The sequence below is a fragment of the Chiloscyllium plagiosum genome, chromosome 16 (genome assembly GCF_004010195.1).
Source record: "Chiloscyllium plagiosum isolate BGI_BamShark_2017 chromosome 16, ASM401019v2, whole genome shotgun sequence".
NCBI lineage: Eukaryota > Metazoa > Chordata > Chondrichthyes > Orectolobiformes > Hemiscylliidae > Chiloscyllium > Chiloscyllium plagiosum.
Window position 1 is genome coordinate 49,663,056 of NC_057725.1, and position 69,745 is coordinate 49,732,800.

A 69,745-nucleotide genomic window follows, 5' to 3' on the forward strand; every position below is an offset into this window, starting at 1 on the left:
TGCCAGAAGACTGGAGGATAGCAAATGTGGTTCCCCTGTTCAAGAAGGGGAGTAGAGACAATCCTGGTAATTATAGACCAGTGAGCCTTACTACAGTTGTTGGTAAAGTGTTGGAAAAGGTTATAAGAGATAGGATTTATAATCATCTAGAAAAGAATAACTTGATAAGGGGTACAAAGTTAAAAATCACACAACACCAGGTTATAGTCCAACAGGTTTAATTGGAAGCACACTAGCTTTCGGAGCGACGCTCCTTCATCAGGTGATTGTGGAGGGCTCGATCGTACCACAGAATCTATAGCAAAAATTTGCAGTCTGATGTAACTGAAATTATATATTGAAAAATTGATTGTCTGTTAAGCCTTTCCAATCGAGCCCTCCACAATCACCTGATGAAGGAGCGTCGCTCCGAAAGCTAGTGTGCTTCCAATTAAGCCTGTTGGACTATAACCTGGTGTTGTGTGATTTTTAACTTTGTACACACCAGTCCAACACCGGCATCTCCAAATCTTGATTAGGGATAGTCAGCATGGTTTTGTGAGGGGTAGGTTGTGCCTCTCAAACCTCATTGAGTTCTTTGCGAAGGTGACCAAACAGATAGATGAGGGTAAAGCCAATAAGGTTATATGGATTTCAGTAAGGTGTTTGATAAAGTTCTTCATGGTAGGTTACTGCACAAAATACGGAGACATTGGATTGAGGGTGATTTGGAGGTTTAGATCAGAAATTGGCTACCTAAAAGAAGACAGAGGGTGGTGGTTGATGGGTAACGTTCATCCTGGAGTTCAGTAACTAGTGGTGTACCGCAAGGATCTGTTTTGGGTCCACTGCTGTTTGTTGCATTTAGAAACTATCTGGATGAGAGCATAGAAGGATGCGTTAGTACATTTGCAGATGACATGAAAGTCGGTAGAGTTGTGAATAGTGCCGAAAGATGTTATAGGTGAGAGTAAAATAGATAAGCTGCAAACCTGGGCTGAGAGGTGGCAAATGGAGTTTAATGCAGAAAAGCGTGAGGAAGGAGTAACAGGAATGCAAAGTACTGGGCAAATGGTAAGATTCTTGGTAGTGTAGATGAGTACAGAGATCCATGTACATAGATCCCTCAAAGTTGCCTCCCAGGTTGATAGGACTGTTAAGAAGGCACACAATGTGTTAGCTTTTATTGGTAGAGGGATTGAGTTTTGGCACCATGAGATCATGCTGCAACTGTGCAAAACTCTGGTGCAGCCACATTTGGAGTATTGCGTGCAGTTCTGGTCACCGTATTATAGGAAGGATGTGGAAGCTTTGGAAAGGGTTCAGAGGTAATTTACTAGGATGTTGCCTGGTATGGAGAGAAGGTCTTGCGAGGAGAGGTTGAGTGACTTGAGGCTGTTTTTGTTAGAAGGTTGAGAGGTGACTTTAATTGAGACATATAATCAGAGGGTTAGATCGGGTGGACAGTGAGAGCCTTTTTCCTCAGGTGGTGATAAGGTTGAAAGGTGACTTAATAGAGACATATAAGATAATCAGAGGGTTAGATAGGGTAGACAGGGAGAGCCTTTTTCCAAGAATGGTGACGGCGAGCATGAGGGGGCATTGCTTTAAATTGAGGGGTGATAGATACAGGACAGATGTCAGAGGTACTTTCTTTACTCAGAGAGTAGTAAGGGTATGAAATGCTTTGCCTGCAACGGTAGTAGATTCGCCAATTTTAAGTACATTTAAGTCGTCATTGGACTAGCATATGGACATACATGGAATAGTATAGGTTAGATGGGCTTCAGATTGGTATGACAGGTCGGCGCAACATCGAGGGCCGAAGGGCCTGTACTGCGCTGTAATGTTCTATGTTCTAATTATAACAAACTATGTTAAAACTATCACTTAGTGGTGCAGTGAATGAGAAAAAGGCCTCATATCTTTGTGAGTTAGAGTCAGGTCTAAAACTACTGTTGGTTCCACAATTTGTATAATAAACAAACAAAAATTTAACGGTATTAGGCAAGAACTTGCAAAAGTTTTTTGGGGCAGATGATGGCAGGTAAATGGAGAGCTGGAAAATGGGAAGCATATTCCTGTCATAGTGAAAGGCAAGCTGGTAGGTATAGGGAAAGCTGGATGACTAGAGAAATTGAGGTTTTGGTTAAGTAAAAGAAGGAAGCATATGTCAGGTGTGGATAGCAGTGATCAAGTGAATTACAAGAGTGTAAAGGCAGTAGGAGTATACTTAAGAGGGAAACCAGGAGGCAAAAAAGGGACATGAGATAGCTTTGGCAAATAGGGTTAAGGAAAATCCAAAGGGATTTTGTAAATAAAGAAAAAGGGTAACTAGGGGGAGAATAGGCGCCTTAAAGATCAGCAAGGCAGCCTCTGGGTAGAACCACAGGAGATGGGGGAGATACTAAACACATACTTTGCATCAGTGTTTACTGTGGAGAAGGGCATGGAAGATATAGAATGTGGGGAAATACATGGTAACATCTTGAAAAATGTTCATATTACAGAGGAGGAGGTGCTGGATGTCTTGAAATGTATAAAAGAGGGTAAATGCCCAGGACCTGATCAGGTGTACCCTAGAACTCTGTGGGAAGCTAGGGAAGTGATTGCTGGGTCCCTTGTTTAGATATTTGTATCATCGATAGTGACAGGTGAGGTGCCAGAATGCTGCAGGTTGGCTAATGTGGTGCCACCATTTAAGAAAGGTGGTCAGGAAAAGCCAGGGAACTATAGATTGGTGAGCTTGATATCGGTGGTGAGCAAATCTTTGGAAGGAATCCTGAAAGACAGGACTTACGTGCTTTTGGAAAGGCAACGATTGATTAGGGATAGTTAATATTGCTTTGTGCGTGGGAAATCATGTCTCACGAACTTAATTGAATTTTTCGAAGCAGTAACAAAGAGAATTGATTAGGGCAGAGTGGTGGATGTGATCTATATGGATTTCAGTAAGGCACTCAACAAGGTTCCTCATGGGAGACTGATTAGCAAGGTTAGGTCTCATGGCATACAGGAAGAACTAGCCATTTGGATACAGAACTGGCTCAAAATTAGAAGACAGAGAGTGATGTCGGATGGTTGCTTTTCAGACTGGGGCCTGTGACCAGTGGTGTTCACAAGGATCGGTGCTAGGTCCACTGCTTTTACATCATTTATATAAATGATTTGGATGTGAACATAGAAGGTATAGTTAGTAAGTTTTCAATGACACCAAAGTTGGAGGTGTAGTGGCCAGGGAAGAAGGTTACCTCAGATTACAATGGGATCTTGATCAGATGGGCTAGTGAGCTGAGGAGTGGCAGATGGAATTTAATTTAGACAAATGTGAGGTGCTGCATTTTGGAAAGGCAAATCAGAGCAGGACTTATACACTTAATGCTAAGGTCCTGGGGAGTGTTGCTGAACAAGGAGACCTTGGAGTGCAGATTAATAGTTCCTTGAAAGTGGAGTCACAGGTAGATTGTATAGTGAAGAAGGCGTTTGGTATGCTCTCCTTTATTGGTCACAGCACTGAGTAGAGGAGTTGGGCAGTCATGTACAGGACATTGGTTAGGCCGCTTTTGGAATATTGTGTGCAAGCTTGGACTCCCTCCTATAGGAAGGATGATGTGAAACTTGAAAAAGTTCAGAAAAGATTTACAAGGATGTTGCCAGGGTTGGAGGGCTGTTTTCCCTGGAGCATCGAAGGCTGAGGGTGACCTTATAGAGTTTTATAAAATCATGAGGAGCATGAATAGGGTAAATAGACAAGCTCTTTTCCCTAATTTGGGGGAGTCCAGAATTAGAGAGCATAGGTTTAGGGTGAGAGTGAAAAAATTTAAAAGGGACCTAAGGGGCAACTTTTTCACACAGAAGGTGGTGTATATATGGAATGAGCTGCCAGAGGAAGTGATGGAGGCTTTACTCATCAGGACTCATAATAGACTGAGCACTGCCCCTGATATGAGAGGATCACAACTGTATCATCCACTGCTACTGCAACACCTCCTCCAGGATCGACTTGGGTAGACAACAAGAAGAACGAGTATTTATTTAAAATATTATTCCAAAGATGAAGGAAGTATGAACTCCCTCAGGGACTATGAACTATCTCTTTCTGTAGATAGTGGCATTACTTCCACATGAGGCTGCCTCTCTGCTGACAATGATATCGTGAGAACTCCAACTTTGTCACAATTGAGATCAAGAAGGAAATCCCAGGTGGTATTCTGAGTCCCAGACTTGATTAAAAGATACATTGAGAAACATTAGCACCAGGTATTTCCTCCACAACAGCTTTACTTGCATTAGGAAGGACACCGCAGCTTAATACGTTTTAGGTACTTACTCTGTTACCAACATAATCTATTGATATTCTTTATGTGGAGTACTCTGCTTCTGCTGTATGTCATTTTCTTCTGTTGCACTATTTCTAATGTTGCTTGATCATGCTCTGTGGCTGCCATCTTCTATGGAGTCAGGTTCCTCTTGTAAATGTTCCAGACTATTCTGTTGTGAAATAAAGCACTGATTTTCTGCAGAAATCCTGTTGCCTCCTTTTCAACCTCTTGCTGCATAAGCAACTCCTCAATAATTGTCTGAAAATCCACCCCATTTAGTTTACAATATATATAATATGGAATGTCTTTGATTTTCTGGGTTGAGGCATTGTGTGGTGCCATGCCACACATTGGTGTAAATAAATTACTTACAGCAATGTCTGTCTCCTGCTGAATCTCTATTATTTCTAGCTGCAGTGAGTGTATTGCAGTTTGTATTGGAGCTGTGGCAATTTTACACAGATAACAAGCTATTCCATATCTTCACATGTAAAATCAGAATAAAATCTATTTAGTCCTTCCTTCAACCCTGCCTTTTGATTCAGTGACTCGTTCTGCAACATTTCCCACAGTGAAATTCACAGACTCCTGTGTAGCTTGGGTGTTTTACTTATTTATATATTTCTCTTCCTCAACCGTTTGCAAAACAAATGTGGTTCTGTGAGTTTTCCTTCGCAAAGTTGCTAATTGTTGAAATAATCTTTCAGTGCTCGGGCTTTCTTCAGCAATATACCGATCCTCTAAAAACAGACATCATGGACAGATAATGAACATCAACTACATTGTCTTCAAAAAGCAAAGCAAACTTCAGGGTCTCCTCCAATAAAACATCCACATCACAGCCATGGTCATTTCATTTCACTCTTTTATAAAAGAACAAATGAAGCTCTGGCATGTCATCTTGCAGCTGGTGAACTTCACCCTTGTGCTCCTCTCCTTTGCTTCTTCTGGCCTTTCCTCACAGAGAATTAAATGATTACAATTTCCTCCAATGGGCCTAGGATGGAGTATCTTCAATGAAGAGTGATACACAATGAATATGAGCAACTTGATTTTCTTCTGCATCAGATAAATAAAGAAGATTGAAAGCCGTATTCAATAGGAATAATGCTGATCAGAAATCATATGCAAAATATTAGTGATCTTTCCTACACTATAACAAAATGTAATATGTTTTTAAAAACTGAAAGAACTGCAGATGCTATAAATCAGAAATAAAAACAGAAGTTGCTGGAAAGATCAGCAGGTCTGGCAGTATCTGTGAAGGGAAATCTGAGTTAACATTTCAGCTCTGGTGACCCTTCCTCAGAACTGATGGTATTGAAGAAATGCAGGCATCACCCATAGTGTTCTCTCAAAAGGAATGGACATTCCTGCACCTGTGTCTAGTTTGAAATTTGTATTCCTACTATCAACAATGATATCTACATATCAGAAATGCTCTTGTGGATCCATCACATCCATCAGGAGAATACATCTTGTTCTTCAGTATGTCACAGCTCACTGCAGTGGCTTACCAGAGATGAAACCCCACTATTCTTGAAGTCAGTTTAAAAATTAGAAACACCGCAATTTACCTGTTTTTCAGGCCCAGGTCGAAAGAGGGCATGAAGCAAGTTTCTGTACTTACAATAATTATTATTTAATACAAGTACTTAGAATTCAGCTACAGGTAAACAGTTATAAATTATCAGCATATAAACTACAAATTAAAATTATAATCTCCTTATACCCATCTCTTTACATACACACACACAAACACAAACTTGCAGGCAACAGACATGGAAGAATAGAGCAGAGCGAAACTGGAAGGCATTTCAGTGGTTCCTATTCACAAGTTGCTGAAGTGATCCTTATGATTTATCTGATAGTTATAACATCGTTTTCAGTTATCTTTCTCCAGATGCTTACACCGGTTTGCAAGAAATACAATGTGGCTGGTTCACTTAGAAAAGGTCTCTGAATTATCAGTTAAAAGTCACAACTTACAACAACTGTTGAAGGAAAGATGAACTTGTTTTCTTCAAGGTTAACTTGACAAGGTTAACTAGAGAACAAAGAAACAGCTCCTGAGCTGGTGAAGATCAAAACACTTCACTCTTTGTCTTGTTTCCAGTCCGAAGATGTTCAGTTATCTAAGAACTAATCACGTGGTTTTGACAGGCAAAAGGTTTTTGTTATTGATAAGTGGTCTCTAGGCCTTAGACCAGTCAACTTCTTGGCACCACCCAGATGCAACTGTACTCAAACCTACTCGATTGCAATTCATCTGCAATCACTTCAATTACTGCTTGTTCCATCAGCCATTTGCACAATGTTTGCCATAGTGCCAGGTTAATTGCTTTTCAAAATATACAGGAATCTTCTAAAACAGACTGGTTTCAAGACAGTTCTTCCTATTTCAGTCTGTAATTTTTAAAAAGTGCAAAACAAAAAGACATAGTTTTTACAAGTCTCATTACTTCTTGGACTGCTGCAAATTGGTCTGGTTTTAAGTTTGTCCTACAAATGGAAGTTTACGGTTGCTCTGACAAGCCATCTTCAAATGACACCTCTATTATTATGTGAGGTAGTGCGAGCTATTTTATTAAAGGGATCAATAGTCTGCCCAGCTCCTGGCTGCATTGACCAGACTTCACCAAGTCCATTATAAGGTTGGAACTTACATGAAAATAAAAAAAACCAAAGGACTTAATGACATCTTCATATTTAACAGTTTCTTCTTCAATATCCTGCCTAATTAGGATGGCATAAACACTTCAACTCATTGCACTTAGCAGTGCCCTAACCTAACACATGCTAGGCTTATGAGATCATCAGGAGGTACCTGCTGAAGTGGTTGGTCAAGGTCCTCCTCATGGTCCAGGTATTAGGAAAGGAGTAAAGCTTTTTCTATTGCTCTGTCCACTCTAGTCAACTGCCTTGGGAATTCAGTAATGATTACTTGCTTTGATTATTGCTGTGTGTTCTGCTATGCCACCAGCTTTACACATATAACAGAATAAGCCCAGGTCCTCAATAAATAGTTCACATACCACTGCCACTATTTTTTAATATCACACCTACATTCTGGATGCTGTTGATAGATGAGGACTGAAAAATAAAGGCGTGCAAATGAATGAACATTTCTGAACAGAGACATAGAGAAGCAGGACTCCACTAGAACCTTCTTCCCACACATCCCAGTTCCTATAATCTGAAAACATCAGACATCACTGATGCTACACTCCAGCCATTAAGATAACAGCTATGAACCCTTTATCCTGCAAAAGTACTTCATAGGAAATATGAAACAAAATGTGAGATCCAGCCACATAAGGACGTATTAGGTTAGATGACCAAAAGCTAGGTCAAAGGGGTAGATTTTAAGAAGTGTCTTAAAGAAGGAAAGTGAGATAGAGCAGTGCCTGGTGGGAGGAATCTAGAACTTAAGGGTTATGGGCATCTGAGGTGATGGCCTCTATATGGAGTTATTAAAATCTGGTAGGGTTGTGGCTAGGACTGGAGCAGGAACAGAATAGGAGTAAAGGAGAATGCAGTTAGGTCAGAGGAGCTGAGATCGTGGTTCGAGCTTGGATGAGCATTTGGTCTCATATAAAAATTCATCAGGAATCTTAAATTAGTATCTCCAAATTACAGCTCATGAAATACAACTCCAGATGATTAAGGTGGGCTTCAAACTGATTACTGTTCTGTTTATATTTCGGAAGCCACTCTACATAACTTTTTCTGTGACATAGCTTGGTGACTTAGGACCATGAAATGTCCTTGCAGTACTTTGACTGAAAGTATTGATCAGACTCTGGTCTGAAAACATTGGAATATGCAAGAAGCACTTACACTGTTCCCCTTCACCCCCTCTCCCCCCCCCCCAATCCCATCCCATCCCCGAAAACACTCTGACACACACACACACACCTCTGTGTTTATTTTACAATATTTCCTACCTGTCATTGGTTGGCTGCTCTTCACCGTTTAGCACTGCGCAAGATTCGAGACACTTTGTACCTTCCGGACAGGGCTCTGCAAACCTGCTGAGAAGGGCAGAGGTGGTGCAATGCCCCAAAACAGTTTTTCCTGTCATCATCAAGTCCAGATTCATTCTCAGGGAGTTGGAAGCAGCTGCATTTACTTCACAATCCTGTTTATGAGACCTCCCAGAGTGTGAACTCCTCTTGATCCCGGCTCCATTTTGCAATCCCTAACTCTGTTTCTTTGTCTCCTTTTCCTACATAATAAAGCAATGGAGACCTCGCACAGCCAAAACGAACTTGGAAGCTTTTTTGGGAGTTAGTTGGTTGGTTGAAAGTGATAACAGACACAAGCTCCTCATATTCTCAGCTGCAGCTTTTTACTGACGTAAGGACACGCTGAAAGACACTCTGACCCTTGGCCAGTCAGACACAGACCGTAATAAGAAACCAGCTTCGTTCAGTTATTGCCCTATAATAATTAACTCCAGACTGCAATGGCTAAGCAATGAAACACTCTCGGGAAAGACCAAAAGAAAAGAGGTAAATAAGTTTGAAGACAACAATCAAGCTTAAATCCAAAGATTTCAGAAACAGGTTTATTAATTCAGGAAGACTATGGCTTTGTAATATTATCATCAAACTATTAATCCAAAAACTCAGCTAATGTTCTGAGGACCCAGATTTGAATCCTGACATTGCAGATGGTGGAATTTGAATTCAATAAAAATATCTGGAATTACGAATCTATAGATGACCAATAAATAATTGTTGATTGTTGGAAGAACTTATCTGGCTCACAAAGTCTGCTGGGAAGGAAACTGCCATCCTCACCTGGTCTGGCCTACATGTGTCTGAAGTCATGGCTTTTATATGGAGTCATTAAAATCTGGTAGGATTGTGGCTAGGACTGGAGCAGGAACAGAATAGGAATAAAGGAGAATACAGTTAGGTCAGAGGAGCTGAGACCATAGTTCGAGCTTGGATGAGCACTTGGTCACATGTGGCTAACTCTCAATTGCCCTGTGGGCAATTAGGGATGGGCAATGATGCCCTTATCTTGTGAATTAATGAATTTTGAAAATTGATATTAAGCTCATGCCCCAGCAAAATGTCAGAGATCACAAGGTTACAAAGGAACGTTTCTAATTGCCAGTTACTAAGATAAATCATGCAATCACAAAACACTGCTCAAGAAGACTAGTCCAGGAAAGCTGAATGAGTAAATCAATCATAGCTGGGGAGAGAGAGAAGCCTAAGACAGAAAAGCAGAAGAGATTTCCACTCCTGCTCTCCAAGGTCCCACAGCTGTAAGCCCCTGGTAGTCTGCAGGTTCATGCATCTCACTGTTAATGTGGTATCAGGGATTGAATCATATCATTGGAACTTAAACCTTTGATAATTAAGATCCCTAACTATGAAGATGATCTCAATACTCTCAAAAGCCCAGAAGTGAAAATGCTAAAGAAATGCAGTGCACAAGACCATAATTTAAACTTCTCCCTCGGAAGTGATCCATTCCTCAATGAGAGCAGAGTTAAAATTACCACTGGGACATACAAAGTTTGTGCTGAGTTAATTGATATTTGTTGGGACCACTAAATTCATTCTTCAGAACAGTTAGATTACAAGAACATTTCTTCTGCACTGTCACCTCACTGAACGTCTCTCTCTTAGCAAAACATGGTTTGACGGAGCTGACTTTCCCGCACCATTTCCTTTGTTTAAACTGTAGTGGCAATCTTACAATCTCTTTCCTAGTCTGTGAATAAGAATATTTCACAATTCTGATGGCCTTAAATTTTCTCAGTTCCAGCAATTTGAAGACGTCTACCCAAACTCTCCTTACTTGGAAGCATCACAAACCAGAGTATGCTTCTGCTGTTGATAGTTCCCCTGCACTGACTTGACTTCCTTGATAGGAGAGATTGTTCTACCTTCTTAACCCAACTCTGGGTTCTTCTGAACTAAAACTCCGAACCTTCTATTCTAAAATCAAAACAAAACAATTTGTCTAGACGTGTTTTCTGTCATAAACCCAATAGTATAAATATTTTACCCATCAGCACCACAAGGGATCTCCCAGACATTTGAGCAAAATCACATTCTTTCTTGGAACTGATTGCAGTCACTGCCCAAAATGATTTTCTGACCTGTTTAAAAAGAACTGTCTTCACATAACTGACCCACATCCGTCTGCCCCTGTTTTGAAATCCACCTTCCATCACAAAGACAGTGACATAGAGAGGTGGAGCAGTGTATGGAGGGCTTCCAGAGTTTAGGACCTAGGCAGCTGAGAGCATGACCATAAATGATGGAATGATTATAAGGAAAATGCTCCAGAGGCCCAGAGGCCAGAATTAGATATGTGAGAGAGTTGCAGTGTTGAAGAAGATTACAAAGAAAGTGAAAGGGGATGCCATGGATTTAAAAACAAGGATGAAAATTTTAAAACTTAGACATTGCTTAACTATGAGCCAGTGTATAATGCATTAAGATAAGGGCAACAGAGTTTTGGATGAACTCAAAATCAAGGCATGTATAATGTAGGAGGTCATTGGAACAGACATGAATGAGAGTCTCAACAGAGATAATCTGAGAAAAGAAGATTAGGTGAGGTTAAGGAGATGGAGATAAACAGTCTTAGTGATGGCACAGATATGTAGTCAGAAGCTCAGCTCAGGGTTAAATATGAAAGCAAGATTGTGAGCAAACTAGATTATTCTGAGACTGTTTCCAGAGAGAGGGATAGAGTCAGTAGCTAGCGTAAGAATCATGACATTTTTTTGTTTTTGTGTCTGTAAGAACTGTGGACTGCAAGGAGAAAGAACTGTTTTTAAAAACAAGGATTTACCAAAATGGCTACGTAATTTCACTGTAAGGAATCCGATCCTGCTTGAGAACTCTGTTTTGTGTGGCTATGGGTTCTTTCAATGTGTGGATGATTAAGAAGCTGAGGAGTTGTTTACAAGTGAAGCTGCTTAGTTCTCAGCTAACTGAGCAAGTTTGAACTGAAAACAAGTTACAGAGATGCAGATACAGAGAGAAAGGGAAATGCAAAGAATTGTTGTTTTTCTTCCCAGCAGAAGCTGCCTGTTCTCTGCAGTTAAGAATTTAGTCTAACTTGAAGAAAACCAATTATTTTTCCTCCAGCAGTTGCTGTGAGCTGTAACTTTTTAACTGATAAATCAGAGATATATTCCAAATGAATCAGTTGCTCTATACATCTTATGAAGCTTCCAGAGAAAGACATCCAAACAGCAAGGGGTCTGGCGAGTTATAGAGTCAGAGAGATGTACATCATGGAAACAGACCTTTTGGTCCAACTCGTCCATGCTGACGAGATATCCCAACCCAATCTAGTCCCACTTGCCAGCACCCGGCCCATATCCCTCCAAACCCTTTCTACTCATACACCCATCCAGATGCCTTTTAAAAGTTGCAATTGTACCAACCTCTACCACTTCTTCTGGCAGTTCATTTCATACACGTACCACCCTCTGCGTGAAAAAGTTGCCCCTTAGGTCTCTTTTAGATCTTTCCCCTCTCAACCTATGCCCTCTAATTCTGGAGTCCCCAACCCCAGGGAAAAGACTTTGTCTATTTACCCTAACCATGCCCTTTATAATTTTGTAAACCTCTACAAGGTCACTCCTCAGCCTCCGACGCTCCAGGGAAAACAGCCCGAGCCTATTAAACCTCTCCCTATAGCTCAAATCCTCCAACCCTGGCAATATCTTTGCAAATCTTTTCTGAACTCTTTCAAGTTTCATGACATCTTTCCAATAGGAAGGAGACTAGAATTGCATGCAATATTCCAACAGTGGCCTAACCAATGTCCCACACAGCCACAATATGACCTCCCAACTCCTGTAGGAGAAAGTGAGGACTGCAGATGCTGGAGATCAGAGCTTAAAAATGTTTTGCTGGAAAAGCGCAGCAGGTCAGGCAGCATCAAAGGAACAGGAGAATCGATGTTTCGGGCATAAGCCCTGAAGAAGGGCTTATGCCCGAAACGTCGATTCTCCTGTTCCTTTGATGTTGCCTGACCTGCTGCGCTTTTCCAGCAACACATTTTTAAGCTCCCAACTCCTGTACTCAATACTCTGACCAAGAAAGGAAAGCATACCAACGCCTACTTCACTATCCTATCTACCTGCGACTCCACTTTCAAGGAGCTATGAACCTGCACTCCAAGTTCTGTTTGTTCAGCAATACTCCCTAGGACCTTACCATTATGAGTATAAGTCCTGCTAAGATTTGCTGCAGCACCTCACAGTTGAAGTAGGGTCACCTCATTACTAAAATCAGGAAACAATGAAAACTTAAGTGACTTTCAAGTTCTTCTGTCCCTCCACCAATAATCTATTTTTCCTATCTATTTGTGTGTATACATATACTGTATATGTATATATGTGTGTGTGTGTACAAAATGGGGAGCTTATAAGGGGATTACGGTTTTAGTTAGTCAGGTTATATGCCAATGGTTTATATCCAAATAGACAGGCTGGAGGCTGGAAGAACACAGCAAGCCAGACATCATCAGGTCGTGGAAAAGTCAATGTTTTGGGTTTGTCTCTAATGGTTTATATCTGTTTACTTGTAGCTATAGTCCAATAACTTATAACAAATAATAATTCTTGTTTGTTACAGAAACCTGGTCCATGCTTTCATCAACCTCAATCTTAAAGGTAGGCAAATTGGGGTGATGTGCATACCTTTAAAAATAAATTAACATTTGTATGGCTCTGGGAATAGCAGGGTTTGATATATGGCGTGCTACTCCAGCAAGTTTTAACACTAGAGAATTGAATTTGGAACCGGGTCCACAAACAATGAGCTGAATCTTACATTTCTTTGAGTAAGTCTCAATTTCATCAGGTTTCGTGGAGGGTTTCTTCACATCGGCTTTCATGGGTTTTTTCACTCCAATTGTCCAAACTCATCACATAAACTATCCATCCTGCCCCTATCATCTAACACAAGCTTAATTCTCCCATTGGCCATAGCCAATGCTTGGATATTGGAGAATAGACCAGCATACCTGGTCCAGTGCCATCTTTAAAAGGCTGCTGTACACCCAGACAAGTAATGTAAGTCCAGAGCTACCCTGCATGGTTCAGGACGTTTGCCCCAGGAATGGCAGAGAAGGGTTATTTGGCAGCATGCTTTGTGGACTGGCACCTGGAGATCCTGCCAGATGATGTGGTGCAGTGAAAGGCCAATCCCCAGGCCTGGCAGATGAGGCCACAACACCAGGCTCTGACAGTCTAGTCTGAGGTTACCAGCAGTTTGTTCCATCTGGAGGAACATCCAGCAGAGTAAGTAGAAGGTTAATGACCTTTTCTCTCCCATTGGGGTAAGTGCCACACTCTTCTTTCTACCACCTCACACTCACTCCATCTCTGCTTCTGCATCCACTTTCTGCCAAGTCTCATGCTCTACCCCTTTCACTATCACATACAATATCTTCCTTCACTTGTTCTCACCCACACAATCTCAACACTGCTAACCCTGCATTGCCTACTCACTCACTCTGGACACCTCACCACATTTCTCTCATCTGCTCCAGGGCTAACAGCTGTACAACTCACTATCATAGAACATAGAACATAAAGAACATAGAAAAGTACAGCAAAGAACAGGCCCTTTGGCCTACAATATTGTGCGGAGGGTTAATCCTAATGTAAAATAAAATAACTTAACTTATGCACCCCTCAGCTCAAAGCTATCCATGTGCATGTCCAGCAGTCGCTTAAATGTCCCTAATAACTCTGCTTCCACCACCACTGCTGGCAACGCGTTCCATACATTCACAACTCTCTGCGTAAAGAACCTTCCTCTGATGTCCCCTCTACACCTTTCTCCTAATATCTTCAAACTATGACCTCTGTCATTCTGCCCTGGAGAAAAGTCTCTGGCTATTGACTCTATCCATTCCTCTCATTATCTTGTATACCTCGATCAGGTCTCCTCTCTTCCTCCTTCTCTCCAGAGAGAAAAGTCCGAGCTTATTCAACCTCTCTTCATAAGGCTAGCCCTGTAGTCCAGGCAGCATCCTGGTAAACCTTCTTTGCACCCTCTCCAAAGCCTCTGTATCTTTCCTACAGTAGGGCGACCAGAACTGGATGCAATATTCCAAGTGTGGTCTCACCAGGGACTTGTAGAGCTGTAGCAAAACCTCGTGGTTCTTAAACTCAATTCCCCGTTAATGAAAGCCAAAATACCATATGCTTTCTTTACAATGTCATCCACTTGGGTGGCAATTTTGAGGGTTCTATGTACCTGCACACCAAGATCCCTCTGTTCCTTCACACTGCCAAGAATTCTGTCTTTAATCCTATATTCAGCATTCGAGTTCAAACTTCCAAAATGCATCACTTCGCATTTATCCAGGTTGATCTCCATCTGCCACTTCTCAGCCCAGCTCTGCATCCTGTCTATGTCTCGCTGCAGCCTGCAATAGCCTTCGATACTATCGATGGCACCACCAACATTTGTGTCATCTGCAAATTTACTAACCCACCTATCAACCTCCTCATCCAAGTCATTTATAAAAACTACAAAGAGCAGAGGCCAAAGAACAGAGCCCTGCAGGACCCCACTCGACACTGACCTCCAGGTAGAATACTTGCCATCTACAACCACTCTCTGCCTTCAGTCAGCCAGCCAATTCTGAATCCAGATAGCCAGTTCTCCCTGCATGCCATACTTCCTGACTTTATGAATGAGCCACCCACGGGGAACCTTATCAAATGCCTTGCTGAAGTCCATGTACACCACATCCACTGCTCGATCTTCGTCGACCTGTCTTGGCACCTCCTCAAAGAACTCAATAAGATTTGTGAGGCATGACTTGGCCCTCACAAAGCCATGCTGACTGCATTTAATCACGCTATGTTTTGCTAAATAGCAATAAATCCTATCCCTCAGAATTCTTTCCAAAACTTTGCTGACCACAGACGTAAGACTGACTGGCCTGTAATTGCCAGGGATTTCCCTATTACCCTTCTTGAAAAGAGGAACAATATTTGCCTCCTTCCAATTTTCCAGTATGACTCTCATGGAGAGTGAGAAGGCAAAGATCTTCGCCAGCGGTTCAGCAACCTCCTTTCTTGCTTCCTGGAGCACCCTAGGATAAATCTGGTCTGGTCCTGAGGACTTATCAATCTTAATGTTTTCCAAAATTTCCAGCACATCAACTTCATCAATCTTGATCTGGTCAATCCTGTATCCCAGCTCCTCAAAGTTCTCATTCATATCTCTCTTAACATCGCCCCTTCACTCATTTAAGGAAAGAGAAAGTCCATGATACAGCAGGAAGAGGTAAGACAGGGGGTGGGGGTGCCTGACATCCTGCTGCTCACCACTTTACAAGGGGGTCCTGACCCTGACTGCCCCAAGCAGCTGACTGACCATTTCCAAAACGTTGGATTGGTATTGGAAGCTGCCCTTGATTTATTGTGTGGAGACCCTGTGACTGAAAGGTGTCTCCCTTGGACCTAACTGAGGACAGCTGATAGCCACTGCAAGCTTCCAGGCCTTGTGACTGTGCTGAATAGCATGGCAAATCACAAGGCAAGACAGGTATACTGTGAGTCTGCTAATTCCGGCAAATGTGGCAAACGCAAAATGGCAAAGCAAGGTATGGCAGCGATGTTATGAGCATCCTGGTAGACACAAGGTGAGTACGTGTGTGAGTGAGTGAGTGAGTAGGAAGGAAGCAAGTTAGCAGCCAACTCCAATCTGTAAGCAATCCTTGTACACAGTGTCCTTGCAGAGCATTACAATGATAACTCCCAGTGAAGCAGCATGGTTCAAGTGGATTGGAGATGTGCTACAAAGATGTGGAAAGACTGTCAAATATCTGATGCCAATGACCGTGGACAAGGGATATACACGGTCACTATGCATGGAGCATATGCTGAGATGCTGGTGCCATGTATTCAAGATGGAAGTCCAGAAATGGAGCCAGAGTCACCAGGTCCCCACTTTCAAATTGGGAATTTGTGGCACCTAGTTTCCTCAAGGCAGGTGGTAGGATGGGAAGCTGTATGTTAATGAGGTGAGATCTGTCATTAATGAAGCTGACAACAAGCCATAATAGACGATTCACAACGCTGTTGGAAAATACAACTAGTTACTTGTGACATCAAGAAAGAACTCACTGGATATCTCATGTAATTCTCCCTGATTTATTGTCATCATCCACTATTGTGTTCAATGGCTTCAGTCCTCCCAATATTTGGTTGGAATAAATTTAAGCTCATCCAGCTCTGTTAACAACTAGGCCTCAGATAAGATTCTCCAAGTTCCAGACAGGGTATCCCAAATTGTCATGTTCTCAGGTGAGGGTGGATGAAGTGACACCCATTTTTTATTCAGCAACTTTCTCATTAGTCACTACTTAAATTACAAAGGATTGCCTCCTTAGTGGATACTCTCCATCTGATCAACTGAATTCATTCTAAAAGGAGCCAATTTAACAGACTTTCTTGAGTTAAAAAAAAATATTATTTACAAAACACAAGAAGAACTAATAATGCAGCACACCTATACACAGATTAGAAATGAGAAGTGAATCTCTCTCTCTCTCTCTAAATGAGAGGCGTGATGGTGGCAGATTTAATGGAGAGAGGGACAAAACCTAAAAGGAAGAACAACATGGGTGTCAGACGGATAACTTGGGTGTAGGGTCAAGGGAGCTCAAGTGGTTTTTATCAACAACATGTTTTTGTGAAGAAGCTATAATACTGAAAATGCTGCATATACACAGCATATCTGTCAACATCTAAAATATTGGGCTAACATTATTAAACTGCAGTTCTGTCAAAGGCAAAGCCCAAACTGCTAACCCATTTTATTTTCCCTTTAACATGCTGAGTAGCCTGCTGTGTACGTCCAATGTCTTCCTTTGCTCTCTGAGTAATAACAAATAAAGTTATTAGCAATTTTTGAACTGCCAAACAAAGGTCTGCTTAAAGAAATAATCCAAGCTAAGATTTCTAATCTCCATGGATACAATAACAGCTGATGTGTGCAGTTGGTTTCTTTGATGTATGAGAGTTTATTCCATTTGCCCAGCTCCATGTTTAAAACACAGCATGACAATTTGAAAGAAAAATCATATTTTTGTTTGGAAAAATAGTCTGAGAAAGTGATGAATACTGAACCTGCCTCTTAATGAACTGTTGGACTGGGTTGGAATCCTACCCAGTGAGACTAAAGAGAGAAAAGAGAAAATAGCCTCCTTCTTTCTCAGAATGACACAATGATCCAAAGGCAAAACAATGAGAGATTTTAAGAAAAGTAAAGAACAACGTGTGTTTGGGGCTATGACAGGGGAGCTTTCCAGGAAGTTTAGCTCAGTTGGTTCATGATAAGGAGGGAAGGAGCAGAAGCGAGACCTAGCAGCAAATGGATAAGCCATTTGTTGCTATTATCTTCCACTTAAGTCTGTGCTGCTGAGCTTAAGGGAGTGAACATTGTGTCCATACTAGGTATAAGGGAAGCCCTTTTAATGGGAATTGGGGCATCAAAGGTGGGGGAGAGGCTGCAAAACTGTTATGACAAATAGAGGGCTAAAGGTTAGATATTTGGGATTTTAATAGTGCAAAATATGCAAAGAATTATGTTTTTAAGGTCTTATACCTTAACGGTCAAATATCAGTTTGGTCTTTTACAGTTTATACGCTTAACCACCGAATGTTGTGAAATAGCAGTAAAAACCTAACAGAATGTTAGAGGAAGAGATTAATACATAAACAAAGCAGTGCTGTAAATCTGCAGATTAGCTGATCAAGTGACCACCACTACTTGAAAGGGTTTTCAAATTCCACGCACTTTTCTTTTGCCATATTACTACGCGCACACACAAAAAAATGAGCCTTCTGGAACCTTCCGACAGTCAGAACATGAACAGAAAGAAAACGGAGAGCCCATAGCCCTAACCTACAGTAAGTACCATTTGTAAAATGACATCTAATTGTGTTAAAACTAATTAATATTAGCAGCATCTTCGCTAATGGTCTGTCCAGATAGCAAATCTGACTAAGTACAGTATATCTAAAGAAAGGTGTTCTATATCTGTTGTTTATCCTAAAATTGCAATGGTTTATCTCAGTTTTGAACTGTCAATGATTTGTGTCAGCTGGAATAGTAACTCTGCTTTCAGAAATCCAAACCAGAAGAGAGAAGAACCACTTTACAAGAAGCAAATTATCCCAAAAAGGCAAAAATTAATTCCCAAACAAAACATTCAAGGATCATGTGGATCAGAATCTGTTTCAAACTTGTCTAAATATGTACCCATGTAACACTGTGTTACATTCTTATAGACTTATTATGTTACAACCTGACTTCATTTACTATCACTATTGATATACTCTTATTCTATTAGTCTAATACTGTTACATTTCTGATGTGTTACAGTTTGATATTCCTCATACTACTAACAGTCTGTTACTATATGATGTTCTGATTTGTCACAGAATTGCACTTGATACTTTTACCACGCCACACAATTTTATAATTGCTTAGGCAACACTAAAATTTAATAGTCCCCTAGAATTCAAACACATACATGACACTTTTCAAACTAAGCTACCAGAGCTCCACTATCCACAATCTAAATCCATCTATCCATAGAAACATACATTCATGTTGAAAAGAAAACTTTCATTCATAGCAGGCCTTTATGAACTCAAGATGTCCTGAAGAACGTCATAGCCCAAGAAACATTGTGTGAAGTGTAATCAGTGTTGTAATGTAGAAACAGTGGCAGCCAGCCTCTGCACTGCAGGTCCTTCCAACAGCAATATACGGACTTTAAGTATCAGTTTGAGGATGACTGATGCCCGGTGACACTGAGATCTCTCAGGCTCTGCCACAAGAAACTGGGTTGTTTAACCGTCCACAGGTTAGATGGGGCTTTGGTTTAATCTCTCAAAATTGTTGTTTCGCCACGCTTGTCACTAATGTGGATGGTAAATATTGTAATTTTAAAACATGCCAGGCTGAATGCTCAGTCAGTTTAGAGTTAGCTGATATCAGATTGGGTGCTCACAAGTGCACTGGTCAATACCTTCTGCTGAATTAGTGTTAATTAGGCGCGCCTCATGGCTGAATTATACTTACAAAAAATTATGCAGTCAATTCTTAATCATGGCCAAATGCATCCCAAAATGAATTAATAGCTTCAGACCATAGTGTCATAGAGTCATACAGCATGGAAACAGACCCTTTGGTCCATCTAATCCATTGTGACAATTATCCCCAAACTAAACTAGTCTTACCAAACTTGATTGAGTTTTTTGAAGAGGTAACAAAGAGGATTGATTAGGGCAGAGTGGTGGACGTGATCTATATGGATTTCAGTAAGGCTTTCAACAAGGTTCCTCATGGGAGACTGGCTAGCAAGGTTAGACCTCGTGGAATACAGGGAGAACTAGCCACTTGGGTAGAGAACTGGCTCGAAGGTAGAAGACAGAGGGTGGTTGTGGAGGGTTACTTTTCAAACTGGAGGCCTGTGACCAGTGGTGTGCCGCAAGGATCGGTGCTGGGTCCACTACATTTTGTCATTTATATAAATGATTTGGATGTGAACATATGAGGTATAGTTAGTAAGTACGCAGCTGACACTAAAATTAGGTGTAGTGGACAGCGAAGAAGGTTACCTTAGAGTACAACGGGATCTTGAACAGATAGGCCAATGGGCTGAGGAGTGGCAGATGGAGTTTAATTTAGATAAATGTGAGGTGCTGCATTTTGGAAAAGCAAATCAGAGCAGGATGTATTCACTTAATGACATGGTCCTGGGGAGTGTTGCTGAACAAAGAGACCTTGGAGTGCAGGTTCATAGTTCCTTGAAATTAGAGTCGCAGGATAGATAGGATAGTGAAGGAAGCTATTGGTATGTTATCCTTTATTGGTCAGTGCATTGAGTATAGGAGTTAGGAGGTCATGTTGTGGCTGTACAGGTTAGGCCACTATTGGAATATTGTGTGCAATTCTTGTCTTCTTCCTATCAGAAGGATGTTGTGAAACTTGAAAGGGTTCAGAAAAGATTTATGAGGATGTTGCCAGGGTGGAGGAGTTTAGCTATAGGCTGGGGTTGTCTTCCCTGAGCATTGGAGGCTGAGAGGTGACCTTAAAGAGGTATATAAAATCATGTGGGACATGAATAGTGTAAATGGACAAGGTCTTTTCCCTGGGGACGTGGAGTCCAGAAGTAGAGGGCATAGGTTTATGGTGAGAACGTTAGATGTAAAAGAGACCTAAGGGGCAACTTTTTCACACAGAGGGTGGTGACTGTATGGAATGAGCTGTCAGAGGAAGTAGTGGAGGCTGGTATAATTACAGCATTTAAAAGGCATCTGGATGATATATGAATAGGATGGGTTTAGAAGGATATGGGGCAAGTGCTGGCGAATGGGACTAGATTTGGTTAGGATATCTGGTTGGCATGAAACAAATTGGACCGAAGGATCTGTTTCCATGCTGTACATCTCTATGACTCTACCTGCCTGCATTTGGCCCATATCCCTCCAAACATTTCTGATTAGTATACTTATCCAAATATCTTTTAAACATTGTACCTGCATCCACCACTTCCTCTGGAAGTTCATTCTACAAACAAACAACTCTCTGTGTGAACAAATTGCCCCTCATCTCTTTGTTAATCCTTGCTCCTCTCACCTTAAAAAAGTATGCCCCCTGTCTTAAAATCCCCAATCCCAGGGAAAATACCTAGGGTGTCATTCACCTTATCTATATCCCTCATGATTTTATAAACTTCTAAAAGGACACCCCTCAACCTTTTACGCTCTAGTGAAAGAAGTCCTATCTTTTGTAACCTCTCCTTATCAGTCAAACCTTACATTCCTGACAACATCCTGGTAAATCTTTTCTGAATCTCTCCAGCTTAATGATATCCTTCCTATAACAGGGCGACTAGAACTGTATGCAGTATTCCAGAAGAGGCCTCACCAATGTCCTCAGCATGATGTCCCAACTCCTCTACTCAAAATTCTGAGCAATGAAGGCAAGCATGCTAAATGCCTCCTTAACTACCCTGTCTACCTGTGACGCAAATTTCAAAGAATTATGTATCTGAAACCCGAGGTCTCTCTTGAGTTCTACTTCATGCTTATACAATTTGCTTTTTCAAAATGCAATACCTCATATTTATCCCAAATTAAACTCCATCTGCCACTCGTCAGTCCATTGATTAAGAGGCGAGAAAAAGTGGTGACAAAGAAAATGTTGAAAAGTGTGCTACAACATTTGAAGTCATGTTTCTCCTTCTAGGCTGTGCTATGACCGTAACCTACACAAGCCGCGTGGCTAATGCCCGTCTGTGCGGCTTTTCCAAATTGCTGCTACAATGGAAGGGGAGCATATACAAACTACTGTACAAAGAGTTCCTTATCTTTATGCTGCTTTATCTCACTCTCAGCTGCATCTACAGGTAAGAACAGTCTCTCACTAAAAAGAAGAACTGGGTTAGAGAGTGTGGGGTACAGTGATGGCAGATTATGTCAATGATATTCTGTAGTTTGTGTAGATCATTCTATACAATTTTCCTCTGCCCTCCCTTTTCTTGTTACTTGTTCCTCTTCTTTCCTCCTCATCTTCCTGTTTGCTTCAATCACTGGTACAAACTGGAGTGACAAAACAAAAAGAAAGACATCCATTTTCCTGACATCTTACCACCTGTCTTAATGCTTCACGTGACAAATAGTTACTTACAAGCACAGTTACTGTCCTTCAAGGCCTCAAAATAGCAGTGAAGTGAATGACTCTTTTAAATGTGCTTTGTTGGTATTGGTTGAGGAGGACTAGTGTCCAAGTCACCTCTCTGCTCTTGTACAAATGACATTGCAGAATCTTTAATGAGTGGAGACTGCCACATCCATTGTTTATCACATCATGTGGAGGACCGTAACCATGATCAGGCCCTCTCCCACACACACAATCTCTCTCTCTCTAACACACACACACACAATACAGTTATTTCTATGTTGTAAATGCAAGTTTAAGCTTTGCCACAAACATTCCTGAAGAACTTTAAGAGGAGGGTGGAGGTGGAGCAGTTAACGATTTTGTCCATACAAGGCAATCATTCAAACCCTACATTGATGGCCTGTGAAATCAGGCTGAAATCTTGATTCATCCAATGCATAAACACAAATCATGACTGATTAAATGTACTACTTTCTCCAAGCGAACACCTGAAGGCTTTCTGGGGTTAGATTTGCTTTGGTCTTTATTATGTCACTGATATACACCAATTAAATAAAACCTTACCCATCCAAGATAGCATTTTTAAGGTTGCACCTTTACATCACAGTACCAGAAATCTTTGATCAGCACATAAATAGTAAGCAGTAAGTAAAAGGTGGGCTATTTCGGACAAACATTATATCACATGTTTAGAAGTACAAGACAAGGTTAGAATACATAATGAATATTTAGTATCAGTATTGACTAGGGAAAGGGATATGATAGAATATCATTAGAATCAGAGATGGCAGAAGTAATGGATTGGGTAAAAATTGATTGGAAGAATGTACTGGAATTGCAGGATATACTTAGGGTGGATGTCACCTGATCTGGATGGTCTTAGGAACAGTAATTGGGTAGGGGTGGGGGAGGGGGGATCAACAGGCACTTGGAGAAACTTGAATTAATTAAGGACAGCCAGCAGGTATTTGCATAAGGCAGACCATGTTTGACTAATCCAGTTGAATGGAGTAACAGAAAGATTGATGAAGGGAATATGTGAATGTTGTCTGTATAGATTTTAGAAAAAAGTAACAAATTACTAATCAAAAGTCTAATTAATAAAATTGAGGCTTATGGAATAGGAAGGGTAGTGTCAGTTTGGATTAAAAACATTGGCCTCTGTTTTACTAGAAAGTGCCATTTTTGGTAATTTTCGTGGGGATTTATCTCAGTGAGCTCGAACATGTTTTCTCACGATAACTTCCCAAACTCTCATCATTACCATTGCACCACACCCCTATAGTGCCCTGCTCACCTTCCTCTCCCAAATATCACTGGTGGAAACATAGGAATTCCTGGCACCTGCAGCATCCTGAAAGCCCAGCCATTCACCTAGTCAAATGCCGGCAATCTGCTATTGCCCCACGTTGTTCTTCTTAATTTCCCTGGACAAGACAGACAGAAGGATATTGGCACCATGCTTTGGTGATAGGGACCTGGAGGGTGATGGGTATGGTCACTGTAACTGGTGCTTATCTTGAAAGGTTACTGCCTGGTGTCCAGGATGGAGAACCAGGAGAGCTCGAGTCACCAGGATACCACTCTGACTTCCATGTCCTGAACTGTCAGCATTTGGTTTGGTTTGGGCAACTGCACATCAGTGAGGTGAGATGATGTGACCAGAAGGTGGTGGGAACCTGGAACTCACTGTACAAAAGGGTGGCAAAGGCAGAAACACTCAGAGGACATACTTAAATATCCATTTGCAAGGCCGAAGCATTCAAGGCTATGGGCTGAGTGCTGGAAATTGAAATTAGAATAATGAGGTGGATGTTTTCATTGGTATAGACTCAATGAGCCAAAAGGCTTTTACTCTGTGCTGTAGACCTCCACATCTCTACCCATGATCATACTGAGTGGCATAGCAGCCTCAAAGGGCCAAGTATCCTGCTCTAAATCCAGCTCCTAGTTTCTGTGTTTTTTTTTTCTGTATTGGAACCTGGATTCCATATATAGAGGTATTAAGTACAAATAAATATCAATGTTTTGCTGAATCTTTACAAAGCCCGAGTGAGTCGCAGTTAGAATATTTCACCTAGTTCTGGTCACTGTACTTTTGGAAGGATGCGAAGATCTTTGAGAGGGTGCAGAGGGGTTTTACCACAGCAGGACTAGTGCTGAGGGATTTTAGCTACAAGGTTAGATTGAAGCTGCACAGGAGATGTACAAAATAATGACAGGTTAAAAATGGCGGACAAAGAAAATCTGCCCCCATTAGCTGATGATACAAGAATGTGAGGTCAGAAAATTAAGATTTTGGGTATGTGAAATAGGTGGTAATTTCTGATAGAGCTTTTTCACATGGTCAGTGGTAATGATTTAAAACTCAATGCCTGTTACAATGCTTGAGTCAGAAACAATTAATGATTTCAAAAGAAAGTTGATTTGATGGAAATGAATTTGTATGGCTAGGAGGATACAAAGGGGAAGATTAGACTGCTCCACAGACAGCTAGCACAGACTTGATAAGATGAGTCAATCGTTTGTGTGCCAAATGATTCTCTATGAAACTTTAATCTCCTTCTTGTTCATTCCTGCTGACACAGTGGAAATCAAGACTCATCGCATCACCGCTTAGTGTCAGTAGTGCAGAAATATTTCGAATCAGAATTGAGGAGGTGTAACTGTCAGGAAATAATAAGCAGGCTGAGGATATGAAAAAGACTAAGATGTAAATGAACTGGGCCTAAATAAATGACAACCACTGACATATGAATATTATCAGAGGAATTACTTTCAGAGTGAGGAAAATGTGGAACTTGCTGCCACATAGAAAAGTTAAAAATTGCAGAATGACAGAATGAAGGAGGAGGAAGCCATTCAGCACATTGTTCCTACACGATGGATAACATTGATGCATGCAGAGAGAGCCTAATTCAATTAAGAGGCAACACAGGGCCAGAGAGATTTGAGAGCAGGAAGGAAATTGAAAACTCTTATGGAATGTAAACACTAGAATTATTTGTGAGAAGTTACATAATTCTCTCCTGTAGATTCCATGACTAGAATCTTATTGGGGTGTGAGCAACATGGGCTATGATGAGATGTGTGCATAAGTGCAACAAGAACAATTTTGACCTCAAGATCATCTTGCTCCACCTTTTCTTCTTTTCACAAGTGACACAACGCTGAGATGCCAAATTACACTCATTAATGCTTGCTAAATGTTTTGTTAACTTCAATAGTATCAGACTCTCTTCTGTCTGCATGACGGGCTGTTCCCTCACACCCTAGAGATGACACTGACCTAGGTGGTGATCTCAAGCCAGACTGGTAGGACCTCCAGGTTTCTGTTGGAGAATCACAGGCTCCCCCTCCCCCCCCACTTTTCTGACATCTTATACACAAATTCTTAGTCGTGCAGGGGCTGCATCGGAATGCTAGTGCTCATCTGCGTGTTTTGCAGAGTCTTAAAGACAGAACAGGCAAAAGGGCTGCCAGTCTTTTGGCAGATATCCATGGTGGCAAATTGTACTGGGAAAGGTATGTGGTAAGACACACCATGGAGTGGGGTAGATAATTGATGAGCTAAGTTCAGTAAAATAGGATGAGAAAGTTTGGTAGGCCTTGCAGCGAGAAACTCCAAAAAACCCAACACAACTTGAACTTATCCAAAAAAGCATAAAATTCAGCCGTTTATGATTTCCTCGCATGACATGAAAACTGGAATTCATTACCTCCTGTCTTTCCTCTCTCTCTGTCTCTCTAGACAACCTTTAAAATCCAAGCTAGGCGGCAAGTAGCCAGTACTAACTGATATATCTACTCTTTCCAAGTCTACTTGTTCAAGACTGTATATTTTGGCTGATCATTTGGTTTCACTAAAAAAAAATATAAAATGAGCAAGTTGTGAGTTCTGCTTCGCAGTTATGTTATTTTGAACTTATTCCTGGAATATGTGCAGGTTTATGCTGGAAGAAAGCCAAAAACGTTTCTTCGAGAAAATGGCCATCAACTGTAACAATTATGCTGACCTAATCCCAATGTCATTTGTGCTCGGTAAGAATTCCATTCGTTATCAGCCTTTTCTCTTGATCTTCCCTGCACTTGTAAATTAAGGTATGAATTTTTTTTGGCAGAGTATGCATTCAGATCATTTGCCCTAAATATGTTCTCAGTATAACACTTTTCATGTGGGGGACCTCAATTCAACATCATTAGACACATTGTGTGGTCTTACAGCAAGCCACCAACAATAACCTATTTAGCAAAACAGAGACTCACACTCCATCTGCACAGGCATTTGAACTACTGCAAGATTGGCTGGGATCTGTTTTAGACAATCCTGGGAATATTTGAAGTGAATGGCGGCCTGTTTTTGATAAAAAGAAGTTTCTTACACCTTTCTCAGAGCACTATGGGTAAATTCTTTGGTCATTATTGCAGTCTGTGCTTCCATATCCTGAACAGCCCAACCAGCAGCCACTCTAAAAAGATCCCTAAACCTTCTGAAGTATAGACTCTCGTGGAATCAAAGGAAGTTGGAGCGCTACACCGAGCTCCACAAAACATCTGTAGCTGCTTCTGGCCAACTCACTGGTCCAGTTGTGTCTTATGGCAAATCTTGTCCCCAGAACAGGCAAAGGTTTCATCTTACTACGCAAATATATTTTGATTAGAGATCCTTATCAATGATGGTAGCAGACAGGTAATACAGAATGGCAATATTTTAAGGACTTCCTATGTTTCAATATTATATGTTATCTCTTGAGGTAGAGAAATAATGCTGAGATAGGAACATAGGAATAGGAGTAAGCATTTCGCCATTCAAAGCTGTTCCACCATTTAAGGAGCTCACAGTGGATCTGTGACTTAACTGCTGCACTTTGCCTGTGTCATTTAATTCTTTCTTCAAAATCCACGTCCTCTACCAGATAGAAGGATAAGGGCTGCAGATGCATATGAGCATCGCAAATTCCCCGCCAAGCTATACACCATCTTGATTTGGAACTGTATTACCATTCCCTCTGTTGCTGGGTCAAAATCCTGGAACTCTCTTCCTAACAGAGCCTACCTCTCATACACTATCATACAATGATTCAAGAATGCAGCTCACCACCGCCTTCTTCTGAACAATTTGGAAAAGGCAATAAATACTGGCCTAGCCAGCACCATTGACATACTCCACAAAGAAAACACCTTTGGATAACAAACTTTGGCAATCTGTTTAAAATTAACAAGAGATCTCACATTAATTGCTAGTTATGGAAGAGAACTCCAAATTTTTATCATCCATTTTGTGTTGAAGTATTTCCTAATTTCACTCCAGAAACATCTGGCTTTAATGTTTTGACTATACTCCAATAATTCTACATCGCACAGCCAGCAGAAACAGTTTCTCTCTAATCTAATTTCATTTATAATCTTAAAGACTTTCATCAAATCACACTTAACCTTCTGAATATTGGGGACGTAAAATCTTAGTTTATGTAATCTTTCTTTAAATTTAACATTTAGCAACCAGATATAATTCTGATAAATATATTCTGTACTCCCTCCAAGTCCAAGGTATCCTTCCTCAGGTGTGGTGCCCACAATGGGTCACAGTACTCCCGGTGTGATCTAATCAGGACTGTGTACAGATAAAGCATGATTTCTACCCTCTCATATTCTAATCCTCTAGATGTCAAGGTCAGTATTCTATCAGTCTTTTGATTACTTTCTCTACCTACTCATGACGTTTTATTGATCAATGCACCTAAACAATAACATAATCCCAAAATGTGTGTTGAACCTCCATTGATTCGGCTTTTCAGCATTTAGAACATGACCTGTTCTAACTCTTTTAGATTTAATGTGGGTGACTTTGGGATTCATTTGCTACAATTTTGTCTATTCAGTTAATCCATCAATATTATTTTACAATTTTATGCCACTGTCTGCAAAATCTCTGCACAATTGACAGATCAGAAAATTTGGATATCCCACTTTCTGCCCCTTCATCTAAGTCAGTTATACATATGGTCGATGATTGAGGCTGCAACACAGATTCTTATGGGACACCAGTAGTCACATCCTGCCAATTAGAGTGTCTTCCTACTATTCCCATTCTGTCTGTCCCACCATTCAACTAATTCAGTAGAGTGTCAATTTTTTTGCATTCAATTCCCTGGGTTTCAAGTTTGCTAGTTTCTTAAGAGAAACTTTCTCGAATGCCCGCTGGAAGTCCAGATGAACTAGCATAAACTCACATTTCTCTGTCATCATTCCAGTCACCTCTTCAAAAAAATCAATCCTTTACAAGTTTGCACAAGCTCTCCCCGATCACCTGGAAGTTTTAGGGTGTTTCATCACCCTGTCCTTAATTATAGGGTCTACCAATTTCCTGACATCTGATGTTGGGTTAACCAGTTTCCAATCTGAAGAAATGTTTTCAAACTGAAGAAACTTTGGAAGATCATAATTTGATCACATTTAATGTTCTCACCTACTTCTTTTAAAACCCAGAGCTGGAAACTATCAAACCCTAAGTACTTGTCACACTAATTTTAATTTATCCCTGACTACTATTTTGATTTTAATGAATTTCTGTTCCAATTATTCAATGCATTCACAATTTCCTTTAATTTCTTTGAGAATGTTATCAGACGTCGAGATACTCATAAGACTCATGATCTCTCATTTTCTGAATATAATTTTAAATTGTGTGTTGAAAAATTGAAAAGCCCAAATGGCTATTTGCCGCTCAACTTGTATTAGAATAAATAATTATTCACATTGCTGGTCAGTTCCAAAGTAACATTGCTTTGTGCATCTACCTTTCCACATCATGATGTGACAACTGTCTGATTTTAAGTGCTGGTAAAAAAAAATGTCTTGCAGTTTGTATGTTTGTAGCTTTCTGAGGACTTTGTTTTCACATCCATTATATACAACAAGCAGACAAAAGAAAATAGTTTGTGACCTGCCTATGTTGCTCAATATTTCCATTCCCAATCAGGCCGTCTATTGGAAAGCAAGCCATATAGATCAGCTTGAAAATTCCAACCCAGGTCAGTCCTCCTTGTTTTGACAGAAACATTATGTCTTTTCACTTTGGAATAATTTTCCAAACCTTCTTGTGAGCTGTCTCCCTCTATTTGATTGCATAACCAGTATTTCCCCTTTGTCCTTGTTCCCAATCGAGATTTTTACCTGCAATATGTTACAAGACAGGATTTATATCAGATGGTAGCCAGTCCACCACTAGACTTTACTTTGCTACTCACTGTGATGATATATATCTTTCCTTAGGTTTCTACGTGAGTCTGGTTGTGTCTCGCTGGTGGAACCAGTACCAGAGCATGCCATGGTTGGACCGCCTAATGTGCACTGTTTCCTGTCATGTCCAAGGCACGGATGAGTACGGCAGAATACTGCGGAGAACATTGATGCGCTATGCCAACCTGGCCTCCATCCTCACCTTCCGCTCAGTCAGCACTGCTGTCTACAAACGCTTTCCAACCATGAGGCACATGATGGAAGCAGGTGAGCAAACACTACACAGTGGCTAACCATGAAGAACCCAGGGCTAGAGCCCCCAGTCCAGGCACAGCTCCACATACATCTGAGGAATAGGGGAAGAAATAAGTAAGAGGTTGGGGAATCAGAATGGGAATGGAGGATTTGTGGGGATTGGAGGTTGAGCAGGTGGAAGTAGAAGTGCGAAGGGAAATGAGAAGTGAGCGGGGAGATATCTGACACAAAAATAGAAACCAGAAGAGGATTGGAAAAGAATAAACAAGGTAAAAGCAAATCAGAGCAGTGAGCTGGAATGGCTGATGAGGGAGTATCAGATAGGAGCAAGACAGATTGTACAGATGAGAATCAGTCCTTTGTGTATCCTCAGTCCAGGAGACTTTAGCAGCAGTCAGCCAAACATCTGCTGTCTCAGCTGCAAAAATTGTCAGCTCAGGAAGATAAAGGAGGTGGGTTAAAGTGGAAAAAAGGGAAACACTGCCACAGAAAGACTGGAAGAAGTCTCTATCCAACTGAGCTTTAAGCCATACAGATAGAGGGTATCATGCTCATTCCCTGACCTATTCTGGTCTGCGTTGGAGCAGCAGCTGTGGGCATAGTTGATCTCAGAACCCCTGAGTTACACAGGAGGCAGGTCAACTGAAATTTTCACTAATCGTAATCATTCAACAACCCATGTTGCAACTGTTTCTGTTAGTGTTGAATGAGAACAGGAGTGAGTTTTGTTTGTGGTGTCCCAGTAGTGAAGTATTTTAAAGATACTCACCACCTCGGTTCCCAAATTTAAAATTAGCACTTGAATGAGTCATTTTAAGGCAGCCAGCCTTCAGCTTGAATTTATGCCACCGGGAAAGGAGCAAGTATAACTGGATAGAATTGTTTGCCAGGCTTTGCACTTTTGAGCTCACCAGTGTTTAATTTCCACCCCATGAGAAATAATGGACTGTTTCCCATAAATCCCAGACATGGAGTACACCAACTATATAATAAATGAAAAAGCAATTTCCTCACCCTGTCCTTTGCCTGTCATCTTTGTGTTTCCAGGTTTTATGACTCCAGATGAGCACAAGAAGTTTGAGAGCCTGAATTCTCCTCACAATAAATTCTGGGTTCCCTGTGTGTGGTTCGTCAACCTTGCGGTGAAAGCAAGGCAGGAAGACCGAATCAGTGACTATGTGTCTCTGGCCCATATCTTCAGAGTGAGTATCTTCACCCTGTTGCAACCTTTTCCCTTCCTTCAGACACATCTGACACCTGCCAGCACCTTCCTTGGGTGAAATCATATCCCAAATGATTTTTTTTACAACTCCGCTATTTTTAACTTTCAGAGAAGTGAGTGGGAATAAGGGAGTAATAGATAAAATGTGAACGCTTAAAATGAAGGGAAGTTATACAGGAAATTTATCACAGACACATGGGCTCAGATGGATACCAGCTGAAATATTAGCAATATTTTCCACTACTGGTTGAAAGACTCATTGAGAAAATGGGTTTTGGCATCTCACCCAGTTTCTCATGAGTGTGGACCCCTTACTATAACATTAGTACAAAAGTAACCATCTCACTTAGGTTGGAGGATGGACTCAAGTGTGCACTGAAGATCATGGAGTAGACCTTGCCCTGAACAGAGATCGTCTTGGTGTCCTGGCCTCACTATCGGCAGCTACTGAGGCAATCAGTGAGGTTACAACAGATTGAATAAGTGGGGCAGCCCACCAGCTCCAGCACCGGCAGCTCAGGCTGCTCATTCTGACCCTAACAAATTACACACTTACTTTGCCTATTCTGAACTCAAAATAGCCATTGGGTTCCTACTTGCATCATCGGGCCTTAATTATGAGCCTACTTTCTCAGTCAGGGGACTTTTCAGTGATCGATCTTTGGGAACATGATCTTAACAATGGCGAAATTGCCATTGTGGACGATTTAGGCCAAAAGAAATGGAAATTCAGCCAAAGAATTTCAAGTAACATGTCCCTAGGCACTTTGTAGTGCTCCTCTGATGTACATAAACATGGCCCAGATTGACCAACTCATTCTTTCCTAAGGGCAAACAGTTCTTAGATGCTTAGAGTCACCATCATGCTTTCTTTTTAATCTGCTCTTAAATGGGTTACACAAAAATTTATAAAATGTAAATCACAGATCATAAATCTAATTTATAATGCAGAAGTTTAATTTTTACCCAACTCTGAATTATTGTCGCTTATGATTCCATATCTGCAATCCTTATTCTTATCTCTCTGATCTATCCTGTAGCAAAAAAAAATGACAATCGTATCTTAGAGTTGAACTCAAATCTTTAGGTTTGAATCGTACCCAATAAGAAATATTCGTAACCATTACTGGCTCTGCACAACATATCTATTTACCTGTCTGTCCATCTACCCATCATTTATATGTTGGTTTCTTTAAAATCAGTTTCCACCAGTTTTCAGGAATAATTCATAGATTTTGTTTTATCTTTTGTTTAATCAGTTTTGAGCAGGGAAAAAAAAACTTGAACATATTCCTTAATGCTTTTATTGCCAAAAATCAGGTCTCAGAGTTAAACACACATTGCTTACTTAGGATGCATGTTGAACAATATCAATCAGAGCTATAGCAACTCTAACAAGCTGGATACACTAAATTATGAGCACAGTTCAAGTAGACTTTCAAACTTACATTCAGACTTTGGAAATATTTACACATCACGATGGCAGCAATGTGCAACATTAAACATTGATTTTCTGACAACATTTTTGGCACGTACCGCAAGTACAAATACTATGAATTTATTTTACTGCTTAAATATCTTGGCAGTATTTTGCTTTTATGAATATTTATGTAACATTACTTCTACTATCATTGAATTATTGGAATGATGCAACACAGAAGGGAGCCATTTAGTGTATTGTGTCCGTGATAGCTCTTTGAAAAGTCCTCAAATAGTCCCATTGCCTTAATGATCCCCTGGCCCTTTTATTATTTCAAGTATTTATTCAATTCTGTTGTAAAGTTCGTGTTGAATATGCTTCCACTAATCTTTCAGGCAATGCAGTCCAGATCAGAGTTCATTGCTGCCTGTGTTTTTTCCAACATCTCTTGGTCTTTTTGCAATTATTATAAATCTGTATACTCTGCTTACTAACCCTACTGCCACAGGACTTTACCTTCATTTGCTCTGACTTTGAGTACTTTTATAAGTTTTCTCTTAACTTGCTCTGCTCTAAGGAGACCAAACTCCAGTTTCACCAGTGCCCCCATATGTACTGAAGTCTTGGATTCCTGATGTTCTTCCAGCATAGAACTAGTTAGCACAGTTGCCTGGATAACTAATTGTGGTTCAGAATAAAGTCAACAGTTTCGGTTTAATACCTGATCCAGCTAATGTACTTTTCAAACTTGCCTCTTTTCTTCTGGATGTGGAAAGCAATGGAAAATTACCACTGCCAAAAAAAACTGCCGAGAAAACAGTTGAGAGTGAACAACAGCAGACAATGAGCCAAGGTCACCTTCAGCTAGAGCACACATAAGGTTCTAGGAAATCTCTTCAGCACACATTCCAAGGCCTTGACTGTAAGGTGTGGTGGCGAAAATTACTCTGCACTGCTCCTGCTGTGGGCGAATCAGTTTTTCGTGACATTGACCAAAATTTCCTTGTTTTTGTGTTTTGTCTCTGTTTATAAATTAATGAACGGCCTTTGCAACTTACTTTTGCTACGTTCAAGGATTTTTGTTCTGACAACCTCTCAGTGCACCATTTAGATTACATTACTTCTCCTCACACTTCCTACCAAATGTGATCATTTCACACTTCTCTATATTAAATATCATCTGCCATTTCATCAGCCGATGAAAGTCTGTCACTATACAGCCTTGTCAAGTATTTATTACTATTGTCTCTGAGTTTCACATCATCCACAAACCTTCAGCTCAGGTCGTTAATACATATCAAAAAGAATAATGGTCCAGCAACAACACTGCATTAATAATAAAAGTTAATAAAGCTGAAAAAATCTCAGCAGGCAGACAATATCTGTGCAGAGAAATAGAGTTAACTTGTTAATTTTAAATCTGAGCTAAGATAAATTTTTGTTAAACAAAACTATTGAGGGATATGGATCAAAGGCTTGTCTAAGGAGTTAGGCCATAGATTAGCCATTGATCTCATTGAATAGTGGAACAGACTCAAGGGATGAATGGCCTTTTCTTGTTCCTGTCTACTTATGTTCCTAGATTAACAACAGTTCAGAAGAATTTGGTAAAAAGGCATTCCACCGACAGCATGAAAGTGACTGGCATTCTATCCTCCCACACTCCAAATTAACTTGTCAAGATTAACGTGTCTCAAACCTTTCCCCTTGCTAATCTTAGGCTGACCAACCCATACTGACTGGTTTGCTAATACTCACATAAACAAATATTGCTGGAGAAATTCAGTAGATCTAGCAGTGTCTGTAGAAAGCATGCTGAGAAAATGTTTCGAGACCAGTGACCTTTTTTTCAGAACTGAACTTGCAATTCTAAATATTTATTCTAAATCTCCGTTTTCTTTTTAAGTTTAAACTCAATTGCTTTATTCACCCTTGGATTTGCAATTTTGGATGCCATTTCTTCCTCCCCTTCTCACCCCCCGTGCATCCATTCTGAACCTGTACCATCTTCTCTTTAAAGGCTTTCTATTTCCCATTTCATGTTTTACCTGCTAACTTTTAATTCTATTCAATCTGGGCCAAATCCCTTTTCAACCAACCAAAAATAGCCCTTCACCAGGTGAATATATTCCCATTTTATCTTTCCATGTCCTTCATCATAACTACTTTAAATTGCATGATATTGTGATCCTTGTTTTCCAAGTGCTGTCCCATTGGAACTTTGCCACTTCAATCACCAAAATTATATTCAGCACTGTTTCCTTCCTTATTGGCCTAGTTAAATATTAGTCAAGAATGTTTTCCTGTTTACCTTATAGAAATTCGTCCCCATCTTTAGCTTTCTAGTCTAGTATAATTGCTGTGCCCCTATTATTGTTGCTTCAAGGTTATTGCAACTTTCTCAAATTTGTCTGCATAGTTACTCCATCATCTCCTTCCCACAATTTAGTGTCTCACAGCATATACCCCATAGTATAATAGCTCATCTATTGTTCCATCATTCTAGCCAAATAGATTACTCCTCTGAACCTCAAAATACATCCTTCCTTGCTGTTTTTGTCACAGTGTATTTGATAAGTACTACTAGCCTCCTCCATTTTGCCTTTACTATCTTTCCTTCATACACAGGAATATTCATTGCACTTTTCTTGCCCTGTTTAAGTTAAGTCTTTGTAATTGTCACTCTATCCCATATGGCTAGTTGTCCCAGCAATTCATCAATTTCTTTCACTCACATGCACTCAAACCCACAATAGCCTAACCTCATTTCCCCCAGTCTCTTCCCTCCCATTTCTGAACTCCTCTTTATACTGATGTTTCTCATTCTGAGTTCTCTCAACATCCTGTATCTACTCCATTCTGTTTCATCCTGGTACTCCCCTGCCAAATTTAAATCTCCATCCTAGTCAATCTCCCACAGAGATCCAAAGTTCCGATTGATTTCTGTACATGTGCCATGTACAGGTCTTCCTGCCCCAGAACAGGCCCCGAAGCCTCAAGAATCTTAAGATCTCTATCTTGTGCTATTTCCCAATCACATGTCATTCTTTCCTAACTTGCTGCTCTTAAACTCACTAATATGCAATACTGTAATTCAGAGATTACTAACTTTGAGGTACAGTGCTTTAACTTCCACCTTAAATCCTGAAACTTTAATGGTGGCACCTCAATTCTTTTACATCCGTAATGTGATGGCCTATGAATTTTTAATCATTGCTATTTGCCATTGAAGATTTATTGTACCTCATAAGTTCTGTCATTGGTTTGTTTGCAATTGAATGTTGTTCAAAATAAAAACTGGCTTTGTTTTTTCTGAGTTCATCCTGCACTTTTCAACTACGTTTATTCTTGAATTTGAGCCACCTTAAATTTTTGATCAAAACAAGCATTAAAAATCCTTATCTACATCAGTAAAAATCTGATGAGTACTTCGACTTTCTGTAACTTTTTCCCGAGATGGCTGCCTCTCTCGCATTTTGATTAATGCAGCTATGGAATTTTAACCTAACACTCAGCAGGAACCAAACACAATCAGGTCAGCTGCCTGTTTTAAAATCCTGCTACATTTTATTTTCAATTTCTTCTGGTGGGGTGTGAAAAACACACTTGATGCCATCAGTTTCTTGCCGAGTTGATTAGGTTAAAGTGATCGTCTTTCCCTGCCCAATGATTCAAAGATGGTGTTGCTTTTTTGCTTCCCTTTGGACCTCTCAATGTGTTCTCCAGTTGAGTACTGCCATATGCCTCAGGGAACTTGGGCTTGTGGCCATGAACAAGCCTTTGGCACCATACTGTTAGCCCAAATGTTATACCTCAGCTTTATTTTGCATGAACCTCAGATTCCCAAGCTCAAAAGTGAAATTCTGAAGTTTCAACACTCTACCCCAAACCTGCATCTGTGGCCATTGATAGGAATCAGATTTCAGAACCTGAGCACATTTTAGAGGGGCTTCATCAGTTTGCAGTGAGGGAGAGATGGAAGGAGGGATTTGTTACAATAGGAGTGATTGATTGTGGTGCAATCCAACTACAGGTAAACTCTAGTTATGATACAACAAGTAAATTGAGTAGGTCACCTAACATCAAATCGGGAAATTCTGTATCTTAAAGAGTGAGCAACATCGAAATCAAATCAGATCTCAGTTCCGTTCACAGCAAGCTAAAAGAATGTGATGATGCAGGGTGAGCAGGCGTTGCAAAAAGGAACAGCATGATCAGTATTCTAAGGACCACTTTGAAACTACTCATCAGATGAAGGAAGAATGCAATGGAACCATACATGTTGCAATGTTCTTATTTTGGAAATTGAGAAGTGGGGATAGGTTCACTGTACATCTAACTGTGTTGTTCCTACAGGAGGTGAATAACTTGCGCAGCCAGTGTGAGAAGCTGTACAGTTACGACTGGATCAGTGTCCCACTTGTTTACACACAGGTAAGATTCACAGATTTGGGTGAATTAGAGCTGCTTTGGGCAGATACACCACTCCACACATAAAGAGTGTAACTGAGGCTGACAGATTGGGCAGGTTTACTGTTTTGTCTCACTTTTGATAATTCTAACAAGAAGGAAAAATACTTCCTGCTGTAGCTTCCGAGGATTTGTAGCTACGATTTGATATCAGCACAAGCACAGGTAAGTTGTGATGTAATGGTAATCTCTGTAGATTATGTTCTGGAGATACAGGTTCAAATCCCTTAACAGCAGATGTCAATGTTTGTTTTAAAAAGTTGGTTACATGTAACCACTGTCAATTATTGTTAAAATCCCTCCCGGCCACCAACATCCTTTAGGGAAGAAAATTTGCCATGCTTACATAGTCTAGTCTACACGTGACCCCAGACCCACAGCCATGTGGTTGAATCTTTGAGCAGTTGATGATAAATGCTGGCTTGGCCAGAGTAGCTTGTATCTCAGGAATGAATAAAAACAATGTCAGCCTGACAGCACTTTACCCTTCCTTGAAAGATAAACAGCTGTAATGCAAAAGATGAAGTAGTCGTTTTGATTTTAGGAAATCTACATCTGCATCTTAATAGTTTATCATAAAGTTAGATATTTATGCAGGTTTAACCTGAGGTAGCTCTAAATCAAACTGGACAGGATTTACAGCTCACTGATATATTTAAGACCGACATGATTAAAAATTTGAATGTTTATTAATTCTCCATGCAATGTAGACTGCACATCATCGTAACTATTAACAGTGTCAACATCAAAACCTGATAGCTCCAAATTAGCAAAGGAGAGGTATAGGGCAGATTGATTCTGCTCTTGGCTAAAGCAGTATATTTGTTAGACTATTCTTAGTTGCTGGAAAAGCTGTGAATGATTCTTGTTCACAAACAATCATAAATTAAAACTTCCATGAAGTAATTATATGATTGATTTGTAAAATAAAAAAGACAACAGGCTCTGATTCTAGCTGTAATGGTGGACCTAAATTGCATTCATCTTCCTATTTGTGTTTATTATATCCCAGGTTGTGACTATTGCTGTTTACAGCTTCTTTCTGGCCTGCCTAATTGGTCGGCAGTTTCTCGATCCAAGTCAGGGTTATGCAGGCCATGAGCTTGACCTCTACATCCCCGTCTTCACCTTGTTGCAGTTTTTCTTCTATGCTGGTTGGCTTAAGGTAATGTCTCAAACTGGATGCAATATGAAATAATTAACAGGTGTGTAATCTTGATTGAATATTTCGTGGATGTCAGAGAATGAGAGGCCTTCTCAGAAACCCTGTTAGTAAATCCCCAGATGGATGGTTGATAAATGCACCACACTGTGCTGGACTGAGTCATACAGGTAAGCCTGAGGTTCCGAATCCAACCTGTGCTACATTAGGGAATCTCATCCAGAATAGCAGTCATAATACAACATCTCCACACTCCTGTGCTAAGGGTAGAAGTAGAGACAAGAGAAGAAACAAAATTCAGCCAGAGTTGCCATAGTACATGCCTCGGGCCAATAAATGAGAATATTTTTATGCCTTATTATGTTTGATTTCCTATTGATAACCTTTCTTCAGATTGACACATGAAGAATAGCTGAGGTACCCTAGATGATTGGTACTTGTACAGCAAAGTAGATGAGGAAAGAAATAAACTAAATCAAACTTTCTTTATAATGGTGTAAAAATGTCCCCTCTGATTTACTCCAATGGACTTGAGTTGTAAATATTGATCAGAAGTGAAAATACATTATTGCATAAAAATAACTGATTATGTAAATGGGCCTGAACTCCAGGAACCACAAGATTCCATAATCTCTGGTTTGTATTCAGTTCATTGGTACTTTTATAACCAGACACACAGTGGGGATCCCCAGTGCATTATGGTTCCAGACAGGACATGCCAAACTGTTAAGTTCTGGCTGAAGAGGGATGACTTCTTTATTCATCCATTCCCTGGGTTGGATGTAACAAGGTTAATTTTAAAAGGGTCCTTTCCTTTGTGAATACCTTTCTCCCAGATCAAACTAAATTTATGTTTTAAAAGGAACCAATTTAATCAAATCAAGCCTTTTAAAATTAACGTATAGGGAGTTTGTTAATTACTCCACATGGGAAGAAATACTGATGTAACATACAGATTAGAAATGAGATGAGTCCAAAAAATAAAGTGTCATACAATTGATGCAATGTATTACATCAAATCAGTTGTAATGACACTTTGATCTTTTACTTATAAATTCTGTATCCTATGTATCCTGCCCCATTAGCCATCTGATGAAGGAGCAATGCGCCAAAAGCTTGTACTTTCAAACAAACCATTCTGATGTGTTGCATCAGTATTTCATCCCATGCGTAGTAATTAACAAACTTTCTATGTGTTAATTTTAAAAGGCCTGATTAAATTGGTTCCTTTTAAAATATAAATTTAGTTTGATATGGGAGAAAGGTATTCACAAGGGAAGGGACCCTATTTAAATTAACCTTGTTGTATCCAAAAGTGTGATGTCATGCACTTTGGTAGGAAGAATTAAACTCCAGCTGTGAATTTCTGGCAGATCAATAATCCACATCTTCAGACAAGCAGGAGAGGAATTGAAAATATGGCCAGTCTTTCCTGTATATTGAGTACATGTAAAAGGGAAATCAGGAAAAATAAGGCCAGACTCACTATTAACATGATTGAATCTTCATAGGTGGCTGAGCAACTGATTAACCCTTTTGGTGAGGACGATGATGACTTTGAGGCGAATTGGCTCATTGACAGAAATTTCCAGGTAATTAATAAACTGTCATAGTGACCTACTGTTCAGAAACTGGCAGATTAAACAACCTTCATAGTCCTGTCAGTAAAGGGGAAGTTTCAGAAAAGTCAGCCATTTGTAATGATTGTAGCGTTCTGTTTGTGAGCATATAATAAAGAGTAATAACTAGGAGAAAGTGCCTGCAATACTGAGAATACGACCACCTGCAAGTTCCCTCCCAAATCACATATCATTCTGTCCTGGAGTGATATCATCATGCCCTCACTGTCGCTGGTTCAAAATTCTGAAACTGCTTTCTTAACCAATCAGTTAGAAGACCCTCTGTCGACTGTAGCACTTCCAGAAAGTTATTATCCACCACTTTCAAAGTCCTTTTGATTGGCCACTTTCAAGGCCAATACAGACTGGCTTAGCCAATGGCATCTACCTGCAATGACGGAATACAAATAAACAGGTGAATTGTGAGTTATTGACCACCACTTTCAAAGTTCTTTTGATTGGATTGGAGATGCTGGAGATCAGAGTTGATGAAAGGCTTTTGCCCAAAACGTCAATTTTCCTAGCTCCTCGAATGCTGCCTGACCTGCTGTGCTTTTTCAGCACCAAACTCTCAACACAGAGTATTAACTGTCTATTGTAGTAGATATTAGACCATTTATAGATATTAAAGCCTTGCATATAATTAGAATGGCAGAGACAGCAACAAAGGTTTAAGCTTAGAACTTTATCATGAGGCTCAAACATCTCAACTGCTTCAATGATTTTCCTTCCATCATGAAATCAGATGTGAGGATGTTCTCTGATAATTGCCCTATGTTCAACACATCATGTAATGAAGCAGTCCATGTCCATGTGCAGCAAGTCTTGGATAACATTTAGACTTGGACTGCTAAGTGGCCAGCAACATTCACGCCACAAGTGCCAGGCAATGACCATCTACGACTATTCAGAATCTAACCTTGACATTCATTGAAACCCCCGGGAGTTACTACTGACTCTAAACTGAACTGCATCAGCTACATAAGTATTTGGCTACAAGAGGAGCTCAGATGCCATGGATTCTGCAATGAGCAACTCACTTACAGATTCCTAAAGCCTTTTATAAGACAAAAGTCAGGAATGTGATAAAATACTCATCACTTGCCAGGATGGATGTAGCTCCAACAGCACATGAAAACATGACACCATTTGGGGTAAAGCAATCCACTTGACTAGCACCCCATTCACTATCTTCAACATTTACTTTCTTCATCACCAAGGCAAAGTGACAAAAGTGTGTACCATCAACAAACTGCATTGCAACAACTCACCAAGGCTCCTTTGACCGCACCTTCCACACACATAATCTTTATCACCTCAATGGACAAGGACAGCACTTACCTGAGAATACCATCACCTGCAAATTCCCTCCCAAATCACAAATCATTCTGTCCTGGAGTGATATCATCATGCCCTCACTGTCGCTGGTTCAAAATTCTGAAACTGCTTTCTTAACCAGACAGTTAGAAGACCTATCCTCTGTGGACTGCTGCAGTTCCAGGAAGTTATTATCTACCACTTTCAAAGTTCTTTTGATTGGCCACTTTTCAGGCCAATAATGACTGACTTAACCAATGGCATCTACCTCCAATGAAGGAATAAATATAAATAGATGAATTATAACTGTTGAACCTGGTTCATGATGTAGTGGGGCAATGGATAATAATATCTTACTATTCCCGCTGATGGAATCTTGAACTCCACTGAGCTGAGCTGATAGGACCTTAGTCTGGACATATTCTAGCATTCTGTTAGAGAAGCTTGAGCTGCCAATGAATGAACTGAAGAAGTTTGAGACTCCAGCACTGGAGATCTTTCAGACTTGCTGCCTTTTGCAAGACTGTTGGTTCATAACTTCCAGGAACCAAGGCTGATTGGAGCTTAGCCTTATTTTATTAAATCAGACCAATGTGTCTTTACTCTCAAATGAGTTGAATTGTTGGTCTCTTAACCTCCTAAATTATATAAAATTACCTTCATCACTCATCATGTGAGCACTGTCTCTAATTGATGGGGATGGAGACGTGAAGTAGTCTTGAAATAAAATGAAACAGAGCATAGTGTTAAATGTAGCTGTGATTATTGCATTAAATTATGACTAATTTTTTCCATAGTTGTCTGGATTCTTCTAATTTGATGACTGTATTTCTAATGAAGAGAGTGCAAGACGCAGACAGAATAACAAAGAACTGTGAACATTTACACAGTTCGTAAACTTTAAGCTGCTGAATAAACAGTAACTCATACTCTTGTTCAGAACTCTGAACAGTTTATGCTTAGTCAGTGGATTAATTAAGTTTAACTTGTAACTATGTAGAATTTCTGTTTATGCAGCACTGTAGAAAAAGCTTGCTGGACTCAAAAGATTCCTGCTTATTCAATATTGTGAGTTACTGATTACATAATGGTACTCTTCAGCTGAGTTGATAATTTGTATATTCTGACTTTTTTTTAAGGTTTCCCTCCTGGCCGTGGATGAAATGCATCAGAACTTACCTGCTCTTGAGAAGGATAAATATTGGAATGACAATAATCCAAAGCCTCCATACACAGCAGCAACCACAGAACACCGGAAAACCTCCTTCCTGGGCTCCACTTTTGATATCAGGTTAATTATTTTCACAGTGAAATTCTTTATGAATCAAAAAAAACACATAATTACAATGGCAGTAGTTACCTGTCTGTCAGATGAGATGCCTAAACATCCAGCATGTTACCATGGCAATTAGCCATTTGTACATGTGCAGTGTGTTTGATTTTCTTGTCCATTGTTATCTTTCATTGGAAGAAAAATAAGCAAGGTCAAAGAAAAGAGGAATGTCAGTAAACTTATAGGAGGGAAAAATGATCACTTGGGAGAACCCAACTCCTTTTCTTGAACTTGTTCTTAACAATGTACACAGCATAAACCTCCAACTCGTTTTAGGACCCTTTCCCTCTCCTGATCCACACCTACAAACTGGCCCTTAACCCGCCTGACAGCCTTTCTTATGGAATACAACCACCACAATGTAAATATAGAATTCTACAGTGTGGAAGCAGGCCACTTGGCCCATTGAGTCCACACTGAAGCTCTGAAGAGTAGCATCCTACCCAGACCCACTCCCTTACCCTGTCTCTGTAACACTGTATTTCCCGTGAACGTTCCTGGACAATGTAGCATGGCCAATCCACCTAACCTGTACATTTTTAGACTGTGAGAGGAAACTGGAGCACTTGGAGGAAACCCACACAGACACAGGGAGAATGTGCACATTCCACACAGACGGGTGGAATCAAACCTCCGACCCTGGCACTGTGAGGCAACAGTGTCACTGAGCCACCATGTCGCATGTGGAGCAAAATCCTATCGCTTAGCTTCATTTTGCTCATCCAGAGCTTGAGTTCCTGCCAAAAGCAACTCAGACCTCCTGCTGTCACGCACACACAAATTTCCAGCACCTCAGCGGAAGAGCAGCATTTGAATAATCGTGGTTCATATGTCTAAGTAGAACATAAGCAGATGGCTGAATAATAACGTAGTAGTTTAAAATTCAGGTCAGCTGGAGATAGCTTCATGAGATTAATGCCATCAGTTAACTATATCAATTGTAGTCCATTTATTTTGAATTGTTGACATTTTTATTAAAGAGTGGATAAAGGAATATGTTTCCAGTACATTGTGATAAGTTTAATAAAACTATGAATCCCTTTCTTGTGAGATATGCTCAGTCTGAAGGGGTACATGTGAAATCAGAAGTTCAAAGGGTGGGGGATTTCTGGTAAAAAACTGAATTCCAACATGGTGCAGCATTCCCAAGAGTTCAAACCAGGCAGAGATTAGGTTTGTAGCTGAGTATACTTTAGCATTATTCTGTGGTGAGTTCCTGTCCTATGCATTCAGCAATAAGTGCTAAACAAAGATGAGAGATTTCCCAGAGAGATTGAATCTCTGGGCTATCTCTGTACTTCACTTTCTTCCAAAATGTTTTTGTTCCTCTACTTTTCTTTGCCAATGTGTCAACTCTTGTACTCATGACTAAAAGGGGAAAATAAACATGCTGGTGACCCAGAAGACTTCAAACAAAATAAATACTGTTGATTCTTGACAATGGTGTACCCCAAACACCTTGTGGCAACGCTCAGTGCAGAAGAATACTTCAAAGAACAATACAGAGAGCGTTTTAGACCTGACAGAAGATGTGCAGTTCGATAGGAAATGGGAGGTTTCAAGGGAGAGGTGTAGGTTGCATCATAAAGTGGTACTTTGTGGGAGTGCTCCTCAGGTTGACCTGAGCCAGTACAGTGACTGATCAGAAGTTGAAGATTGTGAGAGTCAAAACTAAATGGTCCTTGCACAAAAGCAGAAACTTCAAACGGAGCAGTAGTAATGAAAAGGCTGTCATTTTTCTTTAAAATGTTACAGTTTTGAAAGAGTGTCAGTGCCATAGCACACAGATGCTCCAAGACAAGGCTTGAAAAATTAAGCTGTAAAGGTCAATAAAGAAACTCATACTTCAAGAGCAGAGAACTGGGGAAATTGCTAACTTGGCCATTTAATCAGATAAGCACTGGATAATTTACAGAAATTTGAGATTCCGGTTTAACACAATTTTCTTTTGGGTAGCAAGTCGAACAAAACAGTAAGGTTCTGAAACACAGAAAGCCTCCATTTACAGATGCTAACAGAGGGAAAGACTTGATTACAGCTGCAAGGAGAAGGTAAACCTACACTATAGGCAGGAAGAGAGGGTAAATCTCCATTATAGCCATAAAACATAGAAAAGTCCTCCTGTTCAGTACAAAAGCAGCAGAGAACCACCATTACTGAAGAATACTAATCTTTAAAAATAAAAAATAGTTGAACACTTTTGGAAGTTATGGCATCAGAAATGTTTTTGTCAGAAAGATTTAGTTTCAGAAATGGGCCAAATAGAATACAAAACTATACATCCTCGAGTTATAAAACAGCTTCTCAGCAGGAATGTAAGTCAAGAGCAGAACAAGAAAATATACTTCTGCACACAATTGGGAGTACTGCTGATGATGTCATTCTTCACCGTATTGAAATAGAGTCATAGAGGTGTACAGCACGGAAACTGGCCTTTCGGTCCAACTTGTCCACACCGACCAGCTATCCTAACCTAATCTAGTCCCATTTGCCAGCACTTGGCCCATATCACTCCAAACCCTTCCTAATCATATACCCATCCAGATGCCTTTTAAATGCTGTAACTGTACCAGCATCCACCACTTCCTCTGGCAACTCATTCCATACATGCAGCATCCTCTGCATGAAAACGTTGCCCCTTAGGTCATTTTTAAATCTTTCCTCTCTCATCCTAAAGCTATGCTCACTAGTTCTGGACTCCCCCACCCCAGGGAAAAGACCTTATCTTTTTATCCTATCCATGCCCCTCATGATTTTATAAATCTCTATAAGGTCACCCCTCAGCCTCTGGCACTCGAGGGAAAACAGCCCCAGCCAATTCAGCCTCACCCTTAGCTCAAATCCTCCAACCCTGGCAACATCCTTGGGTATATTTTCTGAACCCTTTCAAGTTTCACAACATCCTTACCATTACGTGTATAGGTCCTGCTCTGATTTGCTTTTCCAAAATGCAGCATCTCACATTTATGTAAATTAAATTCCATCTACCACTCCTCAGCCCATTAGCCCATCTGATCAAAATCCTGTTGCACTCTGAGGTAACCTTATTTGCTGTCCACTACACAGGTAAATCCTGCCATTCAGGATTCCCTCCAACAACTTGCCCATCACCGAATGTCAGGCTCACTGGTCTATAGTTCCCTGACTTGTCCTTACCCCCTTTCTTAAACAGTGGCACCACGTTAGACAACCTTCAGTCTTCCGGCACTTCACATGTGACTATCAACGATACAAATATCTCAGCAAAGGGTCCAGCAATCACTTCCCTAGCTTCCCACAGAGTTCTAGGGTACACTTGATCGGGGATTCCTGAAGAAGGGCTAATGCCCGAAACGTCGATTCTCCTGTTCCCTAGATGCTGCCTGACCTGCTGCGCTTTTCCAGCAACACATTTCCATCTCTGATCTCCAGCATCTGCAGACCTCACTTTCTCCTCAAAGATTTCAACCTACTGCGAATCCTCTTACAAGGATGCCTTCCTTGAAGAAGCTCTCTTTCTCCCTCTACAAAGGTTTCAGTGAGTCCCTCTCTCACTGCACCCCCCAGGTCATCTCCTCTGCACAGAAGCTCTTCAGCCACATTCTCAAACAGACTCGCTACCACAGCCACATCTCCTTCCTCAGCACCTGCCTGCGGAACCGACTGATCCCGCACGCATTCCTGAAGAAGGGCTAATGCCCGAAACGTCGATTCTCCTGTTCCCTAGATGCTGCCTGACCTGCTGCGCTTTTCCAGCAACACATTTCCATTCCTGGGGATTTATCAACCTTTTTGCATTTCAAGAAATCCAGCACCTCCTCCTCTGTAATATGGACATTTTTCAAGATGTCACCATCTATTTCCCCACATTCTGTATCTTCTATATCCTTCTCCACAGTAAACACTGATGCAAAACACTCATTTAGTATCTCTGCCATCTCCTGTGGCTCCACCCATAGGCTGCCTTGCTGATCTTTAAGGGGCCCTATTCTCTCCCTAGTTACCCTTTTGTCCTTAATATATTTATAACATCCCTTTGGATTCTCCTTAACCCTATTTGCCAAAGCTATCTCATGTCCCCCTTTTGCCCTCCTAAGTTCCCTCTTTAGTATACTCCAACTGCCTTTATACTCTTCTAAGGATTCATTCAATCTCTCCTGTCTATACCTGACATATGCTTCCTTCTTTTTCTTAACCAAACCCTCAATTTCTCCAGTCATCCAGCTTTATCTACACCTACCAGTCTTTCCTTTCACCCTAACAGGAATATACAGTCTCTGGACTCTCATTATCTCAATTTTGAAGACTTCCCATTTTCTAGCCGTCCCTTTATTTGCAAACATCTGGCCCAAATCAGCTTTTGAAAGTTCTTGCCTAATACGGTCAAAATTGACCTTCATCCAATTTAGAACTTCAGCTTTTAGATCCAGGCTATCCTTTTCCATCACTATTTTAAAACTAAAAGAATTATGGTCACTGGCTCAAAGTGCTCCCCTACTGACACCTCAGTCACCTGCCCTGCCTTATTTCCCAAGAGTAGGTCAAGCTTTGCACCTTCACTAACGGGTACATCCACATACTGAATCAGAAAATTTTCTTGGACACACCTAATACATTCCTCTCCATCTAAACCCTTAACACTATGGCAGTCCCAGTCTATGTTTGGAAAATTAAAATCCTCTACCACAAGATTACAGATAACTGAAATCTCCTTATAAATTTGTTTCTCAATTTCCCAATGACTATTAGGGAGTCTACAATACAATCCCAATAAGGTGATCATCCTTTTCTTATTTCTCAGTTCCACCCAAATAAATTTCCTGGATGTATTCCCAGGAACATCCTCCCAAAGTACAGCAGTAATGTTATCACTTTTCAAAAACACCACTCTTCCTCCTCTCTGGCCTCCCTTTCTATCCCTCCTATTGCATTTTTATCCTGGAACATTAAGCTGCCAGTCCTGTCCATCCCTGAGCCATGTTTCTGTAATTACTATGATATCCCAGTCCTATTTCCTAACCATGCCCTGAGTTCATCTACCTTTCCTGTTAGGCCTCTTGCATTGAAGTAAATGCAGTTTAATTTATTAGTCCTACCTTGTTCTGCCTGCCCTGACTGTTTGTCTAGCTCCTTTTCCAACTGCACTGGTCTCAGATTGATCTCTTTCCTCACTACTTCCCCGGGTCCCAGCCTCCTTCCCCCCACCCCACCCACCCATACAGTCTGTGCCTCTGTCTAGAGAGACCCCTGTCACAATTGATCACTTGGAACCCAATGTACCTCTCATTACATTAGAGCCAGTCTTGATACCAGAAACATGGCTGTTCATGCTACATTCCCCCTATATTTTCCAAAACAGCATACTTGTTTGAAATGGGGATAGCCACAGAAGATTCCTGCATTACCTGTCTACCCCTCCTACCTTTCCTGGGGTTAACCCATCTACCCATGGCTTTGGTCCCTTCCTTTAACTGCTATTCCTCACACCCCTTAGCTCTTGTAAATGAATTATTAATTGCCTCTACCTGCATCTCTGACCAATCCATGCAATGTGATAGAATTCACAACCAAAGACATCCTGAATTGAATTGAATTGAATTAAATTTATTGTCATGTGTATTGAGGCACAGTGAAAAGCTTTGTCTTGTGAGCAATACAGGCAGATCACAGAGTTAAGTAGCATAGATAAGTAAATAATAGGTAAACAGCGGCAAAAACAAAAACACAGGTATAGGCGAATGTTAAGAGTTTGCAAATCCATTCAGTATTCTAACAACAGTAGGGTAGAAACTGTTACGAAACCGGATGGTGTATGTGTTCAGGCTTCTGTACCTTCTCCCTGATGGTAGCGGTTGTAGAAAAACATTGCCAGGGTGGGATGGATCTTTGAGAAAGCTGGCGGCCTTTCCTTGACAGCGGGTCTGGTAGATGGATTCTATAGATGGGAGGTTGACCTTTGTGATTGTCGGGGCCGAGTTCACCACTCTCTGTAACCGTCTCCGATCTTGAATGGTACAGTTGCCATGCCAGCTACTGATACATCCAGATAGAATGCTCTTGACGGCACACTTAAAAAAGTTGGCAAGGGTATTCGCTGTCATGCCAAATTTCCTCAGCTGCCTGAGGAAAAAGAAACATAGTTGGGCCTTTGTAACCAGTACGTCCACAAGAAGAGTCCAAGAAAGCTTGTTGTGGATGACCACTCCCAGGAGCTTGACACTCTTCACTCATTCCACCTCCGTGCTGTTAATGTGTAGGGGGGGAAAGTAACATCCCTCCGACAGTCAATAATGAGTTCCTTGGTTTTGCGGGCATTCAGGAGTAGGTTGTTCTCAGTGCACCATTTTTCCAGGTCTTCCACCTCCATTCTGTAGTCTGTTTTGTCGCCATCTGAGATTCGACTGACTATGATGGTGTCATCAACGAACTTGTAAATGGCGTTATGGTATTTGGCGACGCAGTCATAGATATACAGTGAGTATAGGAGAGGGCTGAGTACACACCCCTGGGGGGCTCCAGGATTGAGTGCTAGTGAGGATGAAATATTGTCCCCAGTCTTCACTGATTGTGGCCTGTGGGCCAGGAAACTGAGGATCTAGTTGCAGAGAGTGGGGCCTAGTTCGAGATCACTAAGTTTAGTAATCAGTCTCGAGGGAATAATAGTGTTGAAGGCTGAACTGTAGTCAATGTGTAGGATTCTTACATAGCTGTTCTTGGTGTCAAGATGTTCTAAGGAGGAGTGAAGGGCAAGTGATATGGCATCTGACATGGATCTGTTGGTCTGATGGGCAAATTGGAGTGGGTCAAGAATAGTGGGGAGGCTGGAGTTGATTAATGCCATGACCAGCCTTTCAAAGCACTTCATGACCACAGAAGTTAGGGTCACTGGGCGGTAGTCATTGAGACATGCTGATGGGTCTTCTTAGACACAGGGATGATGTTGGCCCTCTTGAAACAGGCAGGGTCAGTGGTCTGTTGCAGAGAGAGGTTGAAGATGTCCGAGAAGACCTCTGCCAGTTGATCTGCACATGCTCTGAGTGCACAGCCTGGTACTCCGTCTGGTCCCATCGCTTTCCTTGGATTCACACAAAGGAAAACTGATCTGACCTCTAATGCAGTCACTCTTGGGATAGGTTTGTCAGGACTTCTCGGAATAGATGTTACCTCTCTGCTGAAATTCTGCTCAAAGCGAGCATAGAAGGCATTGAGATGATCTGGGAGGGATATGTCATTGTCTGCTATCTTGCACTGTCTCTTTTTAGAACCTGTGATGTCATTCCTGCAGACATAATCATCAGTAACATGGAAACTCTCCCTAAACTCCCACATCTGACAGGAAGAGCATATCACTCTGCTAAAGGCCATCTTTGCTCCTCTACATTTACCAACCCAGAAAATAGCATTGTCTTTTTGCTCTAAAAAAGTGTTCCAGGCTAACTTTGTACTTATGGTTTATATTTTTAAAATTTAATCAAGAGACAAGTCTCAATAAAACATGTAATCAAGAAAGAACCCACTCTACTCACTATTGTAGAGTTATAGCAAGGTTACACTTAAAAACTATGCACTAATCTGCTCCTGTACTGTTGGCTCTCCCACATAGATTCCTCCAAGGTCAACTGTGAATTTCATTTTTCCTAGATGCACTACGATGTCCAGAGATACATGAACTCAAACAGCAAAGGCAGTAACTGTGCAGATTCACTGCTGTGTCAGTTAGCAATGTAGGTGTCTTTCTCTCTCTCCCTCATTGACCATGTGGTCACTGCCTCTTGTCCATCTTCCTCCTTTTAAAAGTGCCGTGATCTTTTTTCCCCAAAGTTCCAAAACAATGCAACAGCCTATAACACAGTAATTGTTGCTCCTGGAATTCAAGGGAATCACCTCCGATACCTAAAATACCTCAAAGAAAGGAGCAGCTCTTACAGCCACAATCTTTTCTTGTCCTCCATCTTGGATTACCTACCACACAAATTTAAAATGGTACCGAAGACCTTTGATAATAATTTAAATCTAAGATCTAATAAAATTCTTGAAAGGGCAAGAGCTAACAAGAGTGCAGCATCCAGGTGAAGCTATATATGATTCCATTAATGGTCTCTTCAGGCTAGTGGAGATGTCATTATGATGATTTAAAGTCAAAATTTGTACAAGGCTGGATTGCTGAAGGCATTACTGGTGAATCTTTGTCAAATTAGTTACAGTAAAAAATAACTAACCCAAGAGAAATCCATTCATCAGATGGAGATTAAAGCAGAAGTCCCGAAGGAAACAGGTCAATCCTTTGAGGAGAAGGTTAAACCTGGGACAAGAGAGCTACAGAATTTATGCATTTCTTAAGATACAAAAGATATACAGATAAACCTATGCAGCATGCTGGATAAACAGAGACAAAGTCATTGCCAGAGCTATGGAATAAAGAAGCATAGATGTGAACAGTGCTCAGATTTTAGAACTTAATGCTCTTATTGTAAGGAAGTAGGTCATTTTCAGAAAATGTGCCAAAGCAGGACCCAGCCAGAGAAAAAAAAAATACCAATGAACTACCCAAATAAACAGATAAATAAAGTGAAATATTCTCCACTAGAAGATAAATCCATAGTTCTCCTGGGCAAAATCAGTGACTGAGACAAAACACTTTGACATAACTAACATTTGTATCAAAGTCCAGAACATTCAAGAAGATAGAAGTTTTAAACCACTTTCCATAGAACAAAGCTCTGTGCAGATTGGGAAAGGCAATTTAAAGATATGGTCCATTCAATTCCAAGGAAGACACCACTAAGAACAGATATGAAACATGCAAAGAAAAAGAATTACCTACAATAGCAGGAATTAAATTCACATAATAAAGAATAGGCATACATCACCAAAGTCTTTCATGAAAGAATTATAAGAGATTAAAGACCCTTCAATTCAAGAGGAAACCACAGACCTCAGACCATCAGGAAGACAGTCCAAGTCAACTACCTCCTACAAGTCCAAAGAGAACACTTTACGGCAAAATAGTGGAACATGCAAATTTGAATTTGTAAAGTCAAAATCTTGGAGATAGTTGGGATAGCAGCAAGTGCAAATTTATAAACACATGCATAACAGTACAATCATTATGGGGATAATTGGCTTGGGGGGAATATTATTTATAGGACTAGAAAGATGTGGAAGTGTTCATAATTAATTGAATTCAGTAAGTGTGACTCACTGTGGTGATATCACAGGGACTCAGGTAGTATAAAGAAGGAGCTTGTAAGGCACTGGTCTGAGGTTGATGTACTCCTAAAGACTCTGTAATAATGAAGGCCATATTCATGTAATCTGTAAATAGTTGCAGTAATGCAGTAAACATCATATTGTTTGTATAACAAGTTTCTTCTGCTTAACCCAAAAAGGTGAATATTCAATTTCACACGAAAACAGTTCAAGCTTGAAGGAATGCATACACCGCACTACCTTCTCTTCTTCCTCTTCTAAAGATGTGAACTCATGTTTAACCCTTTGGTAACAATATAGTAATTCTTCACATTATGAACCTGGTTGGTAAATATTAGCAGACTATTTCATCATGGGGCCATCACAGATGAACACTGATCCAGCACAATAGCTACAAAGGAAATTTACGCCCAGGCTTTGGGCCTCACTGGTCCCACCACTGGTTACAAACATTGGCACAGAAAAAGATCAATTAGCATTCCATGTCCTAACAACATTATTTTTCCTTAAATTTCTCTCTGTACTTTCTCCAATTGTATTAAATTCACACATTCTAGTCTCTGATTCACTTACCAATGGAAATGGATCTTTATTTTTGCCTGAATACTTTGTAAAAATCCTTATAATAGATCTCTCCTTGTTCAAATACAATAAGCCCCAGTTTCTTGACTTTTGCTTATAACTAAAGTCTATCAATACTTAGGAAATCTATTTCACATACTTTCCATAATCTTTGGTATAACTCCACGTGCTCAAAATAGAGCACACTAACTGTTGCCTAACTTACAATTTGCATAGATTTAATATTACCTTTTTGTCTTTGCCCTTATCTATAAGACATAGTATGCCAGATACATTTTAGCGACAAGAAAGTAAGTCAGGTCAGGCTGAAGCAACTGTACTTTTACATCCATCTTTTGTACTTTGCTCCATCCCTCCTTTCTCTCAGGGCCCAACTGCCCATTCTTACTGTGTTGGACATTGTGTAGTGGCAGATTATTCAACAATCTTCACGATCTTCACCTGTTCCAACACAAACACATTGTCTAGCAGTTTCGTCACAGGACTGTGAGTAAAAGCAGAAATCCTGTCTGATCTTCGTCTCCCTACCCCACAGCATTTAAGCCATGAATAGAATGCCAGCTGTTGCCCTGTGACTTGAAGTTGGATACTAGGGAATGTATGCAGTTTCCACCAGGACCTTAGGGCTCCAGGTGCCTCCCAGCAGTTTCCATGAACAGACAGTGAACTGAAATGCAGCGCTATTCAAGAGTTATAGGATTAACAATGATCATTTTCTTTTCTGTGATATCAGCCACTGGTGATTTTGTAAGATGCCACATGTTCCACATACTTTTCTAAAAGCTGTACACCTTTTAGACCAAAAAGGATACATAAAAACTAATTGCTAGATTCATGTACAATGTATTACTGCTCAGAAGCAGCCTATAAATTAAATGTTCAAAGTAATAAAGGTAGAGAGATTCCACATGAGGTTAAAATGAACCTTTCGGAAGATAATTCTTACAGTTCTTGATAATTTAGAAGCATTCAATGGAACCCCCAATGTCTGAACTTCACCAACTATCATTCAGCTGTACCTGAGTCCTTCAACAATCTGATACCTCAGGTAGGTATATAGTACTAGCAGTAGCCATTACCTCCCTACTAAAATCTAAGCAATGAAGAACTGCCAGCCTCTGATTGACCAAAAGCTCTCATCAAGTGGACTTCTGTTACTGGGATTAAGGATCTTGGGGAGGGTCCAACAGTGCCCACTTAAATGCCTGGAAAAAGATGTCACAGAGCTCTTGCTAGCTCTCCAGGTGGTAGGCAAGATCTTTGTTTCCTCCATGAAATAGCACTAGAGAGAGCACTAATACTGAGAAATTACTATTTCTACAAACATCTTCCTTTAATGGTTCGCTCATCGGGAAAATCTTGTCCATGTAGAAGTGTGTATCATAAAATTTAGTGAACATCATATCCATATAAAATTGTTGAAGAGTGATCAGTTTTCATATTGTGGTGAATATATTTCTCCCTAATTGAGGAACATGGGGGCTAACTCCATCCAATCAGAGGTGGGAAAATATGGAGGATCTAACTTAGTGCATTCTAGGCCATCAAGGGCAGATGTACAATAACTTTGCCAATTGATCCACTTGTGAAACCATTAGAAAACACACTCTTTTTATGCTTTGAGAGGTACAACATACTTGATTATATATGCTTTCTTAAAACTTACATTTGCCCTTACAGCATGCTTAAAGAGGAAATGGAGTTCCAGCCCCTGGAACAGATCAATGAGAATGAAGAAGTAAACCATGCCACTCCACTTCTGAGTAACTTAGGCCGACTCCTCGGAATTCCATCAACAAACTTGCAAAACATTTCCAGATCCACTCCTCGAATTAATCTAATGAGGAAGAGGAATGGTGCTTTGTCGCAGGCGGCTATGTACAGCTTCTTGAGCTCAGAGTCAACCCCCAATGGTTTCCATAAGCCAGGATGTCTCCCTCCAAATAGACCCTTTGCAAGAATCCACCGAGCCTCCTCATCCTCGCATTCACCTTTAGGGTCCACTCAAGGTTGTGCTGCCTTGGATAGTGAGTCAAGGGATTTTGACAGCTTCATCTCTTCTTCACTTTATGACAGACCTGGCTACTATAGTGCCCCTCAAACACCCATCCAATCCATTCCCATGACATTTCCTCTCAAAAGGATCCCTTTAATGAAGCCCTCTATGCTGACCAATATCTCTGTCTCCTCTGCTGGAAATCAAGGCAGTAATGGCAATGAGTCAGCCTCCAAACCCAGTGAGCTGGACATAGGAAACAGTATTCTTGCCAATAAAGGAGCCTCCCTGAATGAAACATCGACAGAGGTAACAACAATGGAAAATAGTCAAATTGCATCTGAAGATGAAGCTGTTACAAATAGCCACTCTAAAAACTGTAAAGAGACTCTTATACCAACAACCAACAGCATGAATCCTAACAGCAGTAATAACCTCCTACTGGTTCCTGAAAGTCTATCCTGTCTCCTGACAGACAGTTCTTCAAACACTGATAAGCCAATCGAATTGAAACAAAAGCTCAATACAACCATTGGTTTCCGAGCACGCAAGCATCCTAGACTGACTCTTGAGTCCTTTGGACATGCAAACAGTCCAGACCCTCCAAATCCTTCACTCAACACACCAGGCTGTGGCTCAACAATGTCCACCTTTTCCTTCACACCAGTGTCTTCCCCAATGCTGGGGAGGTCAAGGATACTAAGTCACAGTGGAACAATCTCTGGTACTGATTATAAGGCAGGAAGCACACCTTCCCCAGGATTTTCTGAAATGGGCACGTCCTCCAAGTACCTCAATATAACCACTCAGTCCATGACCACTGCTGATTGCACAACTGATACCAATATGAAGGCACATCTGAAATATGACAGTGTGCCTCCAAATGATTCGAGATTCTCACTCAACGATGGGGACCTAGTCAACCTGATGGATATCATAATTGAAACAGCAGAAAACATTCCAGAGAATGGGAAAATGGATAAGCACACAGAAGCAAATGACTGAGATGAAACATTAAAGACTCCATGTATCATTTTGCTTTGTTGAGCCTATATAGCTTTATTTAAACCATATCTCGAACATAGCAAATTTTAAATGCAGCTCCAATGTGGCATATAGTGAAGCAAGCATACACAACACAACGTAATTGCTACATGATTTCTCACTGCAGAGGCTTTAAGAAGCAGCTCTGGTGGAATGAAAGAAGACACAAGCTTATAGACTGGCTTTTCATCTTTGAGCATATCAGCCTGCCAGCTGCAAGGTTCCTTTGTAAATTAGGTCTGAGCAACCTCAAACTAGATCCGAATTATCAAGCTCACAAAAGCACCAAATTGCCCCTAAATTGGCAGCTGTAAGCCATTGGATGACTTGTGTAGGAAATGGAAATTGTCACACTGGTGCAGTACAAGTGTTATTTTGGTTTGAGATTACTTTTCCTTTAAAAGGAAAATATAGGGAAGGATTTACACCTCAGTTGTGTCTATAGTGGGGAGTATTTGATCCTTACGCTCATTGCCAAAATAACAAGTATTCTGTTCCCCAATACTAACATTATTCACAATGAGAAGCATAAACTTCACCATTCATGTCTCATTTCCTTAAAAGATTATCACCCTCCAAAGCTAAGCTTCAGACAGTCACTGGATCCACAGTTAAAAACAGCAACTTAAGAATTTATTGGCTAGATTTTGTTGGTGGTGACATAACAGTGTCCAATGGTGACCTGAAAGAACGTTGTCCACAAAGATTTACTGCTTTCTGTGGTCTGAATTATTCCTTTCCCAATGCTAATTTGGACCTAGTGCCTAGTCAAGAAGATTTCTGTCCAGTAACTGTGATGTCATTATGCAGGGTAAGCCACCAATTTCACTGAAGTAATCTTACAGACAGAAAGCAAGAAAATATCTTCACTTTGGATTGTAAAGTTCACTGTGGGTGTTGACTACACCAAGATGCCGTCAAAGATGGCAACTGGCCATGTGTGCACATAGAGATGGTGCTGATCACAACACATTGCAAAATTGGAGTCTCCTGGCCACTGTCTCCTTGCTGCTGGCTTACCTTGTTGTAAACTAAATCCCCCCAACTCCCCTGCTACTTTTGCTATAATTCATCATTCAAATAAATACATGGAGTGAAAATATAAATTACGTTATCATAAACTTTTAGAAAAGATTATTTTAATTTTTTTATCACATTGGAGAAATCTGACATTCAACAAGTGAAATTATTCTTTCAGGACCAGTGAGAATAGCCAGCCGTAATTACATATTTCTAAAAATCCTCTTCTAACCAGTCTGTTCAGAGATGTTATGACACACTTCTGGGACTTGAATCCAAACTTGCTAACTCAGAGATAGACACTGTCACTGCACCACAAGAGTCCCCTAATTCCAAACTTTAAGATATTAAAAACCTAACTATACCAATTCAATGATATGTGACAATTTCAAGTGCTTTTACTACGGGACTAAGAGCCTAAGAGTGGAAGCTCACCTTAGGGTTAGAGATTGCTAATTGATTGCATTCTTGAGTGCATCAGTACGTTTGCTATAATTTCTCTCCAATTGGGGGGAAAGACACAATGAAAGATTAAAGGTGAAGATGATGTTATCATCCACTGCTTGTGAACCAATAAGGTGATCCAATGGAAGCAAATTCCCTTTCTGTCACTGAGGTTTCCAGTGGTGAAAGTCCTTCCCATCAACAGCTGCAGCCAATCAGAGGTCAGCGCCACTTCCTAGTGACATAGCACCCAGCTGAGACCCAGGGTCACAGAGAGACCATAGGTAATATGTAATGAAGGCAAAATGATGGCCATGTTAGGGGATGTGGGGATTAGAGGCAAGAGCAGATGGGTGGCTTTCAGTGACTGCTGCTCAATGCCAGATCCCTTAATCAGGTAGAGAATGGCCTGATAGCAAGCACCCCTCCCTTTCATGGAAGGCCAATAATAAACCTGACAGGTTTTGCTAAGTGGGTTTTAGAGGGCCAGGAGACCAGCACAATCTCCACAACACCTTACGGATAATGGATGCCATTTGACTCATGTCTGAGCTTAATTGACATCCTGCCCACACCAGCCCCATACTTATCCCACTTAATTAGATATTCATGTGGGGCCTCTTCCATCATGATGGTGTCAGCCTGACAACAGTTTCTGCCGCATAAAATTCAACCCACAATGAGGTGTTGGAAATGGGGGCAGGAAGGTATTGAATGACTGGCAATGGAAGCAGAAACCTGCTGAAACGTGGGAAATGGATGTGGAAACAAACTAAAATACACGGAATCAGAGTAATTTATTGAATAGAAGAACCTTGGACCACTAAGCTTTTGCTTGCAAATCTCTCCCATGAAATCCTTTAAATTGAATGTGGATCAAATGGGCTGAAATTCATACGGTTGGCTTTTTGAATGTGCTATAATTTTATATTCAAACAGCAACAGAATTTTTTATTATTACTTAATGTTGTTTCAATTTCTTAATTGTAAACTGTTTCTACCAGAGCTTAGAGACTAGTTGGCTTTTTGAATGTGCTATAGTTTTATATTCAGTAAGCAACAGAATTTTTTATTATGACATAATGTTGTTTAAATGTCTTAATTGTAAATGGTTTCTTCCAGAGCTTAGGGACTAGGGAGCTCAGCACAGCCACCAATACCAGAATAATTAAGAGGCTAAAACTGGAAATCAACAAAAATCTCAGAGAGCAGTAGTGATGAAGAAGGTTACGAAAAGGGGAAGGGCATGACCCTGGAGGGATCTAAAAACAAGGATGAGTATTTTAAAATTGTAGCTATGCTGGACCAAGATGCAACAGATCATCGATACTGCTATCAAGCAGTGCTTGCTCAGCAATAACTTGCTCATTAATGCTCAGTTTGGGTTTCTTAGCTCTTGACTTCATTACAGCCTTGGTCCAAACATAGACAAAAAGTGCTGAATATCAGGGGCGAGTGTGATTGTCCTTATAATCAAGTCAGCATTTGACTAAGCATGTTATCAAGGATCAGTGGCAAATATAGTTTGTGCCACACCTGCCTGGCAATGACCAACTCTGAAAATAAAGAATTTAACTATCTCCCCTTCATATTCAATGGCATTATCATCGCTGAAAACCCCACTATCAACACAAATGACTGTGGATGCTGGAAATATAAAACAAAAACAGAAATTGCGAAGAAACCCAGCAGGTCTCACAGCATTGTGGAGAGAAAGCAGAGTTTCAAGTCCTGTGCCCCTTTTTCGGAACTTAACACTACCAGCTGCTCCCCTCTGAGCCACTCAGGGCTCAAGTCTCTCCATCTATCTCCCAACCGAGGGTTCCCTTTGAAATAACTCGATGGCCACTTTTTGATTTTAGGGGGATAACTTTTTAGTTTTCAGGGACTATGTTTTAAGTCTCATGAGCTCTGTCATAAGGCGATGCAAACACTTGGTAATCACACTTTCTGTATTTGTGTTGATATATGATTGTTGTGGACTAACAGAGAAGCAGAATTAAAAAGGTTCATCAATATTCCCAATAAGCATCACAAGGCTTTCAAATATAAAGGCAAAACACACAATGAAAACATTAATTTCCCAGTAAGTAGATACAATAAAAGACATTAATTAGCAACAAAATGGCACTATCACACACTCTTGCACACTAAAAAGCCATCACCTTAAACACACTTTCCACAGACTGGTGAAGTCACAGCTAAACCATTGCACTTTTGCGTCTAACATACTTCAAACAATTCATAGTATGTAAGATATTTTGAGATTTGATAACACATAAATACAAATCTTTTGAAATGAAACTGTTCAGTGTTAAATGATACAATTGACACAGTGTTCATTACAATAGTGTCCACTACATTTTCCCCATAGATAACTCTTGAACATCTGCAGCTTTAGTCTAGAGACTTCACTTTAATTTGCATGGAACTTATTACTTCCATTTGCCTGTTCTCCGCTGGGTGAGTATTCCTTCCATTGAAAAGTTTTAACCTGTTTTCTCCTCTTTGCAGCCCTCGTATCCTTGCAGAACTTTTCCATTATTTGCAGACCCTTTCCTCCATTTTCAAACCCTCTATTCCCAATAGTTTCAGATTTCAAAATAGTTAAGTGGAGGAAATTTCTGCTTATCCAGTGCTTGTTATCAGACAAATAATGTGACAAATCAAATTCAGTGGAAGATTTGATAGACATGATGCTGAGACACACTGAAGATTAGAAATGAAACGCAACATACAGTGAAGGCTTAGAGATTTAGAGAGTTATACAAAAGAGTTAGAGGTGGAGATAACCAATATACTGAAGGGCCAGAGATGAGAAGAGAAAAATGTAAAGAAAAATATTATAATTCTTTACAGCTACATTGAAATACACCGAAGAAATAGGGCAGCATAGTGACTTAGTCTCTGTCTCCCCCCGTCTGCTTGGGTTTACTCTGGGTGCTCCAGTTTTCTCCCACAGTCCAAGAATGTGCAGGTTAGGTGGATTGGCCATGCCAAATCATCTGTAGTTTCCAGGGATGTGCAGGCGAGGTGGGTTCACCATGGTAAAATATGAGGTTACTGGGATAAGGTAAGGGGATGGTTCTGAGTGGGATGCTTTTCGGATGGTCGCTGCAGACTCGATGGACCGAATAGCCTCCTTCCACACTGTAGGGATTCAATGATTCTAACTGGAGACAGAGGGAGACGTAGACTGAAGGGTTGGAGATAGAGGGAGATGGACGAGAAGGTTGACAAAGTTAGAGACAGCTGGAGAAACATATTGAAGATCTGGGGGTGAGGTAGGAAACATAGTAAAGAATCAAATGGATAGAGAAATATATTGATATTCCTTACAAATTACTTTGAGTTTTAGACTCTTATAAATGTAACAAAGTTCTCTGGGTTAGTTGGGTGCCTGAAATATTTCACGCCCACCTGTAAAATGCAGGTAAAGTAAACATAAATGCAGGTAATGTCAAGTAGTTTCAAATAATGCCACCAGTTGAAGAAAGAAAGTTTTATTCAGGATGATAATGAGTCAATTTCTGCAGATTCCAGAAACTCTCATGGACAGACTTAAAACTTAGTTATCGATCATTACTAAACTTCAGCTAGAGGCAGCATTTCTTCAATAAAATGGTATAAACTCCATGCTGTATAATATTTAATGCACAACTTTGAAATGTCTGATTTATTGTAATTTATCATATTCAGCATTTACAATTTTGTCAATTGAATAATTATGTAAGTACAGTCAATAGTTATTCGGTTGAAGATTAAAGTCACCATAATTTGATCCACTATGATTATAAATATTAACTAGCTTGATTGTTACTTATTGAGTGCAAAGGATTTAAAATATAATGATAGTGGATATGAAACTCTGGCATTTATGTTTTTTTTTATCATAGTCATTTTACTCTGGTCATACCAGTAATGAGTATCCTTGCAGAGAGAACTACATGATTTTTTTCTGATAGGATGTTTGAATGAGGATGAAAATAACTATCTGTGAGAGTTGGTGACTCTTGGGAGAATTGAGTGTATCTAAACCTGCATGAGCAGATTTGTGCCTCTGTGGCTCTGAGAATGGGCATGGATACAATTGTCAGTGAACATGGCCAGTCTAGCTGAATGTGTAAGTTTGTATACATGTTTATGAAGAGATATATTTATGAATGTGCATTTGTGTGAAAGTAGAGGGTAATGTAATATATATAATATGGGAGGGTGATAGTGGTTGAATGCAAGGCTAAATGAGATACATAATGATGAGTCTCTGAATTGATATCTGGCTTATATTGGCATATCATTATCATTAATAAAAAATTGAAGATTAGCACCTATACAAGTGAACCAGGTTGGGGGTGCTGGCAGAAATATCACTAACAGTAAAGTAATTCCCACTCTCTTTATCGTTTCTCTGACACTTACTACAGTTCAATGCGATGACACTACCAACCGTCACACTGGTAGTCATTTTTCATGTGTGACCTATTTTGAGTGAGTGCAGTTTACAATTTTTATAGTATCTTCACTGGATAATTGAGTGCATGAACAGAGGAGGTAATATTAACAACTGCTTAACTGGTACATGAGTGTGTTAGTTGAACCATTCACACCAGGGAAATCTCAATAATTTAGTCCTGTTTTGTGCTAAATTAGTTTTCTTTAGATGGTGTGGATGTGGTACAAGACATGGCATATTTGAGCTAGAAAAATCAGACAGTACATCAGCTCATGATTACTTTTGAGTGACTCTATTGCAGAGGGATGACTGACATTTTGACTTAGCTGTGATGTTCCATAGACAATAGCTGCACTTGCAAAATACTGCAGATGCTAAAAATTTGAAAATCAAACAGGAAAAGCTGGTAATAATTAGTAGGTCAGTCAGCATGGGAAACAGGGTCTGAAGTTTCAGCTCAGTTTTCTTCAGGACTAGAAGATATTACAGGTGAACAGAAGTTTTAAAAAACAACAGAAGAATGAGGAAAAGCTGGAGGAGGGGAAACACAGAGAAAATGAAAGACTTCGACTACAAAAGTGCTTGGAACAAAAGCAAGAAATGGTTAAATGACAAAGTTAAAAATCACACAACATCAGGTTATAGTCCAACAAGTTTATTTGGAAGCACTAGCTTTCGGAGCACTGCTCCATCATCAGGTGGTTCTGGAGTATAAGATGATAAGACACAGAATTTATAGCAAACGTTTACAGTGTGATGTAACTGAAATTATATATTGGAAAAGATCTGGATTGTTTGTTAAGTCTCTCATCTTTTAGAATGAACATGGTGACTTCAGTTCTTTCATAGCTGAAAAATGTGTTGCTGGAAAAGCGCAGTAGGTCAAGCAGCATCCAAGGAGCAGGAGAATCGATGTTTCGGGCACAAGCCCTTCTTCAGGTCTTTCATGTAAATTGCAGGACTTTTTAAAAATTACATTCTTAAGTGAACTTTAACAGTTGGTGTCCTGTCTGCCCAGATAATGCATTGAAGGTGTGAGGTGCCCTGTGTGAGACTATCCGTGCCCCAATGTTCAGACTGATTCTAATCTAAAAATGGATTTACACAACCGTACTTGGGTTCATGCAGTTTTTGAACAAAGTAAAATGTACTTCTGCAAGTACAAGTTCACCCCACACACTTATATGTGTGTGTGTGCATGTGGGTGTGTGTATGTGGTGGGGTGTGAATTTTGGGTTATGATTGTCAGTGAGAGAAAGTGTGTATGTGTATGTGTGTGTGTGTAAGGGGGTATAAGTCTGCGAGAGGGTGCGTGTGCATGTGTGAGTGTGTGAGTGTATGTGTGAGCGTATGAGAGAGAGCTTTTATATGAGAGAGGGTCTGTAGGAGTGTGTGTGTATCCGTAGAAGTGTGTATCTGTAGGAGTGTCTGTGTGTACGTGTGTGTGTCTCTCTCTGTGAGTGTGCGTCTGTCTGTGTATGTGCATCTGTCTGTCTGTGTGTGTAGTGCAGTGGGGTCACCTGTAGTGTAACATGAACCCAAGGTCCCGCTTGAGACCATCCCCATGGGTACCGAACTTGGCTATCAGCCTCTGCTCAGCCACTTTGCATTGTTGCCTGTCCCGAAGGACGGTCACCCAAAGATCCGAGGTCGAATGTCCCAGACCACTGAAGTGTTCTCCGACTGAAAGGAGTACTCCTGCCTGGTGATTGTTGTGCAGTGTCCATTCAACCGTTGCCATAGTCTCTGCTTGGTCTCACCAATGTACCATGCTCAGAGCATCCTTGCCTGCAGTGTATGAGATAGACGATATTGGCTCAGTCGCATGAGTACCTACCCCATACACAGTGGGTGGTGTCCCCATGTGTAATGGTAGTATTCATGTCAACACTCTGACATGTCTTGCAGCGTTTATGGTACAAGGTTGTATGGTGTTGTCCTGAAACCAGGGCAGTTTGCTACGATCTATGATGTGTTTGAGGATTGATGGTTGTTTAAAGGTGAGAAGTGGAGGCATGGGGAAGGTCTTGGCAAGTTGTTCATCCTCATTGATAATGTGTTGCAGGCTGCAAAGAACATGACGTAGCTTTTCGGCTCCTGAGAAGTACTGGACAACAAAGGGTACCCTGTCGGTTGTAGCTCGTGTCAGTCCCCTGTGAAGGTCATTACGGTTTTTCGCTGTGGCACGTCGGAACTGACGGTCGATGAATTGACATCATACCCTGTTCTTATGAGGGCATTTTGAGTACTTCCAGGTGCCCGTCACGTTCCTCCTCATCTGAACAGATCCAGTGTATGTGTAGGGCTTGTCCTTGGGGATGGCTATTTTAATATGTTTTGGGTTGAAGCTGGAGAAATGTAGCATTGTGAGGTTGTCAGTGGGTTTGCGGTAGAGTGTGGTGCTGAGGTGTCCATCCTTGATGGAGATGCATATGTCCAAGAATGAGACAGATAGTAGGAAGTAGTCCAGGGTGAGTTTGATGGTCAGACGAAACACGATGATATCACTGTGTAGTTTTATTAGTGACTCCTCGCCATGGGCCCAGAGGAAGAAAATGGCGTCAGTGTATCTGGTGTATCATGTTGGCTGGACATCCTGCATGGAAAAGAAGTCTTGTTCGAACCTGTGCATGAAAATGCTAGCATATAGGGGTGCAAGTTTGGTCCCCATGGCTGTTCTGTGTGTCTGGGTGAAGAACTGGTTGTCGAAGGTGAAAATGTTGTGGTTGAGGATAAAGCGGATGAGTTGTAGGATGATGCTCGGAGATTGGCAGTTGTTGGTGTTGAGTACTGAGGCTGGTGCCACGATACCATCATTGTGGGGGATGCTGGTGTAGAGTGCTGAAACGTCCATTGTGATGAGAAAATGGCAAATGGTATTAGCAGAAGGAAAAAAACTAGAGAAATGAGAAGATATAGCAGCCAAAGTGTACAAATATCTGGAGGAATTGATAGAAAGGCAAGTGTGATAAAGCACCATTTCAAACGGACCCTGATGATCAAGGATGTCGAAGAGTGTGGTACTGGAAAAGCACTGGTACTGGAATGATCCTGACGAAGGGCTTATGCCCGAAACGTTGATTCTCCTGCTCTTTGGATGCTGCCTGACCAGCTGTGCTTTTCCAGCACCACACTCTTTGACTCTGATCTCCAGCATCTGCAGACCTCACTTTCTCCTCAAGGAGTTGAGCAGTGGAAAATAAAGCAGGTTGACACCAATTGATTGATACTGTCTAGATTCACATAGGAGCACTGGCCATCAGAGAATAGTACTGGAAAGCTGAAATCGTGTGATGAATCCTAACTTAAAAATAATCAGCAATTAGATTACATACAGTGTGGAAACAGGCCCTTCGACCCAACCTGTCCACACCGACCCTCCAAAGAGTAACCCAACCAGACCCATTTCCCTCTGACTAATGTACCTAACACTATGGGCAATTTAACATGGCCAATTCACCTGAGCTGCACATCTTTGAACTGTGGGAGGAAACCGGAGCACCCGGAGGAAACCCATGCAGCCACGAGGAGAATGTGCAAGCTCCACACAGACAGTCACCCAAGGCTGGAATCAAACCTGGGACCCTGGTGCTGTGAGGCAGCAGTGCTAACCACTGAGCCATCGTGCCACCCCAGGAGATGACAAGAAGTTTGAACAGTAAATTAACATTTATATTATTTTTTGCTAGTTCAGATGCACTTTAGCTACAATGATCATTTTTATTCAGCAATATCCCCAGACCACAGGATAAAGAGAGACGGCTGCTCCGTGGACTGAGATACAGCCAAGGATGTATTCTCACAAAGCAACCCAAAAGAAGGAGGGGTACTCAGTTCACCCAAATTGGATCAGAGATTTGGATTACCAATTGCCAAGCTGCATTCTTTGCCTCAAAAATAAATCCATGCGTGGTGCTAATCAGAGCCTCATTACCAGTCCTTCACACTGAAACCAATGTGAACAAGGCAAGCACTAACTCCTGCACATCTTAAAAATTGTCACAAACTAATGGAAGTGGTGGTTTAACAAGTAGATGAATCATGTTGATGATACAGGGGCTAATTATCCAGTATTTGTAAAGAATAGACCAGGAAAAATCTACCTTCATCTGATAATAAAACACCAGTTCACTTACATAAATCTATGCTGCCGGCAAGTGGTTTATAACTAGTCAATCTGTAACCCAATCTGAGATATCCATTATGCCATATTAAACTGTTAAAACCCATTAATTCCCAACATTCAATGCACTGGTAAGGGAATGCTGCATTATCAGAGGTGCTGTCCTTTAGGTGAGAGGTTGAATGAATGATACAACACTTTATATACATTTTCCTTTCCCCTTGCCTCTTCTCCAAACTTTTCTTCGTGAGTTACATCTGCAATGAAAGCAGCTTGATAGTCCTGCTCCAACTTATGTCAAAGATCCATTGGTGTTTCAAAAGTGAATAATTTGAATCAAAGTATATTGGAACATCCTAAGAAAATGAAAGGTGCCACATAAATGCTAGTTAATTCTTTCTTCAGCCTGTAACTCATTTCTGAATGTTTACCATTTCTACATATAAAGATGTACATTATCACTAAAAGATCAATATTCCAGGTGTCATGGACCCCACCCAGAAACTTCTTCATAATGAAGTTGAACACTGACTGTTAGAAACTAACTTAGAACTGTGGAATATATGCTAGTCCCGATGACTATCACATATGGAAGAAACAATGTTCTTGCAATATCAATAAAGCACCTCTTTCTATAAATATAGACACACACACCACACACAGAACATCAAAACATAAACCACTTTCCTGGGGATGATAATGGATGAACACAGAAGAAGAAATAGCCAGGAAAAGCTACTGACCTATTGAGAGATGTGACTGCAATCAACCAGACTTCCAGTAGTAAGAATGCTCCTGCTTCCCAATCCAACAAAACTATAGACACAAAGTAAGAAGAAACAGACTTAAATCTGAATTTCTCTCAGTACACATAAAGCAAACTTTAATATATTTTTCATTGTTTCATTATGCTCAATTGTTATCTAATTTATTACCTTCAAAATGAAATTAAAAACAGGCACCACGGGAATCACAGCTAATGTCCTGAACAACTAGTATGACTTAGTGTTTGTAGAATACTTCCTGTTATGATCTTTAGGCTGCTCCAGACATTGTTCTCACACTGAATACCAAGAGCCACTCCTATAAACAAACTTTCATCCTGATGAAATAAAATGTTATTTTGCATGCACACTATCTGGGAACAAAGTGCTTCTTTCAACCAAGTGGAAAAGCCCCTTTACTGTTGTCATATGTCTTCTTCAATACTGCATTGTCAGATTAACAGGGAAAGCATAGTGAATGGAATAGATACTATTCTTTGTAGCAAAGAATCCCGAAAGCTGTGTTGTCTACCTGGTGCCAAGGTTACAAACATCTCCTTTGGGCTGGAGAAGAACCTGGGGGTGAGAAGGGAAAGATCCAATTGTCCTGGTCCATGTAGCTACCAATGAAATAAGTACAACTAGGAAAGAGGTTCTGCTGAGGGTTTATGAATGCCTTAGCTTTAAATTGAAAAGCAGAACCACAAATGTGATAATCCCAGGATTACTATTTGAGCTACAAGCAAATTGGTGTTGTGTAAATAAGATTGAAGAGGTAAATGTGTGACTAAAAGTTTGGAGGAGTGGATTCTGATTCATGGAGCACTAGCACCAATGTTGGGGAAAGAGAGACCTGTTCCGTTGGAAGGGGCTCCATTTGAACCATGCTGGGCCAGGTATCATGGCAAATTGTATAACTAGAATTGTAGATAGAGCTTTAAACTAAAGGGGGAAGATTCAATGGAAGGGAAGATTAAAGGATCATAAATAAATAAGAGAAAAAAGGTGCATTGTAGTGAGAAGGCAAACGATAAAGGCAAAAGTCAAGTGGTCATAATCCTCCCAGACTACAGGGCTGCTCTCTTGTTAGATAGAGGAGATTGGTGGTGGTTTAACCTGAAGGTAACCACTGGTGAAGAGGTTGAGAAGGAAGGTCCTTCATGGTGACCCCACAAACAATAATCAAAGCATCACAGTTAGGGGCAGAAAATATAAGCACAACAGTATTGGAGAAATTAAAGCCAGAATAAATCATAAGGCAAAAGGTCAAGGTGAGTTGTGAACTAGGTGCAATAGATCATGATGTAATTGGATGAAAGTAAGGAATAGCAAGGAAAAGTGGTCAGGGTGGTGTAAATATATATGTCTTCAGAGTTGCCTCACTGACAAAGTATAAATTGGGGGATAATGAAGGTGTGAAAGAATGGAACTACAATTTATCTGCATACTAATGACACAAAATACATGGGCAAAAGTAATATGGGTGGCAAATTTGTAGCGTGCAACAGGAATAGTTTCTTAGAGCTGTATTTTTTCCACACTATTTTAGATGGAGTAACATGTAATCAGATAGATAGAGATCTTGTTGGTAAGGATTCTCCAGGCGGTAATGATCAAAACAGGGTAGAATTCAAATTCAATTTGAGGGACAGCAATTCAGAACGCAAACCAACCTAAATAAGGGCAATGACAAAGGTTTGAAGAAAGAGTTGGGTAAGACATTTGGTTGTTCTTGTGCGCAAAACACAGAAATTAGCATGTAGGTGGAGATGGCAGGGAGATGGCATGAAAGAGGAGTTGAAGCTAGGGTTGATGAGCCCTAAACTTATACAATATCAAGGCAAGCTTGAGGAGCTGAATGGCCTGCTCCTACTCCTATTTCTTCTGTTCTTATAACTGATAACTCTGCCAGACCATAGGCCACAATCTGTGAATTAGATTTAGTAGAAGTAAACTTTAGGCAGCAGCCAAAACAAAAAAATCGACACCAGATTCCTTTGGGTTTCACAAGAGTTTAACTTGCGGCTTCTTGGTTCACGAGGAAAATGTGAACATGCCTAATCTGGCAGGAAGCATAGGAAAGCAGCAAATGGAGAAAGATTGCATAATTCCGAGATACAGAGGGAAATGAGTATCCGGGATCACTTAAAGCTAGTGTGCAGGTACAGCAAACATTGTCATTCATTGTAAGGGGAGCAGAATATAAAAGTAAGGATGTTTTGTTATAGTTGTAAGGGCATGAGTGAGGCCATTATGTACATTATGGTCTCCTTATTTAAGAAATGATATAAATGTGTTAGCAGTTGTTAAGACAACGTTTATTCTTGGGGTGGGATGGTGTCTTATAAGAAAAGATTGGACAGGCTGGGCCCTCTAGTTTAGAGGAACAAGAGATGACTATAATAATCCTGAGAGGATTTGGGGTTTGCAGATAATCACTGCCTAGACATAAGCATAAAAATTGACTAGTTGACTAAAGTGCCAAAGGGTGACTGATGAGAATGAGCATCTCCAAGAAAAGGTGGGAGAAAGAGTGAAAAAAATGCTACAAATAGTTCAACACCACCACTAGATGGCGCAAAGTGGAAGCTGACAGCATTCCGAAGCATGGAAACTTTTATTAATGTCATAAGTGAAAGTTTTAAATGGAAAACTGACTATTTGTGTTGCCCCTAAGATTTATTTGTGCCAAGTTATTTGGGCAGGACCCTGGAGATTAATTCCATAAAAAACTTGAGGAAGATAAACAACCCCAAAATTTAGCAAGAAAGCAACAAATGTTATTTACTGATGCTCTGCAATGGGTTTGATAACTAATGTAATCCTTCAGTGTGAAGGAGAAACAAATTCCAAAAAGGGAACAAAATAAACTGGTGTGATGGATTGAGCAGCAGTGCCTCCTCTGCCTGCACCCTGGCCGAGATAGAACCAGTGCAGGGAGCTAGAAGTGTGAGAGTAGGTGGCAGGGGCAGCACAAAGGATTATCCATCACTTGTAAAAGGTTGTTATTGTGAAGTATGGATGGAGCAGTCTGGACAAACACTGGAGCTGACATCACCACACAGTCTGGCAAAGTGACTGCTACTGCAAGTTGCGCAACTGGCCCCATCTGGACAAACACAGGGCCTGATGAACCATTTCAGTATTCAGAGTAATTACTCCATTAAAATAAAAGAATGAAACATTCTACTTCCTTTGCTTTGACATTGATGGGCTACCAAGTGGCTCATGCAAATGTCTCCATAACAGCCCCTGGCATACAAACTCATCCCAAAATTTCCCAACTGCTCTTTTATTTGAAAATTACTTTTAGCTCATCTAAATCTGCACCCACACTCAGAGACACACCCATCCACAAGGCCTACTGTTCATGGAGAGAATCTGTGCCCAGTAGCAGTGATGGCCTGATGATCATAGTTTGTGATGATAATTTGGTCTTGGTTTGGACCAGCTAAATGTTAGTATGGTGGGGTGAGTGTATTAATGCAGATTGGAGGTCTTTTCTGCATCTACCTCTGTGATTGGTCAGAACATTAAAACACCATAGGTTATTTAGCCCTTTGAGCTTCCTCAGCTCTTCAATAAGGTCATGGCTCATCTGATTGTGGCCACTTTTCTGCCTGAGCTGCCATAACTTAAAAGATATGTCTCACAAACAGTTCTTGGTCCCTCCATCTCACTCAATCGCACAGGAACATTGCCAGTCAGATATTCTCTGTATTCCCATATGTTTAATGTTCCTATCCTGGGTCCCTCTTCCGACGTCCCCAACAGTACCCTTCCATCGACACTCTCATTCATTTGGCCGAACCGGTCCTCACCCTTAACAATTTCTCCTTCAAATCTTCCCACTTCCTCCAGACCAAAGGGGTAGCCATGGGTACACGTATGGGCCCTAGCTATGCCTGTCTCTTTGTTGGCTACATAGAACAGTCGATCTTCCGTAATTACACCGGCACCACTCCCCACCTCTTCCTTCGCTACATTGGTGACTGCATTGGTGCCACCTCATGCTCCCGCAAGGAGGTTGAGCAATTCATCAACTTCACCAACACATTCCACCCGGACCTTAAAT

General features: G+C 40.6%; 1 protein-coding gene across 2 annotated transcripts; it reads left to right on the forward strand.

The window, feature by feature from the left end:
* The first annotated feature begins 17,890 nt into the window (after positions 1-17,890).
* On the forward strand, positions 17,891-60,162 carry LOC122557879 (bestrophin-2-like). 2 transcript variants are annotated; one of them, XM_043706044.1, is made up of 10 exons: positions 17,891-18,228; positions 21,581-21,740; positions 25,962-26,056; positions 29,291-29,524; positions 30,560-30,714; positions 36,511-36,588; positions 37,637-37,789; positions 39,298-39,378; positions 41,862-42,013; positions 53,507-60,162. In XM_043706044.1, exons 2-10 carry the CDS (start codon positions 21,589-21,591, stop codon positions 54,825-54,827), a joined length of 2,421 nt encoding a protein of 806 aa, XP_043561979.1. In that variant the 5' UTR covers positions 17,891-18,228; positions 21,581-21,588; the 3' UTR covers positions 54,828-60,162. The 2 variants fall into 2 exon arrangements, with proteins under 2 accessions (XP_043561979.1, XP_043561980.1); XM_043706045.1 differs by lacking the exons at positions 17,891-18,228; positions 21,581-21,740 and adding an exon at positions 27,560-27,688 and having other exon boundaries at positions 25,981-26,056.
* The last annotated feature ends 9,583 nt before the right edge of the window (positions 60,163-69,745 follow it).

Excerpts from the sequence above, each read along its gene's own strand:
- LOC122557879 (XM_043706044.1), top strand. The coding sequence starts at position 21,589 with ATGACCGTAACCTACACAAGCCGCGTGGCTAATGCCCGTCTGTGCGGC. Across the intron at positions 30,715-36,510 it reads CTCTGGCCCATATCTTCAGA|GAGGTGAATAACTTGCGCAG; the intron begins GTGAGTATCTTC and ends TTGTTCCTACAG. Across the intron at positions 36,589-37,636 it reads TCCCACTTGTTTACACACAG|GTTGTGACTATTGCTGTTTA; the intron begins GTAAGATTCACA and ends ATTATATCCCAG.